This window comes from Capsicum annuum, chromosome 12 (assembly GCF_002878395.1).
Source record: "Capsicum annuum cultivar UCD-10X-F1 chromosome 12, UCD10Xv1.1, whole genome shotgun sequence".
Taxonomy (NCBI): domain Eukaryota; kingdom Viridiplantae; phylum Streptophyta; class Magnoliopsida; order Solanales; family Solanaceae; genus Capsicum; species Capsicum annuum.
The window spans coordinates 94,206,162-94,278,250 of record NC_061122.1 but is presented as its reverse complement, the minus strand read 5'-3'; positions in this window follow the sequence as shown (position 1 = coordinate 94,278,250).

Genomic DNA, 72,089 nt, shown 5'->3' with positions numbered 1-72,089 from the left:
TACCATTAATATTTTTTTTTAAATATCCCACATCAGAAAAAGAATGGGTAATTGGTGTCCTTATATGAACTTGGGCAATCATGATCCCCTCATGATCTAGGTTTTGAGGTTCAGTCAGGTCAAGATCCATTCTTTATCATGGTGTCAGAATCAGGACCATCCTAATTTTTTGTTCACCGATATTGGGCCTCCATGTTATATTGTCCATGCTCTAGTTAACGAGGCCTAGGAGTGCGGATGATTGTTAAGTATCCCATATCGTAAAAGAGATAGGTAATTGGTCTCCTTATATGGTCTTGGAAAATCCTACCTACATGAGCTAGATTTTGAGGTTGAGTTAGGCCCAAGATCTATTCTTTATTACTTCTGTCACAATGAGAGGAACCCAGGATTCAATCACCATGAAAGAGCTTAACTAAGCTCGAATCTAAAATTTCTACAGATAGTTGAAGAGCATTTAGAAGAGGGGACAGAAAATTTTTCATGTATTGAGTTACATTGTTACGTCTTGATTTATGTTGTTCTATTCCCACACAGAGACTGTGAATACTACGTTTTTCTATTCCCACACAGAGACAGTGAACACTACCTTTTTCAGCTAATTCCAGCTCATACTCTAATTGCCTCCACTCACTTCTTAACAAATTATTTGATAGTTAATTAACCACTAAATATCTCAAGCTAACTAAATCACAACTAGAATATCTCTATCAAATCTACTACCTGCTAGGTAACTCTAATCAATAAGGCTCAAATATATGGGAAGAAACAGTTATAATGACTTGTCTAAATTATGTATTTTTCTCGAATTTGACTCTTAGCAACTTCTATGTTTGAAGCAATATGTTTTCTAATTAGACACTAAATCAAGACGCATCCAACCAAGTAGCTAATGGAGCACACCATCGTCCATGAAGGAATTATGGTTGAAAGGCCTTTCTTAGTGCAGCTTTTTCCCAAATACTTGAGCGTCAGAAATGGTAGATTTAAACCCTCCTCTTGAGCCACCCTACTAGGGGAAAGACTACTATCTTTGAAAATAATTTAAAGTAGATATTTGTCCCTGATCGAGCAGGTGGTCATGCGATAAAGCCTGGCCTATCTTAGGGTGATTCATGCTAGTCATTATTTGGTTTAAGTGGGTTCTCCTGCTTCAGCAAACGTACAATGTAGACCTCATTTGGCTGACCCTCTTTTTCTCATTCCAGTTGGGTTGACCTAGAAGTACAGTCCAAATGAATGGAATCACTAGAGAATCATCTTTTCCGAAGTGTGATCCACGAAGAAGGAGGACAATACTTAATGTCAACCTTTACAAAAGACTATGATCTCTTTCTTAGAAATAAAACTGCATAAATTCTTTTTTTATCCAAATTTCTCGCTCCTTCCAGGCCCTTCCAACCTCTCTTTCTAGGAAGATTTATTCGACCTCTAGATCCTATCGCTGATAGAACCCTAATGCAATTATTAGGCGTCAGTGAATTCACCATTTAGTGATGGGGCAAGAAGGCTAAAAGAAAAAGAAAGGTGCAAAGGGCACTCCTTAAATCACTGTATAGTTGAAGATGGAGATGAAGGAAGATAGAAGGAATAGTATAATTAGTAGGCCCCTCTTATTCAATGATAATCCAAGATACAATGCCTCATCTCAGACTTCTTACTGGGGCAATACTCTAACACATAATTTCGACTATTAGAATGTACATATTTTTTCGCAAAACAATGTGGAGTGAAGGGGAGGGAGGATCTACTTGGAATTAGTTGTCAGTGAATCCCATTATGACATAAGTAGAATTTCCCATGACCTAGTGATCAATTCATTTTATTTAATATAGGTAGGGAGGAGAGGAAAGCCACTCGAAGGTAAGGAAAGGAAGGGAAAGATAATAAATATGCACTGGCCTATTGACTAATTGAAATATGAACTATAAAAAAGAAGAGGGAATTAATTCATTTCATCAATTGAAATGAGGTATCAAACCAAGGGACAGGGAAAAATAGAGAATGTTTCTAGGTTATACAATTATAGTTGACATAATTGCATGAAACATGGATTCATTTATAAAGATGAAGACAATTTCTTGGACTCTAGAAGAGCAACTCCTTATTAAATTTTCAAGGCAGGTGTACTTTAAATAGTATAAAGAACACTTCCAGCACAAATTGAGGTCTATGATAACCAACTATGATTCAAATATTTAAATGTTTTGTATTGTGAGATTAATGCATACTACCCACAACAGTTGATATACTACATAGCCATCACAGACCTTATTGAAAGTCACAAAATAAAGTTGCACCGCGAAACTTTTTGGGTCGAATTAACATAATTTGAGGCGCGGCTCTAATGCGAATCATACTTGAGCCTTACACATTTGACCAATCCAAATTACCTGTAATGTTCCCATCACTCCTAAAATTACCACCATTGACATGGCTTACTTCCAAATCAAAATTGGTACTAACCTCCTCCTTAGTACTTCATGCACCTACACTTAATCAAAAACAACAAAAATGATTAGAAAGATGGGTTTCCTCCCACCAAGTGCCGTAATTTCGATCGTGGATCGACTCTTCTTTTTGAATTTTGTTTAACATGATACAGTGAAAATAAAATCATGGGTTGCCTCCTATGTAGCGCCTGATTTAACGTCGCGGCACGACTCGATTATCTTGACTGCTCAGTCTTCATCAAGATACATCGATGATACCATTTGTACCTTATTTGTTGGATCAAGAAATGCTTTATTCTTAGTCCAACCACTTTGAAGTCACTCACATCCTTGCTTGTAACTTCATCCAAACCAGCTATGGTCTCTACAAAAGACATATCCTTAACTGGTACATCTCGCTTATCTTCATAGAATACATCAACAATCGAGAAAACACTCATCTCCTTTTGTTGTTTCATAGACCGACATACTTCAAAGCTAACTTCTTTCTCATTGAGCCTAAATTTCAGCTCATTCAGCTCCATGTCAGCTAACACCCTTCTAGCTGCTAAGAATGGCCTACCCAAAATTATGGGTACTTCAAAGTCCACTTCGCAATTAGGAATTACAACATTGGCAGGAAATATAAAATCAGCAACTTTTACAAGTACATCATGTAGAATCCCAATCGGCCTTTTTACTGATCTATCCGCCATTAGAAGCCGCATATTAGTGGGCGTAGGATCTCCCAAACCTAATTTCTTGAAAACCGTCAATGGCATAAGATTCATACTTGCCCTAATATCACAAAGGGCCTTTTCAAACTTTAGCAATCCAATCGTACATGGAACAGTAAATGCTCCCAGATTAGCTTTCTTCTGGATAATAGATCTTGTTGCAATAACACTACAATGATGAATATTGTCTACCATTTCATAGCTCACAGTCCTTTTATTTGTCAACAGATCTTTCATAAACTTAGCATATCCGGGCATCTATTTAGTGCTTCAACTAAGAGTGTATTCAATGTCAACTGCTTCAACATATCCATGAATTTGCTAAACTTGCCATCATCTTCTTTCTTCTTTAATTGTTATGGAAATGGAGGTGGCGGCCTTGGAAATTCAGTTGGAGCAACTTTTACCTCCTTTCTTATGCCTTGCGCCACATCACTAATATGCTTCGGCTCAGTTGGTTGTTCAACTTCTGTACTCTTGTTTTTCAAACCTCCCAACTCCACAGGCACCACTGGAGATTCATCAACCATCTCCCAATCTATTTCAACCTCATCAATATAAGAGAAAGCTCCCAAACCTAGACTATATAACATCTTACCGCTCCTAGTGGTAATGGACATACACGATCCATCAGTCCTCAGATTCTGAACTGTATCACTTCGTAGATTTCCATTCTTTCTTTGGTTGAATATTGCAGATAATTGGCTCATCTGCTACTCAAATTTTTTAATAGCAACTAAGTGCGAATTTACAAGTTGACTTATGGAAGATATGTCACTCTTTATTGTAGTCACCCTAGAATTTACCACCTCAACTCCCTTTAATACTTTCTCTATCATGTCCTCCATAGATATTTTGCCTGAACTGGTGGCAGCATTATCACGGCTTCCAGGAGGTACATACAGTCCACCTTTGTCACTTTTATTCTTCCAATATCCTTGATGGTTCCAACCTTGGTTTCCTTGGCCACCACCTCGAAAACCCATCTGATTTTTCAAGTAATTGGCTTCTTCCTCGGGTTCGAAGTCAGCCCTTCCCTGTGATGCTATAGCTTTAACCTTCTCTGTCTTTCTTGATAATAAATGCTTAGTAAGAACGTCTATCTGTGTTTTCATGTGAGCCATATCCTGGTCATACTCTTCTTCTCTTCGCCTCTGTTCTGCAGTCATGCCAATAGATACAATAGAGCTTGCTACCTCAGAATCCCTGGTATGTCAAGCTCTACTCTACTTTGTCATATGATCTAACATATTGTATGCCTTAAGAAAATTAAGGTCCATGAATGACCCACCCACAGTATTATCTACCAATGGCTTAGTCACCGAATTCAAAGCCCTATATAATATCTCCATTAAGTGGACATTGGTCATCTGATGATTTGGACACCGCATCAGCTTCTTCTTGAACCTCTCCTAAGTTTTGTGGAGAGCTTCAGTAGGAAGCTGTCTGAAATTGCTTATCTCATCTCTCAATTATGCTCTCTTGGATGACGAAAAGAATCTTTCTAGGAAAGCGTCTTTCAGTTTTCTCTAATTGGTAATAGAGTCGAGAGTTAGCTCGTTTAACCATAGATTTGCCTCTCCAGATAGAGACAATAGAAATAAACGCAGCCAGATCACATTCTGTGTAACCCCTGGATTGTCAAACGATTTGCATATTGAGATAAAATTAATCAGATACATATTCGAATCATCATCTGCAAGTCCACCAAATAACCTTTTGAGTTACAGTAGTTGGATCATAGTTCTAGTAATATTAAACTTGGATCCGGGTGCCAAGGGTGGAGAAATAATAGCCTCTGTGGAACCAGCAGCATCCAACTCATCATTAAAATCCTCAAAAGCAACTTGCACAGCTTGACATTCGGGTCTTATCCTAGCGTGATGATCTCTGTTGAAATTCCTATTCACTGGTGTAGCCACATCATCTGCATGCCTTAGATTTAATAACTCATCATCACCCAGGTCCTTATCATCAGGATTTGGTACCCGACCTAGGTTATCAGCATTCTGTTGATTTACTTGCGCAGCTGCCAATAAAGCTAATCTAGTCTACTCCTGTTGAGCAGCTATTCTTTTAGGGTTTTGTTGCGCATCCATTCTGCCAATGAGATGTGGTTCGGGATTTATAGGTAATAATGGGTGGCCCAATCTCCACATATTTGGCATGCAATACACTCAACCTGATCAAAATAAAAACAACAAACAAAAAGTAAAATTTTGGAAATCTTTGACCAAAATGTCGACTAACAAACACAACTTAATCGACAATCGTATTCCTCGGCAATGGCGCCAAAATTTGATACGCCCAAATTATACCGCTCTTACGAGAGAGTAAGCAGTCATTGTTAAATATATAACCCAACCAGGTTGGGTGTCGAAGCCTACAGGGAATACTGTGTTACTAAGTATTGTAGTTGTTACTGGACTGTTGGTCAGAGGTTCCTGAATGGGGGGGTTTGGTTTAAATTTGAAATGATAGGTATAATATAACAATGAAACAATATATGTATTACTATTTGATCACAGAGAATGACAAGTTAGGGTTAGGTCCACCTTGTATCTTTTACTTCTCGATTAACTATGAGTACTAAGGATTTATACATGCATACACTTATAGAGAGATATATTCCAATTCTAAATCTAAGTGTTTCTCAACCATCAAGGATTTATTCACCTTAGTTCTCTCGAATCCAAAGTTTACAACCAATCATACGAACTCTCCAAGTAGTTAATCCTGCTAAGGCATTAACGTGTAAAATTGATATTGGAAACCCTATTTTCTTGTCTCTACTCTCTTTTCCAAATAGTAACTTTTCTATCAAATAAGTTATTTCTGTAATGGTACATTCCCTATGTTTACAACCACGAGAACTCAATCATAACGAAGAGAGTAATGATATAAGTGAATTAACACATCATAAATTCAAAAACCCATAGTAATAGAGAGTAGACTACAAGGTTTCCATAACCCCAACAAATAAACTTAGCTACTCATAAATAAAATGGAAATCACAATAGAAATATTAATCATACCAAAACTTAGAACGATCTTGGTGGAGAAGATGAGTAGCGAAAATAAGAGAGAAAAATGTTTCTGCCTCTTTCACCTCAAGCTAAGCTGCTTTTCTTTTATTTTCAAAATAATACAGAATAATGAATCCCTAAAAATTCAGCCATAAGGCTTTTAATAACATCCTTTTCTAATAAATTTCTACTGCATCCTGAACTATTTAAACATATTGAGTTTGCTAGAGAAAAAGTTCCCATGTATCACATTCGGTCCAAAAGCTGCTTTTCTTTTATGTGAAGTTTCCTTTGCTATCCACAGGTCCACAAAGTGTCGTAATCTTCCTCATTAGTAACTGAAAAGCATGCTATTCACATAGGTCAGCCCACTTAACTAAAAATAGACAAAGTGCAAGAATTATGTATTTTATCCTTAAAACTTATCTAAAATATGGGTAAGTTATGGTGCTTAGACGTATAAATACTCCCAACATCAGTTTCCTTGACTAGCTGTCCAGAATGGGTGTAAAGTTCAATGAAGAAATTCAGGGACTTTGGCTTCTTAATACTCTGCCTGACTCTTGGGAAACTCTTTGAGTTTCTTTGACTAAGCATCAGAAACTGCTCAAAAGAGTCCTCAATTGAATGGCTTAGCAGAGAGGATAAACAAAATACTAGTTGAGAGGGTTAGATATATGCTTTCAAATGCTAAGCTGTCAAATTCCTTTTGGGAAAAAGTACTTAATACAGTTGTTTATGTTATCAATTTATCTCCTACTGTTGCTTTGAATGGTGATGTCTCTAACAAAGTTTGGTCCGGTAAGAATGTTTCTTATAATTGTCTTAGAGTCTTTGGGTGTAAATCTTCTATTCATGTTCCTAAAGATGAAAGGTCAAAGTTGGATGTTAAAATTAGATATTGTATCTTAATTGGCTATGGTCAAGATGAATTTGTCTATCATTTCTATGATCCAATTGAGAAGAAACTTGTTAGAAGCCGCGATGTTGTGTTCTTTGAAGACCAAACAATTAAAGATTTTGACAAAGCTGAGAAGGTTGATTCTCATAGTAGTGAGAGTCTAGTTGATGTTGATCCATTTCCTTTTACTACTGCTCCTGAAGAAAATCTTTATGATAATGAAAATCAAGTTGATAATGAAGATGATAATAATGTTCAGAATGACCAGAAAGAAGTTGTTGATGCTCTAGTGAGAGTTGATATGGTTGATCAGCAACCATTTATTGATACTTCAGAGAGTTCTCTCAAACGATCTACAAGAGAGAGAATACCTTTATCTCATTATTCTCCCGATGAGTTTGTACTCTTGACTGACGGGAAAAAACCTGAGAGTCTTGATGAGGCCATGGAAAGTGAAGAAAAATAAAAGTGGTTTGATGTTATGGAAGATGAAATTAAATCTTTGCAAGATAATCATACCTTTGATTTGGTTAAGCTGCCTAAAGACAGAAAAGCTTTGAAAAATAGGTGGTTTTTTGGTTGAAGCATGAAGATGGTAATCCAATTCCATGGTACAAAGCTAAATTGGTTGTGAAGGGATTTAACCAAAAAAAAGGAGTTGATTTTGATGAGATATTTTCTTCGGTTGTAAAGATGTCATTCATTCATGTGGTTCTAGGCTTAACTGCTAGGCTAGATTTAGAGTTTGAGAAAATGGATGTGAAAACTGCTTTTCTCCATGGTGACTTAGATGAAGAAATTTATATGGAGAAACCCAAAGGTTTTGAAGTCAAGGGAAAAGAGAATTATGTTTTCAAATTGAAGAAGATCTTGTATGGTTTGAAACAAGTTCCTAGGCAGTGGTATAGGAAGTTTGGTTCCTTTATGAGTCAGTAGGGCTTTAAGAAGACTACTTCAGACTATTGTGTTTTTGGGAAAAAATTCTCTGATGGTGACTTTATTATTGTGTTGCTTTATGTTGATGACATGCTTGTTGTTGGTCATAATGCTTGCAGGATTCTAAAGTTGAAGCAAGAGTTGAGTAAGTATTTTTCTATAAAAGACTTAGGACCAGCAAAATAGATTCTTGGCGTGCAGATTGTCCGTGACAGAAAGACCAAGAAGTTGTGTTTATCACAAGAGAAGCACATTCAGAAAGTACTTCAAAGGTTTAACATGGACAAGGCTAAGGTTGTTAGTACACCTTTAGTTATGCACTTCAAGTTGAGCAAGAAAGAGTTTCCTTCTAGTGATGATGAGAAGGAAGATATAAACAAAGTTCCTTATGCTTCAACTGTTAGTAGTTTGATGTATGCAATGGTTTGCACAATAGCCGATATTGCTCATGTTGTTGGTGTTGTTAGTCATTTTCTTTCTAATCCAGGAAGAGAATATTGGAATGTTGTGAAGTGGATTATGAGATATCTTTATGGCACTTCTACTCTGAGTTTGTGTTTTGGTACAGGGAAGCCTAGTCTTTGTGGTTTTACTGATTCAAATATTGCTGGTGATATTGATACTTGTAAGTCTACTTCGGGGTATTTGGTTACTTTTGCAGGAGGAGCTATGTCTTGGAAATCTAGGTTGTAAAAATGTGTTGCTCTATCTACTACAGAAGCTGAGCTTATTGCTGCCGTTAAAGTTTGTGAAGAATTGCTTTGGATGAAGAGATTCTTGGGGGAACTTGGTTGTCCTCAAGAAAGGTATGTGCTTTATTGTGACAGTCAAAGTGTCATACATCTTGGCAAGAATTCTACATTTCATGGTCGGTCTAAACACATTGATGTAAGATACCATTGGATTCGGGATGTGTTGGATTCTAAGTTGCTTGAACTTGAGAAGATTCATACGGATGATAATGGTTATGACATGATGAATAAAGATTTGCCAAGAGGGAAGTTTGAAGATTGTTGCATGATCGCCGGGATGGCGGTCTCCTCCACATAGTCGGGAGAGGGAGAATTGTTGGGTCATTGGCCTTTGTCCCTTCCTATGAGGATAAATGAAGCCCAATTTGGACCAACTTACTTTTTACCATAGTCCCATTAATATGGGGCGTATGTATTGATATTTTTAGGTCTTATTCATTATCACAAAAAGAGAGTTTTCAGCATCCAAAGAGAGAAAAATAAAGCTGATTTTCGCACCTAAATTTCAGCCACAGCTGTGAACTTCAAATTATGATTCCCGCTTCGTTTCTTGTCCGATTGAGCTGATTTTTGAAATTCTTTTCCTCTCATCTCAATATTTGATTAAGAACTGACGGATCTTGATTTGTTTCCTGTAGCTCCTATTCTTCATTCCCAAACTATAGCTGCGTATTTTGTACTTTCACTCTTTTATTTCTGTACTGTTTGGTGCTGTGGATTATGTATTTTTTCTTGTTGTTTGGATCTTTTTTGGTGGATATTTTGGAGGAAAATATTGTAAATCTTTGGTGATTATATTGGAGATTTTGATCCCGTGATTTTTTACTCTTCACACTGAAGGGTTTTCCACGTAAATCTTGTGTCTCGTGTGATTGCCTTTATTCTTGTCTTGTTTCATTTGGTTGAGTTGTTTGCTGTATATACTCTATTTTGCTTGGTTTTATTTTTCTCCTCTTGGTTCAAGTTGAATGGGAAAGTTTATTCCGCTGCTACCCTGTCGGTCTCTTTGATTGTGTGCCCGTCTTTCCTAACAACCTTTCCTACTCAGTTGTATACCATATATGTAGCAAACAGAGTAAAATGCAGGAGATTAGAAGTGAAGATGGTTGTCTAGTAACTGTATGGCTGTCTAGTAACTATTCATATTACTTCAACCCTTCTAGTAACTATTCATATTTCTTCAACCATCTCCTTAAAGCACTGTATGTTTAAATCATACATCCAAGCTAACTCGAATCACATATTTAGAAGTCATTTTTCCCGATACACAAGAAGAAATTGATTTGTTCAAGAGCAATTATTCTGTAGTAAAACTCTGAGAAAGTAGCACTGGCTTTCAATATTATTGTTTATGGAGAGTTTTTCATTCCCATTAAACTTAGTCATCTATAGTAGCATTTGATAGACTTGCTTTCTGATAAGTTCAAATATGAACTTGGTTCGGACAAAGGGAATTGGTGAGCCAAAAATTATTGTATGATTTCTTTGAATCATTGGAAATACATTCTTTTAATCATCTTCAGAAGATAATAAGGGAATAATTTAAATTTTTTTTCCATTCCATCAAGTTGGGTGATACCCCAGGAAAGTGAATTTGATTGTTTTAATCATTTCTTAAGAGATACTAAGGGGCTGATTGGTTACAAGATAAGACTAGAGTTATTATGTATTAAACTAGGTATAACTTATATAATGTTTGGTAGGTGGATAAAATAAGTTATTCATGTATAAAATTAATCCCATGTTTGGGTTTCAGTTTAAAAATCTGCATAACTAATGAAAGTATTAGAGTAGGAACATGAATAGTAAATAGAATTCTACATAGAAAAGGACAACAATATAGGGTCCTGGTCGGAAAAAGATTGTAATGTAGTGTTCTAGTGGGAAAAGGATTATATTTTATTAGTCTCCTAGTTTGGAAGGGATTAATGTAGTGTCTATAAATAGGGTCTTAATTTAATAGTATAGATACATAATTCAATAATATTTTTCTCGTATATTTCTCACATGTTATAAGAATGTTGGCGAGAAACTCAGCCCAACAAGTAACCATGCATCAATTTCTGGCGACTGTTGGATTTGGTTTGTATCATTGTCTAATTTCATCAATGTTGTGCGAAATTTTTCCAATTTGATAGAAATTTCTTTTTTCCAGCAGGGTTGGGATGACCCATATCAATTTTTTTCTCACTACTTTTCAGTAGTCAAACCCATTTTTTAGCGGTTCAGTACTATTTCTGCAAATGATCATCATTTATTTCTATTTAATCCTATGATTAAGTCTGAACCCTTAATAAGGAAATTAAATAATCAAACATCACAGACCAAAGGGAATCGATGAAGGTAGGTCATTTTGGAAGATCTTGACCAAGGTGTAATTATTGGAATAGGCTTGGACACACTTGTGAGTATGCAATTGTTGCTAAGTGTAGTTATTGGAATAGACTTAGACACACTCGTGAAATATGTTGTTCTTTACATGGTCGACAACCTAAAAATGCTCATGCTGCTTGGTCTAACACCACATGCAATCAATGGGTTTATTTATCTTAAGAGGAATATAATGTGTATATTTAGTACCGAGAAGTACAAAGATATATCTACCAGTAGCTTCAATTGCATAATAACCTACCTTAGGATCATAGGTTGTGTATGACTCCAATGCTTTTTATTATATTTTTTGTGATAAATCATATTTGTAAATTATTGTTTATTCACAATCTCTTTCGGTTGTCACTTTAGTCTTCAGCTAATTGTAACCAAACTAGAGCAAAAAGAGTTGTACAAGCTAATGCTCTATCCTCTGTCACTTTAAATTTTGTTCTTTATGTCCCATGTTGTTCTTTTAAACTTGCATTGGCTAGTTGTATGACTCGTACAATAAATTGTGACATACTTTTTCTTGAGGACTCATTTGTCATATATTGCATTAGTTCGGGACAAACAATTGGGGTAGGATATGAATAACAAGGCCTTAACTACCTTACCTTTATGAGTTCCTCCATAGATTTTTCAACTACAACTCTTATAAATATAATTAATAAACGTTTAGAACTTCCTAGTTTTTTAAAGGTATAAAAAATGACACCTTCTTTGTCTAGTCTATCCATATTGGATTTTGAGTCATGTCATCTTGGAAAACACAATCACATTAACTTTTAACGAGTGTTGAGAGTCATGCAGAGTCTATTATTACCTTAGTTCACTCCAATATTTGGGGTCCTATGAGTGTCAGTTCAGCCTTAGGGTTTCCTTATTTTGTTAGGATGATTATTAAAGATGTACTTGGATTTTCTTAATGAATGATAGTTATGAATTGTTTCCTATATTCAAGAGTTATTATGTTGAAATACAAAATCAATTTTGTGTCTCATTCATATGTTTCTTAGTCATAATGCCTTAAAATATATGTCCTCTCAATTTCAACAATTTATGACTCATCAAGGAATTTGTTAGAATATGAGATGGAATAGGAATAGCATAAGGAATCCTACATGGAAAAGGGTTATAAATGTCGTGTCCTAGTTGAAAAAGGATTAGAATGTAATATATATATATATATATAGGGTATCAATATAATAATGTTCTTTCAACCATTTAAATAATATTCTTTTATTATATTTCTCACATGTTATTAAATTCGCTACAATCTTGGTAGAGAATCAAAGAGCTTCCATTGTCGGTGGGCGACTATAACCCATATATGTTGCCCATATGGCCAAATAATCATGTTAAGAAATGTTGGGTCATCATGGATCTTTTCAATGACTATTATATCATATCTAATTTGCACAGAATCACGCATCTCTCCAAACTACTTCCTAAATTTAATTAACGTAGTACCATGCATCTTTTCAAACTACTTTCTCATATCTGAGGTAAATGGCATTGTGCGTCCCTTTGGTGACTCCTCAGATCAGATATGCATAGGGTCAGTGTTTCCAATAGCAAAAGGTGACAAATCTCTGCCTTGCCACGCAGTGAGGCGAGCTATAAGGCAATCGCCTTTTGAAAGTGTGGCAAGAATTACTACCAAAAAATTAAAATATTCAATTAAAAAAATTAAAATATTTAATTACAAATATAAAGAATAAATATCTTAATAGAAATAATATATTAGAAATTATTTCAAGTAAAAAAAACTAAAAATAGATAGTAGATACTAAAAGACTAGGACTTGAATGACTCAAGACTCAATTGTCGATAAAAATTATAAATCACTAATCTTTTGTTGGTCCTTGAGAACCATAACTCTATCTAATGCCTTTTTGTTGGCTAAGATGCAGACACCATTGAAATTGTTGTTAATTATTAGACAGTTATGATATTAATTAGTATATCATATAATTTATAAGCAAGCAGAAACAATAAGTATTATGTGTCTCTGTGTGAAAACAAATTGGGAAGCTGTAAAATAAATTAAAGAAAGAAGTGAATTGATTTGAAGAAGAAATCATAGGAGAAATCAAATGAAGGAAGTAGAAAAATAAAAAAAACATATTTACATACCAGCCACCGGAGTCGTGACTCGCTGCCCGTCGGAGTCGTGAGTTGTGCAGTCACACTTCAGTTAGCCATTCTAGCCTCGCAATGGTAGCAGTCAAAGAAAATGTGAAAAAGAGCCCTAAAATTATGTTTTATCCTTAAATCCCTAATTTATAAAGAAAAAACAAAAGGTGTTGCCTTTCTCACCTTGTCTCGCCTCATTGCCTTTCTTGCCTTAGCATTGCCTTTCAAAGATAACATCACCACAAAGACTGATAGCATCGTTGCCTCACCTCATCTTGCCATTTTCCATTGCTGACATGCACTCACCATTAATAACACCATTAATAACATTGCACAGGATTGTGGCCCTATTCTAACCCTATCCATATAATTTCTCTTTGTTAGTAGGGTCATGCCATCATTCTGACCTTAACAATACAATTTCTCTTTTTCAATAGGGTCATCTCGACCCTACCTATATAATTTCTCTTTTTCAGTAGGGCCATCTTGACCCTACCTATATAATTTCTCTTTTTTAGTAGGGTTGTACCGTCATTTCCACCCTACCTATATAATATATCTTGCTCAATAGGGTCGTCCCATTATTTTGACCCTACCTATAAATTTTTTACTAGATTATGACAACTTTTCAACTATCAAATCTAATAAGGACCAGTTTTTTAACAACTTTCTTGTTCAAGATCTACTCATCTCTTGATTATTAGATGACCCATATATTTTATACCAATTTATGGAAATTTCCCAAAGATCCGAGGCTACTACTGGGCGTCGCCCATTACCTAAACAAAAAGACGTGAAGTAAAGACCTATTTTTATTATATGTTATTTCGAGTCCCTTTTAACAAAATAAGGTATAGAACCCCATGCTAATTCTTTTAACACCCTGTTACCTTGAACAATATATTGGTTTGACTCCCTTCAACCCAGACCGACATTCAGACAACATTTACTATTTGTTTTACTTTTTCAGTTTGATCCTTTTCAACTGAGGTCTCCTAAGCATCCAGAGAAGTCCTTACCAGCTTTCATACAGATATCATAACCAAGTCCCTTACTAATCCTTATATTACTTACATCCATAACAAAACTGGTACATATACATTGTATGCACCACTTTGTGGGGGGTGGGTTAGAATATAAGTAGGAATAGCAATAGCAATAGAATATTACTTGTAAAAGATTATACTATAGTTTCCTATTTGGAAAATGATTAGAATGTAGTATCTATAATTAGGGTCTCAATGTAATAATGTTGTTACAATAATTTCAATAATATTCATCTCTTATATTTCTCATAGAATTATTCATCATTACTTCTTGTCTATACACCCCTCAATAGAATGGAGTAGCAAAGAGAAAGAATAGGCACCTCATCGAGACTGCTCACACTCTTTTCATTTAATCCATATTTCACTGTATTTTGGGGAAATGGAGCTCTCTTATCTTGCTATTTAATTATTCAAATGCCCTCATTTTCCATTCAAAATCAAATTCCTTTTTTAATATTTTTTTCTTCATTCACCTCAGTACTCTTTTCCCCTTTGTTTCTTTGGGAGTACATGTTTTGCTCATAATTTCACCCAAGGAAAAGATAACTAAACCCCTTGTGCTCTAACACATATGTCTTTCCTCATTATTCTTGAGCATAAAAGGGGTATCATTTCTACTCACATGATCTTCATTGGTATCCTATATCAATTGATGTTGCATTCTTTTAGTCTTAGGATTAGTTTGCATCTTATTTTTATCCTAATAATCCTAACATATCTAAGGTCTTGTCTATATCAACTTTTGAGAACCCTATAGTTACTTCTAATCTCCATCCACAATGCCACCAGTCTTACTTGCACCAACTATTCAGGAATCTATAATATCTTCAAAAACTCCATTCGTAGTACCATAATTCCTAATTTATCATCATCGTCCACATATAACATCAAGGAAAAATGATCTTTGTCCTACACCTGACCCTACACCTACTACAGACTTGTCTCCTCTTTATCAACTGATTACACTTTAAAAAGGTATACAGTCTACTAGTAATACTAATATCCATATACCCTTTTAAGTTATCATCATTTATCATCACACTATTATGACTTTGAATAAACATTATCCTCTGTATCTGTCTTTAACTCTACAAAATAATCAATTCGTTATGTAGGAGGGCAACAAGCTATAATTGATTAGATGTCTGCATAACATGCAAGTGGTACTTGGGAGCTTATTCCTCTCTATTCAGTTAAATCAACAAGTGGTTGTTCTTGGATTTATGAAGTGAAGGTTTGTATTGGTGGCCAAATTGATAAACTTATGGCTCATTTTGTTGCCAAATGATATACTCAGATATTTAGGCTTGATTAGTGATATTTTATTTCCCATACCTAAAAGAATATTTTTTTATCTTTTTATTTGTATGTTGTAGTTTGACACTAGCCTCATTATATGTTAGATATTAACAATGCTTTTCTCGATGGTAACCCTTAGGAGAAAGTTTATATGGAGCAACCACATGGTTTTGTTGCTCGAGAGATCCTGATCTAATATACATTGCCTCGGTCACTTTATAGTAAAAAATAGTCTCCTCGAGGAAGGTTTGGAAAGTTTAGTATATTAATTTAGAAGTTTGGCATGACTCATAGTGAAGCAGATGACTAAGTATTTTATCAACATTCCACTCCAAAACTATGCACTTATTTGATGGTTTACATATATTCTATAAAGTTGTTTACAATCAACTATTATGGTCGGACTCTTTCTTGAACCCTACACATAGTGGGAGTTCTAGTGTACTAGGCTGCCCTTTATTATTTGGTGGTTTATGTTGACGAAATTTTTACTACTGACAATTTGAAGCAATATTTCTTTCAGCATTTATAGAGTAAAGAACTCAACAAACCTAAGTATTTCTAGGTATTGAGGCTGCTAAGTCCATATCAAGTATTGTTATTCTAAATGCAAGTATGTGTTAGACATTCTTGAGGAGATAAGAAAGATGGTATGTAGATCCATTAACACTATAGACTTGACATTTCCTAACCTGTGAGTATTGTAAGTCAGTTTATAGATTCTCCATGTCATTGGGATGCAGTTATTCACATTTCATATTATATTAAATCTGGTAAAGGAATACTTTTCGAGGATCAAGGTCATGAGCATATCGTTGTATGAACAACTGTTTATTGGGAAGGATCACCTTTGGATAGAAGTTATACCTCTGGATATTGTGTTTTAGAAGGTAGTAATTTGGTGTCCTAGAAGAGTATGAAATAAAGTATGACTGCTCGATCTAGGGTAGAAGCAGAATATCGATCAATGGTTGTAGCAACTTGTGAGCTAGTTTAGATCAAATAGTTGTTGAGAGAACTAAAATTTGGATAAATCGGTTAGATGAAACTTGTGTGTGATAACCAAGCGGCCCTTCATACAGTATCAAATCTAGTGTTTCATGAATGGACTAAGTACATTGAGATTGATTGTGACTTTGTCTAAGAAAAGAGACTCACATGAGATATTGTTACTAAATTTGTGAAGTCAAGTGATCATCTTGAAAATATCTTCACCAAGTCCCTCACTAATCCTTTTACTAATTATATTTGTAACAAGCTATACATATGACTTGTATGCATCATCTTGAGATGGAGCATTAGAATTTGAATAGGAACAGAAATAGTAAATAGAATCCTATTTGTTTATTTATTTTTTTAGTAAAAATTTATGTTTGATCAACTTTGACGTTTAAATTCTTATTTAATTTTTATTCTTTCTATTTCTTCTTCTCAACTAACATGTCAACTATTGGACGTAAGTAATAATTTTGAATCCAATAGCAATAGCAAGAGTTGAAACATATTGGTTATCTCTTGGGTTTGTGGTCAGAGCTGTATTGTGTTGTTCCAAATAGATTATTTTTCTATTGCAGCAGATAATCAGTCTGTTGCAACCGATAACTAGTCTGTTGTAATAGATAACTTGTCTTTTGCAGCAGATTGTCTATCTGTTCAATTTATGTTATGGGCACTATAGAATCATAAACATGAATCCAATATATGAGTCTTCCATTGCAACAGATTAATCATATGCCACAATAGATGAGTGATCTATTTAAATTATGGGCTCTTATGTTGGATTCATGATCGTGTTCTATCTATTGTTGAAAAAGTAGTAATAGCTGTGTACCCGAATGACGAATTCATCAAAATATAATAGTTTTACATACCAAAGTCACCTATAAAGTAATGCCAAAGTAGAAAGTGATGTACGAAATAAAATTTCACCTAAAAATTGGTCAAGTAGTAGCAGTAGCAGTAAAAACAACAACAATGGTCGACAATAAAAAGATAAAATGATAATGAACTAGAAGCTAATGATAATAAAGTAGAAGATGATGAATAAAGCAGAAACAATAATGAACAACAAAAATCTCGAAGAGAGAAAATAGCAATGGATGAGAAGAGAGAGAAACATGCCTTTTTACCTCCGTTTCCTGTTATATTATTTAACATTTGGATCCAAGTGTAAATTTAAAAACTTATGAGCTATTTTCAAATTTCTCCAAATTTCTTAATCTATAATAAATTAATTGTCATCTCCACTTAATTATTATGACTTCAATCACCTACACCTCATTTTGAAATTCTTTTGTCACATTTAACTAAATGCCCCATGGATGTATGTATATATATTCTAATCTTCTTATGCAAAAATATTTCTTATATTTTATATCAAATCTGAAGTGAGTTGCATTCTATTATATTTAAAATTTTTATTTACCATCCATTTATATATGGGAAGGTTGTAATCCTTCGTCTCTCTTATTTTTCACGATCGTCCATATCTTTTTTGTGATTCAATGACATTTTGGTACAAGTAACTTAATGGTATCTACTTTTAGTGTCTAACAACATATAAGATATAGATACATTGAGTAGAAGACTCAAAAGGAAGAAGTATCAATCACAAGTAAAAGATATTTCTCAAGACTGTTCGAAAGAAAATAAATCAATAATGGGCGCAAAGATATCTTGTATAATTTTTCAAATAAAGCTATATCAAATCAACTCTTTCATCAAAGAAAAGAAGATTTCTCCATATATAAAGAAACCTTAATTAATGATAAAATATCACGGTTCAAAATAAATGAAGGGACCATATTTATGGTCTACCCTTTTCCTTAGAAGTACGATATTTTACATCTCATATTTAAGAATCAAATTTCTCGAGTTGCCTTTTGTTATGCTCCTGAGATGGAAGGGCCAAACAAGGGGCTGTATGAACACCTACTATACAAATGACCTGTTTTAAGAGGTTGAGTCATTATTCTTGAGACAATTAAAGGAGTGGTGCATAAGTAGCATGGGCCAACTGGGAATTCTAATGTAGTGGACACTAAAATCATAATTACACACAATAACTTTACATTGTCTACAAAGTCTTTAATAAAAGTAGTTGTTATACAACTGTAGATGGGTGGGACAAGACCCCACATACCCATGTTATAACTATAATATGACTAAGAATACTAGACATCTGTTAGCTCTTAGTGGAGGAAGTGCTCACCGACTACTTTTTTAAATATGAAAGAATGCATATTATTGAAGTCTATTAACTAGTACACCTGATTTTGCATACATAAAGATACAACACCCTTAAACATAGGACGTCAGTACATATACAACATGTACTGGTACGTAAAATAGACAAAATCATAGGTAGACATATAAGGATACTTACGAAACCAAATAACAAAATAAGCAACTGTAGACAACTAAATACTAGAAACTCCTATGTAAAACTATAACTTATGTGTGTATAATGGACAAATCCTTAATATAAAATTATAGCCTATGTATTTGAATTATTAACATATTATACAATGTCTTATGAGTTATTCATTATTTTGAAGTGCTAGTAATTTTCTAGGTGATGTCCTATGCCTATTTTTTTAAAAAATAATCATATCATGACCAACCAAAGATGATTTGTGTCAAGTGTAAGGGATATGTTGCTCAAATACCCACTGTTATAATTTTGTACGTGTAACTATAATCGATGTCTTATATAGGTTACACCCCCATGGGATCAGTATGAGGATCTACTCGTGATTCATATGTTTATGTCGGCTTGAGTCAGGAAAAATAGTGCATACTATTTCAACTGATTCCAAATGGAAATGATGCCACAAGGATGGGTATGCCACAATATTCAACTCACTATAATGGTCTGATCTTAATCTTGTGCACAAATATACATTACGCATATGTGCCAAGTAAAACCTAATACCTTCTCTCAATATTGGAAAACTTTTATCATGTAATGCCTTATAGGCCTATACAAGTAAATTATAATAATTGTTATTCAACCACTAAAGTAGTACTATCCATATACAACTAAATTATTTAATGATATTCATTTATTTAAACGATGGTCCTTAAGTTATACAAAATTGTAATACATTACTATAGGATCAAATTTGCTAATACGACTATGATATGGCCATTTACTCTAATTTATAGCATGCAATAGATATATACCATGGTACTTCTAAGAATTTATAATGAATTCAAATGTTGTCTTGCATAAATCGAGATACTTAATTTTACAAGAGAAATATGAATATTATGACTTGAACAAATAGATGCAGGAAGTGTGAAAACAAGAAATTTTTAATAGAATGAACGTATAGATATTGCGGTTGTGTTTGGCTTGTAGTCATGTGTTAGATATATATAAAGTAAAGGCTTCGTTTACATATTCAAGTAGGCTATGTTGACTTTTTTAGAAGAAACAAGTGGCAATAGGTTGTTCCTAAACAGTGGAAGAGGTTTTAGCTTTATCTACCTTAGGTGCTTCTCTAGCTAGCGATAATATCACCAGTCTTAGACAACTCAATATATGAAATTTGAATCTTTACCCATCTAACTATGAGCTTTCACCCTCTAAGGCGAGAAAGTAATCTAACATCACTAACTACATATACAATACATATATATTATTTATTCCAGTACTCTTTACTTATGCCTTAAGTTAGTCAAGTTTCATAACAATTATTCAGAGTGAATCGTTTAATCTTAGCAACTTACATAATCCAATACCAAATCTGCCAAATTGGTAGGAATTTTGAAAATTTCTCTTTTATTAGAATTTCAAATTTTTTCCATTTTCAAGAACCTAACTGACCAAACCCACTTCAAGAGCTAGTACAAAGATTTAAATTAAATATCCCCAAAAAATTACCCATAATGATATTCAAATATAGTAGAAATAATTTACCATTTGGAATTCAATCCCAACTCAAGATTTCTGAAATGAATTCTTGAAAATTCTTTAGAATTGTCACATAAATATTTTAATGGATGATCCTCAAGGTTCGGGGTGTATTCCCTACCTTTAAAACTCCTAGATATCCATCAAACGTTTTCTTAATAGCTTTTAATTGAAGAAGGAGGACAAAAGCGAGGCACTAGTAGCAACTAGTGTTCTGTACGTTTTACTCGCAAAAATATTTCGCCTCTTCTTATTTTTCCCAAAATAACACTTGAACATAAATTTATCCAAGGTAGTAGTGTTGTATGTTCCTTTTCTATATTTTTTTTTAAAAGACACACAAATATATAATGAACTAATTATAAGGATCACTTAATAATATGTCCTCCAACTAGATGCAAACATATGAATATGTATGCACTACAATTATTGTAATAATTCTTCTTGGGATTTTTAGTTTTTATTGTGTTTTTACCATTCTCTTCTCCATGATTGGTATATTTTATTATAAATTATAGGGTAGGTTGGCATAGTCTCCAAAGTATTTGGGAGTGATTTGAGTTAGTTTGAGCTTTTGAAAAGCCTGTAAAGTGCTTAGTTTGACTTTTATCAATATTTTATGATACATCCATCGGATAGTGATTCTATCAGTTCCACTAGAACCAGAGTGTCGATTTTGAGTTAATAGCCTGGTTGGTTTGGGTTTTAAACTTTTATATTTAGTTTTGACCTCTTAGGTGAAAACCTAGTTAAAATATCTTAAAAGGTGTTTTTTTTTATGGGTGAGGGGGAAGGGAATTAACTTTGTTAACAATCTACTTATGTAAATTTAATGATTCCATCAAATTTGGAGCATCAAAATTAGCGTAGTAGCATTATGGATTTATTTTTGTGAATCCTTGAACACATTTCGAGGGTCCGTTCAAAGAATTTTAAATCATTTCCTTTAGTATTTTTATTGATATGTGTGCAACATAAATCCTTTTTCATGTTCATGGGTGCTTGATCACTTTGTAGTGAATTAAAATATTTGTGATGACAAATACGATGGTGGATCCATATTCTCAAAGGATTGTTCTTGTTCCCGATCATAGGGTCATGACTGAATTTGTGAAGGATATTTGGGTCAGGATCCAGGCTATCCTTCATCGCGATTGTGAAATACTGACAACAATCATGAGTATTGAGTTTGATTGATCTTCATATTTGCAAACATTATTTTATACCTTGATAAATTTTAAATCATTTTCTCATTAAAAACCTCACTTTCACCATTTTCATCTTTGAAACCTCGGTTCTTTGCAATTTTAAAGGGTGTTTTGAACAATATTGTTTGGCTATGCTATAAACTCTTATTTTTATCATATTCTATCAATTTCACATTTAAAACAACTTCAAATATTTGATTTCATACTTGGATTTATGGACTTTTATGCAGTAAAGTATAAACTTTGGTTTTCTTTAATTTTAAGTCTATTATTTTAAATTTTCTTTTTGGGTTTTCAGATTTAGAATCAAGTATGAAATTGGTTTTCATTGACTTCAAGTCTAATATTTTAAGTTATTTTCTATTGGGTTTTCAGATTTAAAATCCATTAAGTTTGGAAAATATAATTCTTAAATAAAACAGATTTTACCTTTTTTCTTGTAGGGTTGATTTTCGAATAATTTCTTAGATCCAATATGGAAGTAGCCAATATGAGTATCGTTAGAAACCTTTTAATATAAAAAATATGCTTTTGATAGATTTAATTCATTCAAAAGCCACTTCTAAAAGAAAGTGTTGAAGGGTCGAGACTTGTATTTCAACTTTTGTACGTAGGTTATGACTTAAATTTCTTCATATTGGTCCAGGTAGTTAATCATTCTTGTAAAGCATGCTATAGGTTAAGAATATTATCATGAGAATCATATTTTAAGAGATTATATTATTGTATTGCTCGTGCGTGGGCTTATTTGAGCAATAATATTGACTTGAGATATTATTATTGCGGTGATGCTTGAGTGGTGGCTTAGGTGATTATCTTATTCAACTTGAGAGATAATTGTTATGGTGATACTTGAGTGGGGGTTGATATTTATCTTATTTGAGTATTAATATCCTTCTATTTTTATTGTTATGCCCGAGTGGGGGCTTAATTTGACTATATTAATGTCTTATATGATTATACATTAATGTTGTGTCATGTGATGGCTTATATCATAAATTATTAAGATTATATAGATATTTAAGCTCATTTGTTACAATCATTGACTTTATTTATTATATATATAGTGTATTTTTTGTTGAGCATGCATCCTCATATCATTCATCAATATATATGTAATTGGTACCATAGAGAAACACTAATTTAGAAAGAAAATGAAATACATTATAAAACCCTTCATAAAAGATTTTGCTGACAAGATTGATTGAGATATGATATAGTGAAAGTATATGGGCTGAAAACACACCATGGATCCTGTCTTGAACACATGCTCGGAAGGTTTATACGAGGCCATGCAATGGCTACCATCTGATGGCTTACTTTATCATAATCCCACTTTATTGCACTAAATTGCAAATTGCATCACTTGCAATTCTATTTAAGTGTCTGTTGTTGTATTTTTAGCCTTGTTCTATATATTCGTGTATAGTTATCCCCATATATATATATATATATATATATATATTATATTTATAGAATTCTTAGGAGATACGATTTAAGCCACTGTCAGAATTTCTTTTTGTATGTAAACAGAAGCTTGATCATTGTATGCTTTACTTGTTTTGTTTTTTTCTTTTCTATTCGGCCTATGATAACTACTGAGTACAAATATATCATACTCACTTAAACTTCTGAGTTGTTTCACTGTAGATCCTAGTAAGAGTGCAACCCATGAGAGTTGATTCATACTGTGAGAGTTCATTTAGAATACTAGTGATCTCGCCATTCCAACATCCCTCCCTCTTTAATGTCTTTATTTTAATTTTTTAGAGATAGACTTATGTTTTTTTATACTTTTTGTTAGTATTAGTGCTCTTTACTCATGATACCAAATTCTTCGCTTTTGAGTTGTGTTTTGGTAACATTCAGATATTGTTGTTATTTATATTATGGCTCAAATTTTTATAAAAGTCTAATATTGGGTTTATTCTTTCTTTTTCATATTTTTTAAGATCTATTTGAGGGTTGAGCTTACATACCTAGTATTGGGATAGATAGGTGCCATCATGACCTAGGAATTTGGATCGTGACAAATTGGTATTAGCGTGCAAGGTGCACCAATCTCATGAGTAAAAAGCAAGCTATCTAATAGAGAACTAGAGATTGGTATGTTAATTTTTGTATCTATCTTCGGAAGGCTATGTGACATTTTTAGGAATACCTCTCTAATTTTATTACATATCATCTGTATTGATCATGCCTATTATTTTAATCTTGCATTCCATTTTTGCACACATAGTGAGGACTAGATCTAGAGTTATTAAGGTTGACGAGCCGACACCTGTTGTTGGATGCCCACAAAAAGAAAGGTAGGGGTAAAATATGAGACAATTTTAGAGGTCAGGCATGAGGAGCAGCTCCATCTAGAGAGAAACCTTTCTTGAGCCATATATTGAGCATGATGAGTAGATTTATTAGCTAGAGGATATGGGACTATCTTAGGCCCCTCAAGGTTTCAGGATTACCCTAGAATTATAGGATTTGTTGGTTTTTTATGCCATTTTAATGGTATTCCCTAGACTGGTGTTCTATCAGGGCACAGTAAATGTTTCTCCAACTACACCAGTGTGCAATTGCTAGGGCAGGCTCCTACTTATGGGTTTTAGACTCTTAGGAAATATCCAACTGTTGTCATGGCCCTATATATTAAAGCTTGTTCCGCTTATTTCTCCAATTCCTATTATGTCTGTCAATGTGTAGAAAATATTTGAGAGATTTTTTAGATTATACCCTCCTAAGTTTAGTGGTTCCATTAATGAGAATGATTATGATTTTTTGAATAATTTCTGGGAGAGATTACATAATATCGATTCTTTTGAGTCACATGGAGTTTCTTATTCTACGTTCCAATTGATAGCTATGGCTAGGTAGTGATGAAGGTCTCTTGTCAGTTATAGACCAGTGGGTTCCCTTTAGTTTACTTGGACCTAGGTTTCTTAGGCTTTTTTAGAGTGATTTAATACTTTAGCTTAAGAGACTAGAAGTGGGATGACTTTGATCATTTGGAGCAGGGCTTTATGAGCATTGTTGAGTATGAGAATCCTTTTCATGCTTTGTCCAAATATGTCATTGCTAGTTTCTATGTCGAGTCTTAGAGGATTAGAAAGTTTGTTAAGGGATTGTCTAGTTATTACTTATTAGAAACGTCTTAGTTAGCGGTTTTTGGTGGTTATTTTTAAATTATAATGGACCATGACAAGATGATTTAGACTATTTGATATGGTCCATAAGGTGGAGGTGTTAAGAGGATGCATCGATAGGGTTATTTTAGTGGTCGTGCATCCTAAGGTAGGGATTTCTCAAGTAGAGTTTCTTATCAGTACCATAATATATTAGTTTAGGCAGCTTTGTAGTGTTAATATAGTAGGTTTTTGGGTTGTGAGACTTCTAGTGTTTAGATATTAGGCCATGTAGGTCGAGGATCTTATTCTGCTTCATCGACTTATAGAGGGCATTGGGGTTTGTCTGGGACATCTCAACATAACTCTTTTTGTAGAGGATTTTTTTCGTGTGAGATAAGAATGGTCACATAGCGAAGGACTGTCGACGACGTTCTTGTAATGATTGAAACCAGGGCCGGGTACCTCAAGTCCCATGTGGATCGGAGATCACCCCCAGTACCTAACCGAACCAACCAAAAGACACCTTAAAGTCAGATAAATTTTGAACATATAACAAGATAGTGTGCAATAACCTTAAGAGAATTCAAAAAAAGTCCATAACCAACGACCGACCGATCAAAGAAACAATCGTCTGACAGCGCCTAATATCCACTATTGTCCAAACAAAGGCTTCTCAGCAATGGACCAAAACTAAATATCAATAAATTGTCTGAACATTCCCCCGAATATAGCCAAAACAAATCTACATAGTTTGAGACATAAGAGAACAAACATAAAATGTGGACTTCTGATGTATGGAAGCTCAACACTTCAATGTCAACCCAAGAGCTAATCTCAAATCCTAATCACTGAGCAGGAGGAGTAAAAGTATGACCAATTCCAGCATCGCATGGGGATGTAGAGTTCGAAGACGGTTAGAGGGGTGAACGCTAGCATGTAACTTTGGGAAAAGGATAACATAATGTCAAGATCAACATTTTAAAATCATTAAAAATCAGTGCACATAATCAAGTGCATATACATATATATACTTCATGTGCCGAGATAAGGAACGCAATTTAACATGCACTTAAAACTTTAGCACGAATTATGTATCTCAACCACTATAATATTTGCTCACGGGTTTTATAGGCCCCAACTCTCACCCCCTAGTTGGTCCCTAGTTCATGTAGCCGCACGAATCAGCGAATAATCTCATCTATGCACTGGGGAGTCGAACCCCCAATCATATACTATGGTGACTTAGGAACCCGATCATGTGATGATTCATGGAGGGCTCGAACCTCCCTAATCATAAAATAATAATGAGGGTGACTGGAACCTCCCTAGTCACTTTGACGCCTACATCAGCAAATGCGGTTTATAATATCGTACACTCGGACCTCCACTTTCATGGCTCAGCTACACAACCCTTATTAAAACATAATTAAAACATTTATCACATATTCTCATTCATTGAACCGCATTCCACACTAAGGCATACGTTGTTGGTATCGTCATACAACCTAAACTAGCAAGGTAATAGAAACATGGCAAAATAATTTCCATCAAATTGGGAAAAACAACTCCATTTGTTCATTAATACAAGGTTGGGGAATAACTACTCGCTTTGTTTATTAAATAAGGCCATTGTGTTTCAAATACCTCCTTATATCATGCAATAGTTCAAGATTAGCTCAATTTTATAAATTGCCACATTTCTCATAATTAAAACCAATTTCATATTATGGGGTTGGGGTCATAATAACTTTAAAAGGAACGAGTTTGGGAAAATCACAATTTCCTAGATCATTCACCATACCCATGCACCCACACGTTCAAAACAATAATTAAATCTTGAAAATCATATAAAATACAATGAGAAAAATTATTTAATTCATAAACATACCCCGAACTGTTGTTTCAAAAAAATTATAAACATCTCATGTACAATACTTTAAACTCATTCTTTTAACAAATTAATAATTAGGGAAAAGTAACAAGCCTTAAACAACAAGAAATTTGGAAAGAAATCAACCCTTGAGCCCTTAGATAACCAACTTAAGGAAACCTTTGCTTGAGTTACTTAAGGGAATCGAGAGAGCCTTTTATAGTGTTTGAGGAGTTACTTAGGATTGTTTTTCAGTGTTAATGACGCCCTAAAGGTGATATAAGACGTGGTTTTTAATTTTGGCAACAGGAGAAATGTCTAGAATGTCCTTAATGTTAAAGCTGGAAAAGTGTTGCCCTTGACACTGGGTGAATCAGTGACTCATAGCCTCTCCTTACAACTCGTCACCACGAGTCATAACCAAGATAGTCCCTAGAACACCTCCATCTATTGACCTATAACTCACTGGTACCACTCTTAATGAGACCCTATGACTCATAGGGTCCATCCATAATCAATACAGAACCCAGTTGGGTAAATAGTTGATATCCTATGATTTTCACCTAATGACTCATAACAAGTCCTTATGGCTCATAATGAGCCACTCGTACTCGGAGCAGAACTTAGGCACAAAATTTCTTATTTGGTTACAATTCCCATCCAATGACTCGTTATGAGTATTTACAACTCATATCCCAAAGTCATACCCAAGACATCAACTCAAACACCATTTACTGGACACCTTATGACTAAGGTCACCTGACTCGTTAAGACACGTTACACCTTGTAAAATGAGTTGTTTCCTGGGCAAAAATCTCAGGAGTCAAAAAATTTTTAAGGACCAAAACTCGGGCCATTACATAATTCTCCCGTAGGATCATTCATCCCCGAATATCAAACAAGATAATTATTATGATAATTTGACTTCACATAGCTCTACTGTTACCTTTAACAAAGACAAAAAACAAAGGTGCCAATGAAATCACTCTTTCCTTTAATAAAGTTATAAAACAAAGATGTTAAGAAATACACATACCTTAAGCACGATTATTCGAAATGGGAAACAACAATGGATACTTTGACTTTATGTCCTCCTCAGCTTCCCAAGTAGCTTCTTCAACTGTTTGGTTCCTCCAAAGAACCTTTATCAAAGCCACGTACATGGTCTACAACCTATACACTTGATGATCCAAAATCTCAACTATGATTCCTCGTAGTACAAGGTATATGAAATACCCAACTCTTCAAAAGAAACAACTATCAAATGATTATACATGAATTTTGTCAACATTAAAACATAAAACACCGAATGAATAAGGCTCAAAATGAAAGGAACCTCAAATTCATAAGCAACCCTTCCAAATCTCTTCACAACCAAGTACGGACCGACATAACGAGGATGGAGCTTCTCCTTCTTACCAAACCACATCACTCCCTTCATGGTAGACACCTTTAAAACACCAAATCACTAACACTGAACTCCACTACCCTGCCTTATATCCGCATAGGACTTTTCGTGACTTTGGGTAGCCTTAAGTCTATCCTAAATAACCATTACCTTTTCTATGTCTTGCTGAATCAAATTAGGAAAAAAACAACTTATTTTCACAAACCTTAAACCACCCAATAGGATATCTACACCTCTTGCCATATAAGGCCTCAAATAAAGCCATACCAATGCTTGAGTGATAACTATTATTGTAGGAAAATTCTATGAGAGGTATGTGGTCAACCCAACCACCCTTAAAATTCAAAAACACAGGCCCGAATCATATCTTCCATGACCTGAATTGTCCATTCCCCTTGCCTATCCATCTGCGAATGGAAAGAGATACTATGGGACACCGTCGTCCCTAAACCTCTCTGGAATAACCTGCAAAAGTGATACGAGAATTGAGTACCCCAATCAAATATGGTGGAAGCTGGAGTACCATGCAAATTTATGATCTCCTCAATGAACTACTTGGTATAATCCTCAGAAGATAAATTAGACCTCATTGCCAAAAAGTGAGAAGACTTAGCCATCCCATCCATGATGACACAAATCAAATAGAATTGCTGGCGAGACCACAGAAGACCAATAATAGAATCCATATTGATAATATCCTACTTCTATGCCGGTAGCTCAATCTATTGAGTCAAACCACCGGGCCTCAAGTGCTCTACCTTCACTTGCTGACACACCATGCACTTAGCTAAAAAATTGGCCACATCCCAATTCATATTATTCCTTCAATAAATTTCCTTGAGATCATGCCAAATTTTCATTAAACTAGTATGAATAGTATAACCTTACTCATGAGCTTCTATAACGCACTAAAAATCTTTCTTGAGATATCACACGATACTTAGGACCACAAGTGATCACAAGCTAACCCTTCTATTGGCATACTACTGAGCAACTGATTAAATATGAATGAATGACAGAGTTTATTGAGCAAAAACATAAAGAAATACTGAAATTGGTAGAATACAAAACAGATACCACTTTTACATTTTAATAAAGTCTGAAGAGAGGGAGTAAAATTACAATACTGGCTCTAACTAACATATGTGAAGCCTCTACTATACTGACTATAAATAGCTGGGAAGATACTCCAACTATCTCTAATCAATACATCTGAATAAGAAAAAAACAACTTAAATAAATCCAACTTAAGTTCCTGAAGTAGGAAGACTCATCACCTTGTTGGCTGGAATCTGCAACTGTCTGAGTCTGAATATGCCTACCAGATTTGGAACCTACATACGAAATAATGTAGCATATAGACATATATGTGGATCAGTACTTTGCGGATGTATTGAGTATATGGGGGAGTTTGCATTAAGTCAAGAATATCATTACTCTTTATAAAACTATACATGCTGATATAAATGACTCACATAGCTTGAATAAATCTGATATCTAAATCTCATAGATCATCAATAATGAAACATGTAGCATAAATTGTGAGAGTCATTATACTTAGATCTAATTCTCCTCTTATTGTAAAAGATTGTAAGCAAAAAAGAAGGAATCTTAAAACAATAACTTTCAAAACTTATGGTTTTATATTGGGGAGGATAGGACTTTGGGAACACAAGGAATTGAGAAATTTAGGAGTATAAAAATTTGGAGACTCTAGGAATATGGGAAATCTTAAAATAATAGCTTTCAAAATATATACATTCATCTTAAGGAGAATAGCATACTTATTTTGAAACTTAGGGATTGTAGAACTTTGGGAGTTTCTTCTAACCGACATAAACCATATGAGTAGACATGGAGTCCAATACTTTACCCATGTTGGGGAAAGTTGTTCTAGCCTTTCCATAGAAATAAAACCTTAACTTTATTGATCACTATCTTAACTCACTTGGGGTAAATTATAATCCTACGGTGGCTCGTAGTTCTGGGGCATGAGACCTTAGAATCAATCCCAACTTGGTGCTAAATACTACTATTATACTTAGACTCAGAAATCTTAGAAAATCCACCTTAAAATAACATAAGGGTTATAGTAAAACCAATTATGCTTCTCTTTGATCTAAATCATGAACTAAATGAATAATGCGCATTCCTATCTTAGCTTAAGATCAAAAGTTCAATTTCTTTCTTGAAACTTGATAAAAAATCATCAAGTAGGCTTAAAATCATAATCTTCTTAGAATATCAAGACGAAATCCTAGATCTTAAAGCCCTGTTTCAAACTTATGATAAAACACCAAAAGGTTCAGGCTTGATAATGTAATTATTTATAAATCAACTCAAATCTGTAAATTTCAGTAATAAGCATGAAATTACAAACATACTCATGTAATATCATAGAAAAATGTCATACTCAATATGCTTCTTGAAAATACTTCAATAATATCTAAATAATGAAAACAAGAATCTCAATATCATCTTTAAACTCAATTACAAAAATATGGAAATTCGCACTACATGCGTAAATGTATGAAGATAGTCATAAAATTCAACATTCAATCACTTGTAAACTCATAATCTTCAAATAACGATAATTGGGTATGCACCCTAATTTCAAACAATTAGAAACTTTCTGAAAAATATAATTTTGGGCACAAGGCCAAAAGATTTATCCTTGTTCAAACCCCACATACCTTATTTGGCTTGATTCAATGGTACAAGTTGACTTTTAAAGCCTTGAGAATGTTCTTGGAGGCTTTTCTTGAAGGTTCTTGAATGGTGATGATTTGATTCTTGAGTTTTCTTGAAGAAGGGTTTGAACCTTATTCTTGAGGGTTGATCTTTAAGGGAACCCTAATTTTGATGCTACGGATGAATATGAAGATATGAGTTTTTATTTGATTTAGTTAGGTTTTAAAAGGGTAATCCTTTTAAAAATGGCTTAAAATTGCTAAACGAAGGTCTCCGACAGTTTGGGTGATGAACCGTCGCCTTGGGGATGGACCGACCCTTCAACCCATTGCTTTTTGGTCAAAAACTAGCTTACTGCCTCAGTTGTGATAGTTTGGGCAACGGTCCATCACAGGTGGATGGTCAGTCGGCCTTCCCGTTGTACTTTGGCAGTCTGAATAGCTCACTAAAAAACGGCCATAACATTTTACCCCAATACCAAAATATTGAGAAATTGGTATCATTGGAAAGCTAATTTAATTATATATCTGTTGGCTATTCATGAGATTAGAAAATATTAGTATAATGAAATATATGCTTGTTTGAAGTTGACTATACCAATATCCTTCTCAATAATTCAATCGATAAGGGATGTTTTAATTCGCCTAATAGCTAGGACATATTTGAGGCCTTAATACACATCAAACTTGATCATAAAACGAACAAATCACTAAAATTTATTTGTCATGAGCTTGAATCATGGTTATACTATCGGTTTGGATTCTAGGGGTATTACAATATCTCTCCCTTGGGAATATTCGTCCTCGAATGAGGTTGGCTAACTCAAAAACCTAGGATGTATAGCTGAAATAAATTACTAAACTGATTCTACCTTATTCTAATCCTTTGAGTACTTTTGGGAATTCATGACCTTATAATAAGAATAGCTATATAGCTGAATCTTTGATTAGAAGAGAACCGAATTAAGGAAGACTATCACCTTTGGCAGGATCTGAGTTCGCAAAGAAGAGATGAGAGGTTTATGACATTAAAACTTGGGGTATTACAATACCCCCTCCTTGGGATCATTCATCCCTGAATGATACTAATTTGGTAGAAATACTAGAAAAGATTAAGATGATATATAGGATACTTATGGACTAAACCATGACTTAATGCTCTACCCCAAATAGAGTATTTTTTCTAGACCTTTCTAAGAAATTTATAAGGACATTAGGGAGTAAGGGACTTTGGGCGTGATCTGAACAAGACCTCAGAATAATGAATTACAACATTACTCCAAATATAGCATAGAACATAGACCTATGAATCATAAGTCAGGATAGAAATATTAGGACTCAAGCAATGCAACTTCTCACATTAAAGCTAAGGCACACTTCTAAAATACTCTCTCAACTAAACATTCCCTTTAAACACCATACTCATTGACTCAACTTATAATTATCATATGGCCTTTGACAAATCTATCTACCAAAGTCTAACTGAGCCCAACTCTCTCGTTGTGGTGAAGGCTAACTCGAAATCACATATAAAACCATAACATAACGCTAGTCAGAATAATGAATTCACACATATTTGCACTTTTCACAACTTCTTATCTCCAGAATAATCCTCATTACCACTCCAACATCTACAATCCACCTAGTACTAGACATTCACTAACGCTCAATGCATCCCTCCATATGTATACAAACATGACATTCAAGCCTATCTTCAAAACCCTATATGCACTTCTAAACAAACGCTCATAAAGCATCTTTTCCATATCCTACAAACCTCTATCAAGAACAACTTCCATGTATTATTCTTAACAAGAAATACATAAAATTTCAACTACTCACACATAGCATATAAAACTTTAAATAACCATGACGTGTATCAACAACTTGGCCTTAATCTTGCTTCAAACTTATAGCCTTAGCTAAACTAAGCATACAACAATCGTCCATTAACAAAAAATGCTTACTCTCTTCCATCCAGAAAATTATTCATCATCACTATCTTAACCAGAGGAAAGGTAATAAAAGATTAGAACATGAGGACCTAAAATATGAAGGTTTATTGTGTATAACTTGACACGCAACTGAGGCTTAAGGAATAGAATATTTAACATCATGAACTCATCAAAGAGGTATGATCTGAGGATATGCATGATATAAATCAAAATTTTGCTGCTTATTAAGAGTATTACTTGAGTGCTTAAACTGAACATACTGTAAAGCTTGAGTACATGAGTCACCAGCTGCATGACTTAAATTTGGGGTTCATCACTTATGGAATGTGATTCCAACTGCTGAAAGAATAGGAACTCCTTGTTTTTGGAACTAGGAAGGTACATGATACATGCACTATGATAATAGAACTGAAACATAAGGCATAAGTAGGTATTGGGATAACTGGGAATACTAAAATAAGAATGGGTCGGGCATCATCGTTTCTTACAGGTTTTCTACACTACTCAATAAGAATCTTAAAGTCTTACTTGGTTACTCTTTCTGTCAACTCCCCCTTAGACTTAAACCATCACTCCCAGTCTATAAACCACTTTATAAACTTTAATCTAAAGCACAATCTCTTTATTCTAGAGTCTGGGATAAAATTAATACACATAAAACTAAAATTACCCCAAAGGACTGTATCTTCACGTATAACACCCAATGCTAACACCTCCTTTTAAGATTCAACTATAAGATTTATATAGCCCCATAAGCCATCACATAATGTAATACCCCACAAAATTGCGTGTGAAATTCAGATCATAAAGCTCGACGAAAGATCCCAAGACTTAGAAAAATTTTGCTAACTGTTCAAGATTCAACACTTAGTCTTATTTTAGACCTCCAAACTTTGAGGATTTATTTGGCAAACTTCCCAACATCCGTTTTTTAATTTTCAAGTTGCGTTACGATCGGGAAATCTCGTAGTATATCACAGGAGAGTTTTGGAATTTTTGTAGTAGTTTAAGGAAAAATTTGGGTGCCCAAAATAGAAGCCCCAGGCTATTAGCCTGTGCCGCCTGCTAACTCCAGTGATTGCCCATATTTTTTTCAGCACTTTAGGATCAACTTCAAAAGATGATAACTCCCTGTATATAATCAACTGTGATATTTTATATATATCAATGGAAATATATTTGAGTCCTTTTTCCAATGCAATTGGTTTCATCTAATTTGAACATCGGAGTAAAAAGTTATCATCAATTTACTTCAGCCTATCAGACAGTCAACATAGGGACAGCTACGTCTTTCTCTCTTTCTTTTGGGGTATTATGGTCATCCTCCACCCCTATATATACACCCTAACACCGAATTAAGCCTCATTTTCAAAAAAATATACTCCTTTTCTCTAATTTCTCTCAAGAACAATAAGAGGGGTTTTCAATTGAGGATCCAAATTCATGAATTTTCTCCGTCAATCTTCGTAAAATCAAGAATTAAGGTATGTGTAGTGTTCATTCATGGATTCCTTTCATCCATGGAGCTCAATAATAAAGGTTTAAATTATTTATTGTGAATTCCTTGTTGTGGTATGATTATGTTCATGTTGGTGGTTGTTGTATTGTCTGAAGTTGGGATTTTTATGTATTTTCATGAAGCTTTGTTAGTATGTAAGTTGAAATATATGAAATTAGTTGTTTATGATATCTATATTGTTGGATGTTGATAATCAAGTTGTTGATGTTGAATGATTCCCAAGTTAGAATCTGTATGTGTTATTATGAATCTATGACACCATGTGAGTTGAAAACATGTAAAACTTGGTTGTTCATGATGTAAAATCTTATGGTTTCACCTATGCCAAAATTGTGCATACAAGGTGTTTGATAAAATGCCTAGAATAATAATAATCATGTTTGGATGAATTAAGAGTATAAAGTAATAAGTCCATGCTCTGTGCTTTATGATTCTACATGAATTCCATGTTATTGATGTATTGTGGTGGTGATATGTAGTGAACATGATGTTAAAGTTAAGAAAGTACTTGCATGTTGAATGTATCCCCTCCCACGTATGATACATTGAGAACCATGTGTAGTATTGAATCCCCTACTTATGATATTGTGAATTATGGACTCTATTCATATGAAGAAGTCAGTCATGTGTGTCATTTTCTTTCCATAGAGTCCTGGGGGTACTTGTACCCAAAAAATATAGTTCTGTGCCTAGAGCTATGTCATGTTGTCATGATCCTCAGTCAAGCCATGCTTAGTAGAATTTAGTTAGTCATGTGACTCAGGAAATTTCAGTAATCTCATGAACTCAGTCAGTTACCAGACATTAGCAGTAATTCCATCAATCAATGGGAATTCAGGAAACTCAGTACCAGTCCAGTTCTACTCAGTACTCAGTTTCTTCAGTTCTCTCAGTCAGTCCTCAGATCATAGTAGTATTTCATCAGTTAACAAAACTCATTAAATTTATCTTAGCTCAGCTAAGCATCACTATAAGTCTAGTTAATCAGTTCAGTCAGTCATGCTCATTATCTATTTAGATGGGAGTAAAAGTTAGCACCGAGTAAACCCAAGGATGGGAACACACACTGTCAGATGAGAGTGTGATTCTTAGCAGTCATCCATGCATTCCAGAACTATGTAGCCAGCATAGGTTGAAACATCAACACTGCTATTTTAATGGATGATGAGGTATACATCTGTCGTTCTATTTTGGGGACACTTCTAGATTTGAGGGTCACTCACAACTTGTCTTTACCCGTGGCACGGTATTGAAACCCTTCCAATCATGGCAAGGATTGGACCCCAATTAAGCTACATTAGCATACATGGTGCATGTCAGTTAAATTACTACTTCCCACAGTTTCAATCATTCATTCTCAGTAAAAAAACTCAGGTTGTTCTTCAGAATATCAGGACTGTCAGATATGGTTAACTTAAATATAGTACGAAACTCAGATAGTTCCATCAGATTTAGGGAGGCTATCATATATAGTCACTCGTGTTATCAACTATATCAGCTATCAGAATTCATTTGCCAGTCACATTAGATTTCAGTAAACTTATGCTATAATTACTCAGTGTCATGACTGTCAGATACAGTTAATTAGAACAGTCCTTCATAATCAGGACTTCTAGAAAAAATCATTCATTTATCAGTAATAAAGTATCAGTCTCCTAGTATTTAGTAATACAGTATCAGTTCCTCACTTATTAGTGATTCACAAATCAATATCAATAAATGCAGTCATTTAGTATCTCGGAACCGGTAAACTTATGTTATCAGTATTCAGACTCAGTAGTCAGTATCATCACGAGTTCAGTAGCAGTTAATTATGTATTTATGTGTTCTCATATTCATATTAGTCAGCATTGTTCATGCATACAAACCCTTTGCATTTAGCCTACCTCACTCGTATACTCAATACTCTCAGTTGTACTGATGCATTCGCACTATGGTGCTTTCTTTTATGTTACACCATAGGTTCAGATATATGATTTCCAGAACAGCAGTAGCAGTAGCATCTCAGCTATCAGATTTCTAGCAGTGATTCCTCGTCTCTTGAGGGTATGATCATTACTTATGTTATGGTTTATTTCAGTTCAGTTTTCCTAGTCGGAGTTAGTTGGGGATATGTCCAATCAACTCCCTATTCATATAGTCATGTTACACGCTTTTCAGACTAGTATGTTCAGACTTCAGATAGTATTATAGTTGTTTAGGTATTCTATACCCCACTATCATGTTATGATTATTCCATTTTGAACCTTATGGCCTTACAGTATAACGTATTCCTCATTTATGTTCTATATTATGCAGTATACAGGTATAGATATCAGCCATGAGTTAGTTTATGGTCCCTTGGGTCCATGGGCACCGTGTAGCATTCTGGTTCAACAAATTGGGGCAATACATATAACAACTTAAACACTCACCAACTTAGATTGTAACACTAAACATATATATCTCTAAATCTTTTTAGAACTTCCCTCATACTCTGCTAATATCACATGTTTAACTTACTACATCACCAACCTATAACCCATAAGTTAATTGACAAGAACACCATAACTACACAACCTCATTCATACTTATCAACTCAAGGGTATTACCAACCATACACAGCATGTAAAAAACTTAGAAAGACAATGAAACACTATATTACCTTGAGCATACAGTTGCATATTATACTTGCAACACCATATTTAATGACGATTAACTAAACTCAAACTCCTTCATACATGGTTCAAGCCTATAAGATCACTCCCACATAATTAGTTGCGCTAACCAGGGAATCATTACACCCACCTTGGTAACCATCCACTTTTCAAACTTCATGTCCAGTGTCAAGCATTATTTGACAACTCACCTTACATACAATTCTCCCTCAAAAATTATAAAATATAACATCAAGAAACACTATTCGATTAGAACTTTCGAACAACAATAGTCGATCAAAATCATACGACCTATCTTATCATAATCCATTAACGCATCCTCCTTCTACACCTCATTACTATTTACCTTTTTATACATCTAAATTACTATCATAGCTCTATAAGTTTCAAATAAACATCCTTTTTGCCGCCTCAAAGAAAACCTAAATTAATTCCACTAGACTACCAGATGCTTCAATAATATCCTATACTTTTCAAATACAATAAATACTATCAATAACTCTTCCCGTACTTTAAGTAACAACCATTCACCTTACTAATTGCTCCGTCTCTACCTTCCACTAAACTAAGACACAAAGACTTATCACGTTAACGCATCTCGATAATATGCATAAGCTTACATCTATACTTTCTACCAATCATTATTCCCATATCTTTTTGACACTACTTTCTATACCCATACTTCCAAGTATAATAAGGTTCTACCATTCATAAATCATAACACAGAAGTTCATAATATCCCTCGAATGCACACTGTACTTAATAGTCTAGCTTCATACAATCTCCTCTCATGAGCATTATCTATATTAAAGGGGTCAATGGGCAATCTGAATACATCTCTAATTCCGCATTAATTGAACAACTCATAAGAGTGAGGACAGAAATTTCATCTTGAGGGACTTATGAAACACTAAAGAGCACCTCTCAAACCCTTTGGGTGCATTCTGAAACTTCTTATTAGAAAATCTAAGAACATTATCGGGAGGGGGGGAATTAGAACTTGCCAATCATGTTATCTCAAGAACATTACATAGATAGACAAGTATAAATTAACATTATAGATTCTGAGGAAAAATCAGAAAGCACATCTGACTTGGGCTTAGTGCATACTTTTTTTAAACATGATAAAGCACTTCAATCTTTGAAACTTAAAAGCACTGATGGGATACTTCTAGTCTTCTTATAATCCCATAACTATCAGTGGAGAATTAAGCTTGACTATTTTTGGTACTTTGAAATGAGGCTAAGATGGACTGAATAGAATAGAATGATAAGTTGTTTAAGTTTCTTAGAGAACCTTTCTATAGCATGATCTGAGAATTGAAAGAATGAAGACATTTCCTAAATGCCTTGTATCTTCTCGAAGAAAAGTAAAGACTTCTCCATACTATTTTGGAAAAATCTACTAGACACGCCTTTATAGACACCCTAGGACACTTGAACCTTATGCTCTGATACTAAGTTTGTAACGCCCCAAAAATCTATCCCGAGACATCACACGGTGCTTAGGACCACAAGTGATCCCAAGCTAACCCTTCTAATAGTATACTACTAAGCAACTGATTAAATATGAATTAATGATGGAGATTAGTATGTGAAAACATAGAGAAATGCTGAAATTTGTAAAACACAATACTGATACCACTTTTACATTCTAATAAAGTCTGAAGAAATGGACTAAAATTACAATACTGGCTCTAATTGACATCTATGAAGCCTCTACTATACTGATGATAAAAAGTTGGAAAGCTACTCCAACTAGCGCTAATAAATACATATGAATAAGAAAAGACACAACTTAAATAAATCCAACTGAAGTCCCCGAAGTAGGAGGACTCATCACCTTGCTGGCTGGAATCTACAACTGTCTTAGTCTGAATATGCCTACCATATCTTGCACCTACATTATGAAATAATGTAGCACATAGAAATATATATGGATCAGAACTTTGAGGATGTACGGAGTATATGGGGTGTATGCATTCAGTCAACAAAATTATTACTCTTTATAAAACCATGCATGCTAATATAAATGATTCACATAGCTTGAATAAATTTGAAATCTAAATCTCATAAATTATGAATAATGAAGCATGTAGCATAAATTTCGTGAGTCATTATACTTAGATCTAAAATCTATATTCTCCTCTTATTCTCAAAGCTTGTAAGCAAAAAAAGAAATCTTAAAACAATAACTTTCAAAACTTATGCTTTTATCTCGAGGAGGATAGGACTTTGGGAACACAAGTACTAGGGAATATTAGGACTATAAAACTTTGGAGACTTGGTGACTCTGGGAACATGGGATATCTTAAAACAATAGCTTTCAAAGCATAAACATTCATCTTAAGGAGAATAGAGGACTTTTTTTTAAACTTAGTGATTGTAGAACTTTGGGAGTTTCTTCTAATCGACATAAATCATGTGAGCTGACATGGAGTCCAATGTCTTACCCACGTTAGGGAGAGTTGGTCTACCCTTGCCATCGGAATTGAACCTTAACTTTAGTGATCACTATCTTAACCCACTTGGGGTAAATTATAATCCTACCATGGCTCGTAATTCTAGGGCATGAGACCTTGGAATCAAGCCCAACTCGGTGCTAAATACTTCTTCCATACTTAGGCTCAGAACTCTTAGGAAAACCACCTTAAAATAACATAAGGGTTAGAGTAAAACCAATTGTGCTTCTCTTTGCTTTAGATCATGAACTAAATGAATAATGTGGATTACTACCTTAGCTTAAGATCAAAAGATCAATTTCTTTCTTGAAACTTGGTAAACAATCATCAAAGAGGCTTAAAATCGTAATCTTCTTAAAATATCAAGATTAAATCTTAAGGCTTAAAGCCCATATTTTAAACTTATGTTAAAACACCAAAAGGTTCTTGCTTGATAATGTAATTATTGATAAATCAACTCAAAATCTGGAAATTTCAGCAATAAGCACGAATATATAAACATACTCATGTAATATCATAGCAAAACGTCATACTCAATATGCTTCTTGAAAATACTTCGGCAATATCAAAATAATGAAAACAAGAATCCCTATATCATGTTTAAACTCAACTGTGAGAATCTAGAAATTCTCACTACATGCATAAATGTATGAAAATAGTCATGTAATTCAAAAATCAATCACTTGTAAACTCATAATCTTCAAATAATAATAATTGGGTATGAACCCTAATTTCAAATAATAAGAAACTTGATGAAAAATATAATATTGGGCACAAGGACGAAAGATTTGTCCTTGTTCAAACCCCACATACCTTATTTGGCTTGATTTAATGGAAAAATTTGACTTTTGCCAACTTAAGAATGCTATTGGAGGCTTCTCTTGGAGGTTCTTGAATGGTAATGTTTTGATTCTTGAATTTTCTTGAAAAAGGGTTTCAACCTTAATTTTTAAGGGTAGATCTTGAAAGGAACCCTAATTTTGATGCTATGGATGAATATGAAGTTATGAGCTTTAATTTGATTTAATTAGGTATTAAAAAGGGTGGAAAAGACCCAAAAATCCTTTTAAAAATGGTTTAAAATTGCTTAACGGAGGTCCCGGACGATTTGGGCAATGAACCGTCGCACTGGGGACGAACCGTCCCTTCAACCCTTCATTTTTTTTGGCCAAAAAATAGTCTTATTGCCTCAGTTGCGACGTTTGGGCGACGGTCCGTTACAGGCATGATGGTCTATTGGCCTTCCCGTATCAATTTGACAGTCCGGATAGATCACTATAAAACAGCCATAACTTTTTACCCTGATACCGAGTTTGGGCAAAATTGGTATCGTTGGAAAGAAAATTCAATTATATATTTGTTGTTGGGTCATAAGATCAAAAATTAGTAGCATAATGAAAGATATTCTCATTTGAATTTGATTGTACCAATATCCTTCTCAAGAATTCAATCGATAAGGGATGTTTTGATCCCCCTAATAGCTAGGACATATTTAAGGCCTTAATACACATCAAACTTGATCATAAAACTAATAAATTACTAAAATTTATTTCTCATATGACTGAAGCATGCTTCTACTATTAGTTGGGATTCTCGGGGTATTACACCTTCGTCAATAATAATTCTTCACAACTTATCAACATCAGGAACACACAGTCAGCCTTGGTACCTTAAGATACCATTGCCACCGATCTCAAAAAGCATCACCTTCTACCTACCTATATAATTCTTGATTTGCATTAAGATATGATAAAACACTTGCTTCTCCTTTACCTCAGCACCAAGAGATAAGTTCGCCACCTACTGAACAATCACACCACCATTCTTGGAATCCAAGAGACAAACTCCATGATTAGCGAAATAATGTATATCCTATACCAAATACCGCTTCTTATCAATCACATGAGACAATCTTTCCATGGCCAACCTAGTAGCTGAATCAGCAACCACGTAGCTTTACCTGAATGATAATGAAGATTCATCTCATACTCCTTGAGCAACTCAAGCCATCTCATTGGCCTGAGACTTAATTTCTTCTAGGAGAACACATATTTCAAGCTTTTATGATTCATATAAATATCGACATGGCCTTTATACAAATAATATCATCAAATCTTTAACACAAACACCACAACTAAAAATTTCAAATCATGAGTTGGATAATTGTTCTCATGAAACTTCAACTATCTAGAAGCATAAGTAACCACTTTGTCATGCTGCATCAACACGCAACCCAATCCAACTAGGGACATATTACAATAGAAAACAAAACTATCAGTGCCTCCAGGCAGAGTGAAGATCGGATCCAAAGTCAACTTATTCTTTAGCTACTTGGAACTACCCTCACAAGTAGTAGAACAACATAATTTCACTTTCTTCTAGTTAACTTAGTCAACAAGTCTGTAATAGAAGAGAAACTCTACGCAAGCCTTCTATAGTAGCCGGCTAAACCTAAGAAGCACAGATTTTTTGATGGAGTCATGGGTGTAAGCAACTTTTTAATCACCATGATCTTCTGTGGATCCACTATGATTCCTTTACTAGAAAAAACATGACCCAGATATGTTACAACATTTATCAAGAACTCACACTTAGAAAACTTCACATACAATCATTTATCCTTTAGGGTCTGTAACATAAGGCAGAGGTGATCAGCACAATCTGCCTCACTCTTCGAATATACCAAAATATCATCAATAAAGACAATCAGGAGAAAATCCAAGAACTAACAAAAAACCAGGTTCATAAGATCCATTAACACGGCTAGGGCATTAGTCAAACCAAAGGACATCACCAAATACTTAAAATGACCATATCATATTCAAACAATAGTCTAAGAGATATCCAACTCCCTAATCTTCAACTCGTGATACCCAAACCGAAGATCAATCTTAGAAAAGAACTTAGCACCCTAAAGCAGATCAAAGATATCATCAATCCTCTGAAATGGATAATTATTCTTCATGGTTACTTTATTAAGTTGGTGGTAATCAATACACATCTAAAGGGAAACATCCTTCATATGTACGAAGAGAAAAATATCACCCTACAGAGACACACTACGAAGTATAAAAACCTTATAAGAAAGATCTTTCAACAGGTCCTTGAGTTCCTTCAACTCATCCAAAGTCATTCTGTAAAGAGAAATAGAAATAGGACAAGCGTCCTGAAAAAGATCAATCCCAAAATCAATTTCCCTATAATGAGGTACACCTGGAAGATAATTGGGGAACACCTCAAGGAATTCACAGACCATAGGGATAATCTGCAAAGAAGGACCTTCAGATCTAGAATCCTTAACATGCACTACGTGATAGAGGCATCCTTTGGAAACCAATTTAAGATACGAGATAAGACATCCCTTTGGCATTAGGAAACTACCTTCTCATTCAATTACTGACTCATTTGAAAAAAGAAAACTAACCCTCCGAGTTCAACAATTGAGACATGCATAGCAAGAATGCAACTAATCCATCCCCAAAAGCACATCAAAGTCTAACATGTCTGATTCTATTAGATCTACAAAGGATACCCTACTATGAACTAATATCTCACAACCCCTATAGAACCTTCTAGAAACAATGGAATCATCCATTAGGGTAAACACAGAGAAAGGTTCCAAAATACACTTAAACACAGAGAAAGGTTCCAAAATACACTTAGGTTGAAAGTCAAATAAATTGCCATATAAGGGATCATATAAGAGAAAGCAGACCCAGGATCTAGTTTACAACATACATCATAAGAAAAGAGTTTAAGTTTACCAGTAACAATATTAGGGAATGCCTCAGAAACCTGTTAAGTGGCAAGAGAACACAGACAATCCTGACAAGTGCCAGAGCCAGAAGTAAAAGTAGAACCCTTTGGTGTAGGAGCAGATAAAGTAGCAACAAGAATTTTATTTGACCCAGAAGCAACCTTAGAAGGACAATCCCTATGTAGATGGACCATATTTAAAGCATATATTTATCCCTTCCTCAAAAAACCCATGATGCACTTAACCATAAAATCTCCCAAAAAGATACGACGGAGCTGACTGAGCCCCACTAGCCTATTACTAGTCTCCTAGTGCTCTAAACCCACTATTATACTAAGAACGACAATTACGCAATGGAGTTGGATAAGGAGAACTAGTCATAGAGTAGGAACTAGAATTGCCCCACTTTTTCTAAGACCACTTCTCACCATCTCTACAACTATGCACTCCACCCTGATATAAATAGAAAAAATTCTTACTCTGCCTTTCACATATCTCCTCTTCTTTCTTTTTTTCTTCCTTCACTTGTTGCATATACACCAAAAGTCTAGAGATATCCGTATCCTTTTTTAACAAGACAGCCTTGCTCTCCAAGATCAACTCATGGGATAATACCAAAGCAAACTTCCTTATTCAAGCCCTCATGCTAGACACTAATTCAGGAGAATAATGCAATATCTCATGAAACTTCAAGGTATCCTATTTTACTGACATCTTGTGTTGCTTTAGATTCACAAATTCTTTGGCCTTCACCTCTCTCAACTCCCGAGGAAAGATACAGTCAAGGAAAGAACTAGAAAAATCATCCTAAAAAGTAGACCTAACATCATCGGCCCTAGACTGGTCCCACTCCTCATACCATTGGTATGCCACATCCTTTAATTGAAAAGCAATAAACTTTACACCCTCCACATTAGTAGCATGCATTATACAGAAGATCTTTTCTATCTCATCAATAGTGTTTTAAGGATCTTCTTAACTTTAGATCTAGTGAAAATAGGAGAAATCAACCTCATAAATTAGCTAATACTAGTGGGCTCAGATGATGGGGAAATAGAAGCAAAACGATTAGTCTAAGAGGCCACAAAATGGGTAAGAAAATAAATCAACTAACGAAACTCAGCATTAGACACATCAACTTGAGGTACTTGGAAATGGATAGGGTAAACCAGCATAGCTCCATTAGGGCAATAAAATGCAACACCTTTTGATTGGGTTTGAACTCCTGGAGTTGAACGAGCACTATCCACATTATCCTCAGACTAGACAGAGAAGTTTCTATGAACATCATATCTTCTAGGAGGCATGATCTAAAAAGAGAACATATAAGAATTATAGAAGATTAAAGACCTTTGACATTATAGCTTGAAATATAACAACAAGAAAGGGAAACAATCCTAAATGCCTCGTAGCCTCTCCCTTATAAGTATGGCGTGCTACACATACAAAAATAAGACTCTACTAGACACAAATTTGTTAGACACCCAATGACACAAATTCTAGTCTCTGATACCATCTTTGTCACGACCCAAATTAGGGCTTGGTTGTAACGAGTATCTCAGGTCCCATGTGGGCAGGAAATCCCCCCTGCACCTAATCGAAATAACCACAACACACCCCAATCATAGATAACTTTCAAACATATAACTAGAAAGGGTGCAACAACCTTAAGGTAATTCAAAACAAGTCCATAACCAACGACTGATTGACTGACCAAATGATTGACCTAAACCAACCAATATCCACAGTAGTTTAAATAAAGCCTTCTAAACAATGAACCAAAACTAAATATCAATGAAGTGTCTGGACATACACCCGACTATAACCAAAACAAATATAAATAGTCAAAGACATAAGAGAACAAAATATGAAATTTAGACTTCAGATATATGGAAGCTCACCATTTCAATGTCAACTTATGAGTTGATCTCAAATCCTAATGACTAAGTAGGAGGAGTCAAAGTATGAATAATTCATGCATTGCATGGGGATATAACGTCTGAAGATGATTAGGGTGTCATCACAAGAATATAAATTAGGGATAAGGATAACAAAATATCAAGATCAATAATTTAAAATCATTCAAAACCAAGGTACATAATCAAATGCATATATATATATATACTTCACATACCGGGGTGGGGAACAAGGTTTTATATGCACTTACAACTTTATCCTGGATTATACAGATCAATCTTTATAACATCTACCCACGAGCTATATGGGCCTCAACTCCCACCCTTGGACAGGCCTCAGTGTATGTGGCAACAAGAATTAGAGAATAATGTTATATATATGCGCTGGGGACTCGAACCTTCTAATAATATACTAAGGTGACTTAAGCAACCTATTATGTGATAATTTATGGGGGCTCAAACCTCCCCAATCATCAAATAATAATGAGGTAGAGTCGAACCTCCCTGGTCACTTTGACAACCACGTAAGCAAATACGGTTTCTAATATCGGTCACTCAGACCTCTACTTTCACTACTCAACTACACAATCTTATTAGAGCCCAATTAAAACAACTATTAAACATTCCTATTGATTTAGCCGCATTCCATATTAAGACATACATTGTTGGTATCGTCATACCAACTACACTTGCAAGGTAATAACAACATACAAAAATAATTTCCTTATCATACAATAGTGGAAGGCTAGTTTAATTTTACAAATTCCCAAATTTCTCATAATTAAAGCCAATTTCACATTATAGGGTTGGGATAATAGCCACTTCAAAAGTCAAAAGTTTGGGAAAATCACAATTCCGTAATTCATTAACCGTATCCATGCACCCACAATTTTAAAAAAATAAGTAAAGCATGAAAATTATATATAAACCATGTGAAACATTTTTCAATTAATAAACATTCAAAACCCCAACCTTTATTTAAAAACCATCATAAAAATCTCATGAACAATACTTTAAAACACATGTTGTTAATAAACTAACAATAAGGGAATAGTAAAATGTCTAAAACACCAATAAATTTGAACAAAAATCGACTCTTAAGCCCTTAGATGACCAACTTGATAAAATCTTAAGATGAGTTGCTTGAGGAAATTTAGAGAGCCTTTTGGAGTGTTTAAGAATTTACGTAGGTTTATTTTTGAGTAGTAATGCCACCCTAAAGGGGTTATAAAATGTGGGTTTTTATTTTAGTATGACGGGAAATGTACAAAATGCCCTTAACTTAAAAGATGAAAAAGTGTTTCCCTTGACTACGGGTCAATCAGTGACTCATAACCACTTCTTATGACTCATCACCACGAGTAATAAACAAGGCAGTATCTCAGACCCTCCATATTTTTAACCCTATGACTCATTAGAAGCACTTGTAATGAGTTTCTACAACTCGTCGGGTTTCATCGTAATCATTACAGAACCTATTTAGGTAAACACTAGACATCCTAAGATTTGTACCCAATGACTCCTAACAAGTCCTTATGACTCATAGTGATTCACTCAAACTCAGAGTATAACTTATATACTAAATTACTAATTTTACTACTATTCCCTCCCAATGACTCATTAGGTATTTTTATGAGTCGTATCCCCAAGTCATACCCATGATAGCAACATAAAATCCATTTATTGGATCCTCTATTATTAGGGTCAGCTGACCCATCAAGACATGTTATGACTCATAAGATGAGTCATTGCAAGGGCAAAAGCTCAGGACTCAAAAAATTTCTAAGGACCAAAACCCCAAGGCATTACATTTCTATTTGTTCTTCCTAACCAGGATATTATCTTTATCTTTGTCTAACCCTAGTTTTAAAAGTTATAGGTGGTATATAGGACTGTAGATGTGGTTATTTAGGTATTAAAAATGGAGCTTAGAGAGCTCATGAAAGGTGTACAATGAGTCACTCATTTTGGTAGTGGATGTGGTCAGTGCTATGATTTTTCTAGGAAACCTAAAATAGAGACCTATGATGTAGGGATAACAAGTATCGTCCTAGTTTTCCATCATCCCATTATCGTATTATTTGATCTTGGGTTTATATTTTCTTATGTATCTATATATTTTGATACTGATATTGACGATATGTATGAGTTTCTTGCTATGCCTATTCCTATATCTACCCTCTTAGAAGATTCTTTAGTGGTGGATAGGTGTACCAATTTTGTATTGTTACCTTTTTGAGGCATGATACTTGGGTGGACTTGATTTTTCTCGATATGGTTAATTTTGATATTATCTTGGTATAAGTTGGTTGGCTTCTTATCATGTTGTTTTGCATTATTTTTCCAAGACTGTGACTTTAGTTACCTCTTGTATTCCGAGGTTAGAATCTAAGGGTGTAATGCCCTAAATCTGGTACCCAGAATGCTACACAGTGCTCGTGACCCCAAAGGACCACAAGCTTACCCATGATTGATATTTGTACTTGAACACTGTATAATATACTGTATATATATTGAATAAAAGGATGAAAGGCCATAAGGTTTATATATCTGATAAAACATAACTTCTAGAAATATGGTATATCAATACCAAAACAACTGAAATAACTGTCTGAACATACTATAATCTGAAAGCCTCTAACACTGTACTGTCTGAATAAGTAGTTGATGGGACATGTTCTCAACTAATTCCAACTACTAAAATAAACTAAGTACTTTAGAAGTGAAATAATCAAATAATAACATCCTCGAATAATGAGGACTCACTACTGGCTCTGACTGCTGAAACTAGAATGCTACTGATTTTCAGGAGCTCGTACTTCTGAACCTATGGTATAAAACACCATAGTGCAAATTCTTCAGTATGATTGAATGTACTGGTATGCTGGTGCAGTAGGCTGAATACAAAGGTTTCATTTGCATGAACAATACTAACTGGCTATATAACATGAATATGAGAATCCATGCATGAATATTGTAACTGTACCTTAATTCGTGATAATACTGACTACTAAGTCTGAATAATGATATCATAAGTTACTAATAACTGATGTAACTGATACTAAGTGACTGTATCTAACAGTCTAGATTCTGATAGAACTAGCTGAGTTTTGTACTATACTGGGTTACTGTATCTGATAGTCCTGAATTCTGTAGAACTATCTGAGTTTTATTACTGAGACTTGAGACTGAGACTGTGGGAAGTAGTCCGTTAATTGACATGCCCCTAATAAGCTATTATAGCTGAGTTAGGGTTTAATCTGTAACCCTAATTAGAAGGGTATCAATACCGTGCCACTAGTAAGGACAAGCTGTGAGTGACCCTCATCTAACAGGTACTCTAACGAGAATGGTGAGACCCTCATCTAACAGGTTAAGACACCTTATCTTCCCTTATCTAGTAGGTTTGATGTCTCAACGGACATTGGCTACGTAGTTCTAGAGCACAGGATTGCTTCTAAGAATCACACCCTCTACTCGTAGGTGAGTTCCCATCCTTGGGCTCACTCAGTGCTGAATCCTACTCCAATCTAAATAGACACTGAACTGAATATATTGGACTGGACTTGACTGAGTTTACTGAATTTCATTAACTGACAAAATATTACTGAGATCTTATAACTGACTAAGATTACTAAGATTACTGAGATTACTAGATTGATACTAAATTTACTGAGTTTTCCTGAGTCATATAATTGACTAAATTCTACTGATCATGGCTTGACTGAGATTATCATAAAACTGACACTCGCTCTAGGTAAACAGCTAAAGTATTGGATACAAGTACTCCCAGGACTCAATAGCATGAAACTAACTAGATATAACACTTCTTGAACACATGAACATAATTAATAATTCATAATACAATCACTTGAGAGTTTCATGAAGCACTTGGTTCTCATACTCTTGTACATAAATAGGAATGCATTGAAATATATCATGGTTACAAAATTCTAGTCTCATGGGCATTCTATCAAACAAGTTCAATGCATCACAATAGCATGAGAGTCATTTTGACACATAAGGATAAAACATGTATTCATCATTTAAGCACTATTGAGTCAATAAGCATAAATGTTACTCTCTTAGAAATTTATCAAACATCTAGTATGAATAATTTAGGGATTAAGCATGAAAATCAACTTAATACATCAAGTTCCTTTATTCAACTCAATTTCATCGATTTCAATCCATACATTAATAAAATTTAATAAAAATGTATGAAAGCTTTAAACTTGGAGGTTGCACAACAATATAAACGTGATTATAATCAATCAACAACATAGGTTTCACAATTCATGATTTTAAAATAGGATTTTTGAGCTTCATGGGTGAAAGGAACCCAGGAATTAACACTAAACATACCTCAAAAGCTTGGATCTTGAAAGATAAATATCATTTCTTGAACGTTCTTGGATTGGGAAACACAGATCATGATGTTTTCTTGATGGTTCTTGAACTTGAAGAACAGGAATTTCTTAGTTTCTTGAGGAAGGGTTTTGATCTTGTTCTTGGGGATTGATATTTGACAGTAACCCTAATTTGGTGTTGTAGGTGAATAATGAAGTTATGAGCTCTAGTCTTGTATAATTAGGGGTTAAAATGTGTGGAAAAAGACCTAAATACCCTTTTAAAAATGGCTTAAAATTTTTGAACGGGATCTGCGATGACTTGGATGATGGTCCATTTCTAGCTTGACAGTTCATCGCTTTGTGTGTCGCAGTCTAGCCAGAAAATGGGTTACTACCATATTAGCGACGGTTTATCACTGGCTCGACGTTTCGTCGCTCTTTCCATTGTAGTTCAACTAGAAGGTAGTCTTACTACCTCAGTTACGACGGTCTGGGTGATAGTCCATCGCTAGCTCGATGGTTAGTTGTGCCTTCTATTGCTCCTCGGCAATTCAGACAGCTCACAGTAAAATGTCCATAACTTTTTACCCCAATACAGGATTTGGACGAAATTGGTATCATTAGAAAGCTAACTGATTTAAACATTAATCATTTAGGAAGTTATCACTATCTCTTCTGAAGACTAGATTTGACTTAAAGAAAGTTTGGGGTAATACAAAGGGTGATTCTGGATTAATTACGAAGGGTGTGAGATCTTGCCTACTGCTCATCATATGATTGGAAAGGGTTGTCTTTTTTATTTCACCTATATTCATGATACTCATGTTGCTTTATCACCTCGTTTGGTTTTTGTGCAAATTCTTAGAGAGTTCATGGATGTATTTTCTACAGACGTATCTGATTTCACGCCCTATTTCAAACCGGTTGAAACAACACACAACATGTGGTAGTCGCTAGGACTCTCGAATTTTGAAAAATTATTTTTAGTGTCGCCACCTAAATTTTTTAGGAAAAATCATTTTTATGTAAAACTCTATTTTAGTCTTACGAAAAAGTTTTGAGATTCTAAGTAAGGATTTTGGTTACTCAAAGGGAAGATGTTAGGAACCCCTCAGAGCCTATCCAAATATAGGTTTTAGGCTTAGTTTAGAAAAATATTTGGGAAGATATTTATTTTTATTATTTGCTAAAAAGGATAAGAAACTAAAGATGTATATCACTATCATATAACAAGAAGTAGTAAAATTATTGCAAAATATATATATGGTTTCCCAAGGTATCCCCACAGCCGACAGCCGTGAGACTAATCCTCCATTCCTACAGTCAGCGCACTAAGCGATAGGGAACTGGTCACAGAGTTTTTTCCATTCACCGATGGGACTCGAACCCACAGCCTCTTGCTTAAGATATGAGGTGCTGAACCACTACACCAACTCTTGTGTTTATTACAAAATATATACGTTTGCAAAACATATATATTGCAAAATATATATGTTTTCAAAACAAAGAAACGGGGAGAACAGTAGTGTGATTTTATAAATAATAAGTTTAAAAACGCATGGTGTTAAGAAGGTGAATAAAATCATTTTAGAGTAGAGAAAGTAGTTTCAAGTAAGTGAGGATTTATATATATAAACATCAATGTTTGTAGAGTGTACGAAAAATATGAAGATTAATTTATTTTATATGATTCCATTAGATTGAAACTAAGTGGGAGATAAAATGTATAATTAAATGTATATATACGATGGAGTTGATGAAATATATAAATAATAATAATTTGATAAGTATAGAAGTAAAGTAATAGTAATAATAAAATAATAGTGATAAAATATACCTCACATACAATAGCATAAGAACACATGTATACCTTGAGTTTTGAAGACTTTAGAAAATCTAAAACCTTGAAATGAAGTTGAGAAATAAATATGGGATAAAAATCGCATTTCATGATGGCGAGTTACTTGTCAAATAAAAAGGGGCTTGTCTAATTAACATCATTTAGTGATTTACTTAAAAGATCCAATGAAGACGAGTTAAATGCCTAATTAGCATTTTTGAAAGAAATTGTTCTTCATCTTTAGAAAAAATTTTAAAGAAAAAAAAACTCATTATTTTTACGTATGTTTAAGATAAAAATTTGTTCCTTTATTTACAACTTATCGATTCATGAATGTAAAAAGAATGGTTAAATAATGTGTTACTATACCTATAAATGTTCAATGGACAAATGATTATCTGATGAAAACGAATTCTAGATATCTTGAAGCTAAACAAAACTTAAACAAATATAAGGTTAATTCAAATTCAATCAAACCACACAAAAATACATATTCAAATAAAGGCGAGGTTAGTAAAATAAATGTCAATATCATAAAAATGTAAAAACAGTAGAAGATACACTATGTTTTTCTTAAAAGAATCAACTCCTAACGATGTAGACCCTAAACTTTGATGATCCTATAGCTTTTAACCTGATACTATTGGTCGAATGGAGTTCCATCGTAGAACTCTAGCTCCTAAGAGTGTACATAAAAATAAAAAAAAATAAAGATTAGCAATTTTTATGTAATAGAGAGGCAATGCAAGAGTGCAAAGAGAGGAGAAAGTATAATTGAATAAAAACATATTTAAACTACAACAGACAAGGGAAAACATGTTCAAGACTTAGCTCCCAAAAGATAGTTCTCGACAAACTAAAACTTACATTGGGTTCATAATTACCGTGTTTCTAAGTTTAAAGTAAAACAAACTTGAGTAGGGTTTTGTTGACCCTTTATAGAAAAAAAATGAATGCAAACCATACGAAGGTGCAATTGTTCATCAAAGACCACAAATTAAAAGTTAATTCTTGGCTTTAATTGACCACTTAAATCACAGAACATAGAAAGAAAGGATATGCACCCCCAATTCAGGAATTATTTTTTACCTGAACTCCAAATTTGGATTCATCATTAACACTCATTGTTCTAGGTTATTATATAGGTGAACTTAAAACGTAAAGTTCTAAATCAAATCCACATGGAAAACTTAAAAGATTGATTAGAGGAGATAGAAACAATAGAGAACAAGAAGTCATATCTATACTACGCAGGTACAACTAGTGAATTAAATACAAATCACTCTTCATTTTGAAAGGCACAAAATGACTGATTGAATCCTAGGGAATCAAATAGAATTTCTAACATTTTCATTCGATCATTTAACTATCTAACTATAAAGACCCATTAGACCTTTCTACCTCATTGAGCAGACCTAAATTATGCAATGCTTATCTTGAAACTAATAAACGATGTATTCAATGTAATCTCACAAAGTAAGGTGTGGAAACTTAGGAAATAAAGAACTAGTACATTTAGGAAAAACTAGTACTATAGATAATCGATGGAATTCAAATTGTAAAGAAAGTTTATGAATTTAATTGAAAATTTTTAAAAAGAACGAGTACTAAAAGTCAAGTTGTCAATTTAGGAACTATTGATTGAATTATAGCCAAATTAAAAAGTTTCTTGCTGTTAAATCTATGAAAAATAGACAGAGATTAAGTTATAAATCCGATGAGTTAAGTTAGAAAACATGTTTAACTTATTAAAACCCCTTGCGAGTATCTGGAGAACAATTTGAACACCGAAACAAAAAGTGATCAATAACAGTGACTAATACTCTTAAATGGTTCAGCCTAAATAAGGTACACATGCATTACCTATTTGTGATCCCATATTTTAAATATTAAAGAAGAAATAGGGGAGAGGTAAATTCGCATATGTTACACATTATCAACGTACGAAAATGGAAAGGTTGCACAAAACAACTACATATTTGAACAACCAAAAATCAAGACTAGGTTATATGTTTAGTAGAGAAGCAGCAGTAACATCAAGGTGGGATATGGAGTCACCTCTATGGATGTTCAAGACTCAAAACAGATGCACATTGAAGCAAAAAATGAAAATAAGAGAAGGACAAAGGCTTACCAACTAAATGGCTAAAAAAGGAAATTTTAGTAGGTAATAGTTCTCTGAAATTATTTCTCAGTGAATTTAAGGTTATAAATACTCTAAAAATATACCATCAAATGATAGATAAATTCACTAACATTGAGAACCGCTTCGCATCCAATTCAGCACTCACCAATAATTAATTTATTAGACTAGTCGACCCCATTTAGATTAACCTTATACTTAAGAATTTGTTTAGGATTACTCCTCAGTCTAAAACACTTTATGAGCATATCCCCATAATAAATCAAACCAAATAGACTAAAACCATTTCACATTTTTGTACAAAATTCAAATTGGCCAAAACGGCTAGTTCCAAGCTAAAAGAAGCAAAAGCTAGTGGGGAAAATGAGTGTGATAAAGTGAATGAGGAAGGAGTATTATCGGATGTTGAGTAGCAAGACTAGGTCTTTGATGGTAAAGATTTTTTTGCGATGAAATCAACCCTGGAGATTCTGATTTGGACAAAAATCAAAAGAAATCAACAAACTATAAGACTTCCTTGGGAATTTTCACTTGCTTCACTGTTTTTTCTCTCTATTTTTCACCCTTTCAAACATTTTTTATCAAACTTTTCTTCTTGTTTTCCCTCTGTTTTCTTCCTTTTTTTTTGACCTCTATGACCCCTTCTAACCCGTACTCTTTTCTCAATTTTTACATGGTCTTTAATTTGATTTCTTGATCTTTCTTGCCTCTGCTTTCATGGCAAATTGAATCCAACTATTTATAGCTGAAATCCAAATTTTAAAATTTGTATTTGAGATAAGAATTAAAAAAACATGTGATTTCTTTGATTTTAAGCTTTTTGAGGCCATTAATAGCAGATTTGAAACCATCAATGAGTTGTTATACCATTGTGGGTATGTTTTTTCTAATTTTTCTTTATTTCATGAGTTGGTGGAGAAGGACAAGAGAGATTCTTGTATGGTGATGTGCATGCAGTGGTCATCTATGGTAGAGGTTAGGGTTTTTATTTTTGGCATAGTAGAGAAGTGAGGAAGAAGAAAGAGGAGAGAATGTCGTTGTTTTTTTGTTTTATTTTTGGGAATGGATGTTGATTGAAATGATTTTTCAGGAAAGGGAAGTTACACATGATTTGGATTTTCAGGGAGAGAAAAAGACGTATGAGAAAAGAGACATGTGTCTATTGGCACTCACTTTGTTTATCAAAATTTTGATAGTTCGGTCAAATGATCTGATGGTTCTGATTTAATTTAAGAATAAAGAAAAAATAATAAATATTATATATCTAAATTATATTATATATATATAGATATACATACACAAACTTATATATTTGAAAATTTTTGGGACTCTTGTATTAGAAAAGAATTAACGGAATAGATTAGTTTGTATTTGGTAGGTAGATTTTGTATTTATTTATTGATGTAGTGGTGTATGACTGTTTAATATGATGTTGGGTAGATTAATGAAGTGGATGTGGAAATTGGGGCTGGGTTTGAGAAAAATATTTTGGCTGAAATTTGTGAATAACAATTGGGTTTGAGTGAAATAAAATTGAGGTTGAGTTAATATTGACCCAAATTCTCTTTTTCTTTCAAAATTAATTTTATCGATGCTTCTTAATATTCTAAAATTTATTTTTAGCATATACGTATTCAAATTATATAAATAGCTTACTATACGTATCAAATTTAATATAATATTAATAAGAACATATGTATACACTTATATATAATAAGAATATATATATATATATATATATATATATATATATATATAGTCTAATGACCCTTTTTGTTATTTTTTCATAATTTCATTTATTTTCTCTGTTTGAGTTTCTTCCTAGCTTCTCCAAGCCATTTATTACTTGCTGGGACTGATTGTTTGGGTATCGGGTAGTTCATTAATTTTTAGAACCAATTTCCTATTTATAAGTCTTCACTAGTTCCAAATGACCATCGAGCAAAAATTTCAGTAAAATAATCTCATATGTGAATTCTTACTATGCCAACAACTCTAAAATATTGGCTTTAGGCTAGGTAGACCTTTGATTAGGGCCCTAATTCTCCTGAGTTCAATTCGCTCTATTGGTTGAAAAGTTGAAAATTTGAAAATATTGGTGTGGGACCAACATTTGATTGAAACAACCTCGAATTGAAAATCCAACTTGGCCAACGTGTCTGAAACATTGAATTTTGTATGGTTACATAGTTCATTTGTGAAAATCAAATTTTTAATGAATCCCGAGGCATTGTGGCAAACTTGGAAAATTTTCCAAGGCTGATATCTATTGCACTGTAATCGGGTAAAGGGGACCATAATCACACTATGGTGATTGCAGTGAGACCTATGGAAATTGTTGTTACGCTAATATAATCCAGGAGATGGCGATCTCCATATCTCCTTGCTTGGGGGTCTATAAATAGACCCCAATATTGTGAATTTAGGCTCTGTGTCTTCACCCTTGAGAGAGAAAAACCCTAAATGGGTATGATAACTCAAAAATGATTATTTTGGGTAACTTAAAAGCTTTATTATCATCTATTATCATGAATTTCTTTAAATTTAAGGTTAGAATCCCTCGAAAACATGCTTGAATTTCTTAATTTTGACCCAATACCCCAATTTAGTTTAGGGTTGTGTCTTAGCCCCAAATTAGCTTTGTTTTTAATCATTTATTGAGGGTTATGATTTCTTGTTCATGTATGAACATTGTGATGACATCAAAAATACAATTTCCATAATTCGAACCTATTTGTTTCTAGAGCTGAAGCATAATAGTGTAATATAGGTATTAGTAGACTCGTATGGATAAGTAGATACTAATTTGATAGTGTGATGAAGTTTTAGGGATTGTAAAGTGAAGATAGATGGGTGGTGAATGATGTAAGTTTTTTGGTTCGGCTTTGAGGTAGGATTCTACCTACTCTTCTTCAATGATGATGTGTGTTATGTATGGAATGTGAATGTGAATGATAGTTTTGATTAAGGGTAGATTGACTTAGCCTTAATTATTGTAGTTTGGGGATTAGATGAGTGTTTTTGACCCAAAAGGTGAAATTCTTTGTAACTTTTGAATCCTATTGTCTTCTCCCTAGATTGAACTAATATGTAGCATAGATATGATATAATTCTAGGTTTGGTATGTAGTCTATTTGTTAGAATCATGGTTAGTATGATTAACTTTAGTTGGGCTAGTCTAGTGATCTTCAAACCATGGTTTGGGTATAATGATACAAATGCCCTTGTTTCTACTCGAAGTTCATAAATTAGGATTGGTTGTGGCTTACTTGACATCTAGAAGTTGAACTTAATCCCTTAGCCTAGTTTGAGGTGTAGATTGCCTATATATGGGAATTGAGGATTAGAAATGGGTTAGCCTAACACATTTAGGCCAAAACTTGTGTTAGCAATTAGGGACATAGTTACAGATATTAGGCCTAGCTTAGACTATTAAGACTTATTTACGTGAGTTGCTTCATGTATGAGGGATAATGTTGTATTTTACCCCGGATAGTGACTAAGAACTTATGCCCATGATATTCCTTATAGAAATGATATTAGTCCTTTAGAGATGCTATTTCCTCTTATAAGTGATATTGGGCCTTTAGGTATGTTATTCCTCTTATACATATTAAATGGCGTACAAAGATAATATTGCTCAGAGTCATGATACATGGCCTATAGATACGAGACATCTTATAGATGTGATATGCTCATAGTTTTGAGTTATGCTTATCGATTCATTATGCCTCTAGGAAGTGAGGTGCCTCCTATATGTGAGATGATTATAGATATGCTTCATATCTTATAGAGATGATTTGCCTCATTAATACGTTATGGCCCGTAGTTATGAGATGATTTGTATATATATGATTATTTATATGAGATCTAGATACAGATAAGTCCATGATTATAATGTTATGATTTTTTCCGAACATATTATTTTGCCAAAGGCCATGTTATTATATTAGTTGAATATCAGAAAAGTAATTATCCTTGTACATAATATGGTTGCAGTTTATGAATAGATATATATATATATGTGTGTGTATGTGTTTATACATATCTCTCCGATATGGAACGGGGGAAGATGTGGTACGATGTTTATGATTCTAAAATTTGAATATTGCTGATGACATGCATAGATTTGATACATTCATGATCATTATATCTGTAAATGATGTGATTCTAGTTAAACAATGATCATATGACTACTCTTCTAAAATAAAAGTTTAAAATCCACTTTTCATCCTAAATACAGATTTCTTTAAAATAATAACTGCCTAACCAAATGATTAAATTTGTACCTAAAATAGGCTAATAATTATTTTTCTAAAGTATTGACTGATACTGATTCCAGTCCATAATTTAACACTATTATTTACTCCGATCGAGAGTTAATCCGACCCTTTATACACTTTATAATGATTTAGTCCTAAAGTTCACTTCGGGAAATCGACTTGTGGACTTACACTCTTTTGTCACGACCCGAGGCTACTCCCTAGTCGCGACAAGATTGCTTACGATTACAAGTGACTACAAGCTAACCCATTGACTGGTACCTGCTGTGAGCACTGAATAATATACTGATAATGAACATGTGCGGAAACAACTGAATAAATCCATAAGTTTCAAATAATGAAAATAATATTTAAATCATTAGTCTGAACATCTGCTGACATATTGAAAAGAATGATGAAACACCTGATTAACTGACTAACTATTTTAATAACTGCAACTATCTGAAAGCCTCTAAATGACTGAAGAGTTGATGGGACAGGCCAACTAACTAGAAAGAATGTGGAAACACTGTGACAACATACAGGTCTCCGACATATGAGGACTCACCACAACTGTTGCTGCTGATAGGATGAACTGTCTAAATGGGGACATGAAACTGAGCGTCCTAACCTATGATATTAAACATCATAGCGCAAAGAAAAGTATGCTATCAGTACTTTAAATATACTGATATATGAGATGAGGTTAGGCTGAAATGCATGGGATCATGTGGCTGAGATAATGACTGGCTGAGAAATATGAGATAACTAGTGCAAAAAATGTGTGAAAGCTGTAAAATTTAAGAATGCATGACCAGGAATTTAACATGATACTAAAATAGTTTGTAAACTGAAATATTGAAATCTGGAAACTTAATAACAGATGAACTATATGCTATGATAAAGCCAACCTAAATTGAATTTTGTACTGAATACTGAACTAAGATTGTAGGAGGTAACATCTAATTGACAAGCCCTAATATGAGCTAATTAGGGTCCAACGTATAACCTCAATTAGAAGGGTGTCAGTATCATTCCATTGGTACTAACAATGTATGTGTGGATCAACTAAACTAATGTCCTGAAGGACTAATGAGTCACCCACATCTGTCAGGTGCTCTAATGAGATATGTGTTACCTTCAACTTGCAGGTAAACAGTTTATCAACCCTCAACTAGCAGGTTGATATCTTGAACCTATATTGGCTATGTAGTTCTAGAAATAACGGATTGCTACTAAAGGTCACACCCTCTACAGGCAGGTTATCCGCCATCCCTATGTTCGCTTGGTGCTAAATCCTAGAACCAACTGAATAACACTGATTACTAGACTATACTAAACTTAACTAAGCAAATAACTGATCATAAAATCTAGTTGAATGGCAATGCTTATGATTTATCTAATACTATTCTGAAGATACTAAAATTATATAAACATCTAAGTATTGGTTGTTTAAAACCCTCCAGCACTGAATGTAAATAATAATAAGGACATATCAAGCTTTAACAACCATAATAAAGGATCATTGCTTAAAACTCAACATTTAGACATTTTATCAAACAGATGGAAGTCGTGAATTAAGCATGGGAATAGGTAAAGCATGCGGTTGGAAACAGAGTTAAAATACGAAAACCATGAATTCGGGATTTTACATGAGGATTTCAACACTCAAATCATATAAGGGATCATTCCATCGAAAAACACTTGTAACATAACTTTTAATCAAAATTAATAACAACTTAATGGAGACAATTGATCATAAACATGTAAAAACTCATAATTTGATATCAAAAGGGGATTCTTGGACTACATTGGTGAAAAGGGCCTATAGATGAACATCACATATACCTTAAACCCTTCAGCTAGAAAGAGAAACAAAATCTTGATGCGTTTCTTGATTGTTCTTGGATTTCGGAACATGATTTCTTTGTTTTCTTAAAGAGAAAGGAATGAAATTGATGAACTTGGGGTATGATTACTGTTTTTTTAGAGGAAATTTGAGAATATGGGCAAATAGTGCCCTAAAGAACATTTTTATTCATATTTTTACGAATTGGATTTATGCAAAAAGATGTAACTACCCCCAATAAATAAATCCACAATTAGAATGCGGTTTGAAGGTCCACCACGATAAGATGAAGGGCTTATCATTATATTCACTGCAATGCACCACTATCTCGGTAAGGTTCTTGAATTAAAATCCAAACACCACACAATCCTCTTTTGAAAAATTTGAAACTTCTCCGAGACATGCTCCTTAAACCCTTGAACATGAACTAACTCAAAAACCTAAGTCTCTAGGTCGGAAAGACCCATTTAAAAATCCTCGAAGTTAAGAGACCAGAAATATGACTAAGTCCCCAACACTTAGTGAAATTTTCAAGCTTTAAGCTTCTTATGTATGCAACTAAAAGATTATCTAAGATAAGAAAAGTACGGGGTATTACAATATCTCCCCCTTGGGAATATTCATCCTCGAATGAGACTGATTAGGATGAGAGTCCTGAAGAAACTGAGATCATATAATGTACATGCATAACTGAAAGTATGATTACATAACTAAGTTTGAAACATGATACACGGACTGAACTAATTTCTTGAATACATGCAATGTCACGAGACTGGTTATATGGCTGAGATAGAAATAAGATATTCATTTTATGAGTAACCATTGCATCATGCTGGATATGGTTTTGTGAAGAATAGAGAAAAGGTTTAGTACATGAGAACTCAGGTATTGCAACATCTCCCCCTTGGGATTATTCGTCCCCCAAATGATACTGACTTAGCTGAAATGATAAGGAAATACTGAGATAATGCATGAAGTACTTATGAACTGAATCATGAATGAATACCTGAATTTGAATTAGGATGCATGAACTGAACTGAATTCACAATTTATTTGGATGCAAACAAACTATCTCATAGAATGGTAATATCGTGAAACTTTTTATAGTATAACTAGATCGGAAGATGGACAAAACATAGGAACTTGTTTTCTAACTGCTAAATTGAATTGTTGGCTATACGGACTTAATTATACTTAAATCTTGTACCCTACTGGAGTATTTCTTTAACACTTTTTCTAAGAAGTTATAATAGCAATAGGAATCAAAGAACTTGGGCATAATATGAATAAGATAAATGAGTAAGGACTCTTAATAAAGCTATAACTCTATAAAATGGGACATAGTCCTATGAAACAAAAACTTAAATTACTATGACTTAGACAATACAACTACTACTATTAAGCTTAGACATAATCCTCAACTACTCCCTCAACTAGACATTCCGCTTTAATATCGTACTTAACTTGAGGCAACTGAAAATGTTCACATGGGAACTAATAACTCTATCTACTGAAGTTTGAGCTGAACTGAATTCTCTCACTATCTTCAAGCCTACTCGAATCGACAAGGTGCACCCATACACTATAATACTAGTTGGAATCATGAATTCAATATATCCTACATTTTCATAACTTCTCATCTGAAAGATAATTCTTTATACCACTTCAACAACTAAATTCAACCCCTTACTAAGATTGCACTAATGCATAATGCACCCATCCACTTACATACATTAATATGATGTTCAAGCCTATCATCATAACCACACATGAACTTCTAGGCAAACAACCCATCAAAGTATCTTTTTCGTACTCTCTAATACTTCTATCATTAATAACTTTGATACCGTATGCTTAAGAAAATAACATTTAAAATTTCAACTAACCATGACATATATAAAAAACTTGGCCTCAATCTTGCTCCCTACTTATAACTTTATATTAAACAAGCATACAACAATCTTTCATCAACAAGAAAATTTTACTCTCTCCCATCTAAATAATTGTTCATCATCACTATCTTGATATTACGAAGAGTTCATTGAGAGGTTGGAAAATGAGGACGTAAAACACAAAAGAATACTATATATAACTTTGAAACATAATTGAGGCCTAAGGAATAGAGTGTCAATGACATCAATTCATCAAAGTGGTCTAAACAGAGGACATGTATCACATAAATTGTGATTTTGATAATCATTAAGAATGTAGCATGAGTACTACAATTGAACATACCATAAAGCATGAGCATATGAGTCATGAGCTGCATGAACTGAGTTTGGAGGTCATAAATTTCATGGAATATGGTTCGCACAGTTGAGGAAACTGAAACTCCTTATACTAAGAATTGGAAGCGTACATGATTCTATGGATTGTGCATAAATTTGAGCTATGATCGGGGAAATGACATGTAAGGCATTAGTATATATCATGATAACTAAAGTACAAATACTGAAATAAGAATGGGTTGGGCATCATCCTCCGTTACTACTATTCTACAATATACTTGTATCACTACTGGAATTTGAGAGAGCCTGACTTGGTTACTTATTCTATCATCTCCCCCATATCTATAAGCTATCACTCTTAAGTCTATGGGCCCCTTTTTCATAAACTCTAAATTGAACTACAACCACTTTAAAGTCCAAAATATGACAATGCTCAACACTAACAAATTCACTTTGAAAGACTACACTTAAAAGTACAAAACCATTGCTAATACTACCTTCTAAGATACAACTTTTAAATTTTTATAGCCCCAATAACCATCACATAATAACTTAAACGCTGACTAACTTAGAATCTTCATGAGTACCACCATACTATGAGTTCACACCATCTAAAATTTCAATTCTCCTTACTATTAGATCAACCATCCAAAATTTAAACTTATATTCTAACACGTAACATAGATATTCCTAAACCATGAAAATTACTATTAGACCTAAACATATGACATCATCATCCTATAGCCCATGACTTAGTTGGTAAGAACATTAATTACTACATTACTAGCCTCATTCAACTTAGTAACTCAAGGGTACTATATAAGAATATCCATACCATTATAATTAGATTAACTTCTTTCATACACTATTTCAAGCCTACCAATTCACCTTTCATACAACTAACCCCATGGATACAGAATCTACTAAATTCAAATAACAAGATCCCCACTTTACTACTTCTAAACTTCTTGGTTTATGCTTCTAACTCTAGATTATATGCTATCATAGGATTTTGAGAAGGAATCTGAAAGCACATCCCATAGATATCATATTTCTTGCACTAAGACATCAAAACTATCTGACCATAAAGCACATCCCATAGATATCATACTACTTCATCAATAAATGGTTTATGGGGAAATTGAAAATGAATGACTCTAATTCTTTAGTCAGCTAAAGCATAGCATGAATGGACCTTATCCATGCTGAGAATGATATCAAAATCAGTCATATCTTGGTTACAAGATCTACTGAAGTGATTTTTCTGATATATTATAACTGAGTAGTTTTTGTGTACCCATTTGGCTATGATAGACTTACCCACTAGGGTAGATATTGAGGAAGGATTTATTAAGCTTCCGGTATAGACACCAAAACTAACAGCTATATAGAGATTTCAAATAAAAGTAAATCTTTTTGGTTTAACAAACCATACATACGAAGATGAAATACTTGTAACGTACCATTAACTACATCAGGATAGCTTTCCTAATCATGATGGTACTAGAGTGAATACAATTAATTTTGGCGCTACCCACTGGTGGAACTAAAAGTTGTGCCCTACTGTGTTGGGCGACCTACTGGAGTTGATGATTGATTTGACTGGCCCTATTAGAGCAAATCTCTTCCCCTTTGGGCAACTACATGATATTCCCAGATCCTATGGCCTAACTATACACACACCCTTATCATTCCTACCATATTCTCCGCAAAGCGGATTGGTATGACTACTATCATACCATCCTAGGTCTTGGAGCCTGGCATTCAATCCCAACTATCATTCTTGAACATTGGCACTGGTATAGTAGCTGAAGAAGGACCTGGGGTTCGGAATTGTTTGTGCAAATAGAAATGGTTGCCACTCTTTAACCTTGACTAAAAACTACCTATTCTGACCTTCTTACTCTCTCTCCCTTTCTCTCTATATTTCTCCTTCCCACTCTTATAAGCATGAACCATAAGCCTAGTTAGGACAATAACCTAATGATCATTCTGAACAACTACTGAATAAGCTAAGGTAATGAAATTAGATATGAATTTAATGTAAGAGATATGCTTATTCAGGGGATCTTCTTAAATAGGGAGATGTGTGGGCTGCTTCCCATTCATTCTTCTACTGTTTCTCGTGGGAGACATGTCTATAAGCCAAATTGTTAATGATTTAGAATGATTTTTAAATAGAGCTTCTGATCATTCACACGACATAAATACTGAGAGAAGGGAAACTTTTCCTAAAACATCTTGTAGCCTTTAGTCCATAATGTGGCATGCTTCACACCTTCGAACAAGACAATACTCAACGTGGCTTTCAAGCTCCCTAGGACACTGCAAAACCATAGGTTCTGATATAAAGTATTATAACGACTCAAGGATACCCCCTAGTTGCGACAATGGTTCTCATAAGTGACCACAAGCTAAACCATGGCTTGGTACTTGCTATGAGCACTAAATAATATATTGATAATGAAAATATGTGAAAACAAATGAATAAAGCCATAAGGTTCAAATACATAAAATGTAATTTAAACCATAAGTCTAAATGTCAGATTACATACTAAAAAGAATGATCAAACAACTGATAAACTAACTAACTATTTTAATGAAAGAAAGCTCTAAAAGCCTTTAACTGACTGAAGAGTTGATGGGACAAGCCCCAACTAAGTCCAAACTAAACTACCTAGAAAAAAAATAAAAACATTGAAATAACTTAATAGGTCCTCGACATATAATTACTTACCACAACTACTGCTAATAGGATGAACTATCTAAATGCAGTAAGGAAACTACGCATTTGAACTTATGATATTAAACATTATACCACAAAGAAAAGTATGTAATTAGTACTTTCATTGTACTGGTATATGAGATAAGGTTAGGCTGAAATACATGGGATCATATGGCTAAGATAATGACTGGATGAACAATATGAAATAACGGATGCATCAAAATATGTGAAACTGTAAAATCTGAGAAGGCATGACCAAGCATATAACATGATACTTAATTAGTCTATAAACTGAAATACTGAAATCTGGTAACTTAATAACTAATGAACTGTATGCAATGGTCAAGCAAACCTAAATTGAATTCTATACTGAATATTGAACTAAGACTGTAAAAGGTATCATCTAACTGATATGCCCAAATATGATCTATTTGGTGTCCAACCTGTAACCTCAGTAGGGAGGTGTTAGCACCGATCCACGTGTACTATCAATGGTTGTGTGGATCCATTAAACTAATGTCCTAAAGGACTATGGAATCACGCTCATTTGGAAGGTTCTTTAATAAGATATGTGTTACCATCAACTGGTAGGTAAACAATTTATCAACCTCAACTGGCAAGTTGATATCTCTAACCTACTCTGGCTGTGTATTTCTAGAACTAACAGACATCTATTAAAGGTCACACCCTCTACTGGAAGGTGAGCCCCTATCTCTAGGTTGGCTCGGTGCTAAATCCTACTCGCAATTGAATAACACTGATTACTGGAGTGAACTAAACTTAACTGAGGAATTAATCATTCATGATAACTAACTAAATGACAACTCTAATAATTTATCTAAAAATGTTCTGATAATACTGAAATTATAATGTTCTGATAATACTGAAATTATATAAATAACTAAGTATCGGGTGTTCATAACCCTCTAGCACTGAATAAACATAACGATAAGTACATATGAAGATTTAGAAACCATAATAAAGGATCATTTCTCAAAACACAATATTTTGACATTTAATCAAACACACGGGAGCCATGTATTTAAGCATGTGAATGGGTAAAGCATGTGATTGAAAACAAAGTTACAATACTAAAACCATGATTTATGGATTTAACACGAGGATTTCAAAACTCAAATCATATAAGGGCTCATTCTATCAATAAACACTAGTAACATAACTTTTAATCAAAATCAATAACAACTTCATGGAGACAATTCATCATAAACATGTAAAAACTCATAATTTATATCAAAAGGGATTCTTGGACTTCCTGGGTGAAAAGGGCCCACGGATGAACATCACACATACCTTAAATCCTTAAACTTCAAATAGAAATAAAATCTTAATGTTTTTCTTAAAAGTTCTTAGATTTGGGAACTTGATTTCTTGGTTTTCTTGAAGATAAAGGAATGAAATTGATGAACTTGGGGGATGACTAGGTTTTGTTTTTGTGAGGAAATTTTAGAATATGGGCAAATAGTGCCCTAACCAATATTTTATTTCATGTTTTTATGAATTGAATTAATGGGAAAAGACGTAACTACCCCTTAAGAAATTAAATCCACAACTAGAATGTGGATTAAAGGTCCACCGCAATGCGATGAAGGGCTCATCGCAATACTCACTGTGATGCACCACTATCGCGGTGAGATTCTGGAATTTAAAACCAAACATGAACCAATCCTTCTTCAGAAAATGAGAAAATTCCTCGAGACATGCTTCTTATATCCCTGAACATGAATTAACTCAAAAAGCTACGTCTTAGGGTCGGGAAGACCCATTTAAAAATCCTCAAATCTAAGAGGGAAGAAATATAACTAAGTACCCAATACTAAGTGAAAATTTTAGACTTTAATCCTCTTATGCATGTAACTCGGAGCTGAAATAAGCTAAGAAAAGTATCGGGTATTATATTTTTTCAGCCACAACTTGAGTCCGTGCACCAATTATATATGTAATTATTAATGATATGATATTGTTAATACCGATGAATTATGGAAATAGACTCTACCTTACTTCGCTTCTCATAATCAGTTACTTTAGCCCTTGTGGGGCTTGTCATTTTATTTAGCCCTCATGGGGCTTGCACTTTACATTATCCCTCATAGGTCTTGCTCTCTATTATTTACATTAATCAGGATTTTTTGATGATATGATGATACTCGGCAAGGTCGGAGGATATTATGATGATACCCAGGAAGGCTCAAGGATATTATGATGAAATGATGATGCCCAACAAGGATGAATGATAATATGATGATGTGATGATACCCATCAAGGCTGGAGGATAATATAATGATGTAAATATACCCGGTGAGGCCCGAGGATGATGATGATGATGATGATGATGATAATGGTTATGGTATTGGGAGTTCGTTGCATTTATTCATTTATGTGCATCGCCTATCACCAATATGTGCCTATGTTTATCAGCCGGTTTGGGATGATTGCATAGATTTGGGTGACAATTATGCCTTGTGTTTTTTATATTTATTAAACCTTCTGAGCCTGGGGCGGTAGAGGCACGCATAGGCTTGGATATTTATTTGGTTATACGGCATATCCGACTGCTCATGCTATTAATAATATTATTAATATCATTGTTATAATCATTGTTATTTTTAGCTTATAAAAAATTGGTCATTGATTCAGTATCGAGACTGAGGTATGATTCTGGCATCTTCTATCTTATGATTTTATTATTATACATGATTAAATCCATGATGAGGTAAATGGATTAGAAACCGTGAGCATGTTAGTACTAAATCCTTATAAGATTATAATGAGGGTTTAAAATAAAGATATGATTATCTAGATTATGCTTCCAGTTGACCTTATATCTATATGTGTTTATATTTAGCTATATGTAGCCATGGTATTACCGTATATTCTTTCCTTCCTTTGTTCAGATTGTATTTTTATTTCTTGGCAGTGTATACTTATATATATGTCTACTTTCTTCTTTTACTTTCATATATTGGCGAAAGATATACGACATAGTATTGAGATTCCTAGTATGGTTAGAATTAGATAGCGAACCCGTTGTATTCCTTAGCCTTAATATGTTAAGCCTCTTGGACATAAATAGGATAGGTTATCCTTGTTATCTCATTGGCATTCTTATATAGTTTTTGAACATTGGGTGTAGTTCCCATTCTTTTTTATATGTTATATATATCTGATTTATCTTTGTAGCTCTTTTGGTAGTTTCCTACTGAGTACTATTTATTTACTACTCATTTTATACTTCTGCAGCCTACAGATCATAGGTATGAGTTATCATCATTGATGGGAGGGTCGTGTGGAGTAAACACAATTCAGAGACAAGACTGAGCTCCCGACATTTAGAGTATTGCTATCTCTCTTTTATGTATTACACTAGTCTCTATGTTGTATTCGAAGATAATATATATAAGTGTATTCATTTTTACTTCACTTTTAAATCCTATTATTGTAGAAGCTCTTGTACCTATATCACTAGGCTTTAGAATTTCATTTTATATTTGATTCACCTATTTCATCTATTATGCATTCCTTCTATATAAAATTGGGTAGTTTGTTACTTGTCATTTTAGAATATGGGTTGGCTTGCCTACTTGATGGGTCATAGTACACGCCATTATGACTTGAGAAATTGGGTTGTGACATATAAATACAACATATATTTTGAAAAAGAAAAAAATGTGAATGTGGTTATCAAAAAATAGTTTATGTAATTTTGATGTTAAAATAATTATTTATATTTATTTTAAAATATTTTAAAAATATAATAGGGGAAAATGAATCGTCCATTTTTTTCATTTTTTCAAAATTTACATAAATTAAAATGCAGACTTATTTTAAAAAATTATTTAGGTATAAGAAGAATAAAAAAATAATTAAAAAAATAGCGAGCAAAAATTAGGTACCAATAGTTTCTCCTGATTGATCGAGGATTAGCATGAAAATCTTTAGGCAATCACCTTGACGTAACCAATTTTTTGTCAGGAGAAATAGAAAGTTAGAAAGAATATGTCCAAGCTTTGATTTTTGAGTACCTACATATTGCTAACTACATGACAAATCAGGAAAATTGTTGGTCGAATCATAGCAAATTTTGGTCAACCACAAAATTTTCCTAGCATAGAATTATGGTGACCATGGGATCCTTCGAAGGTGATTGCTAAAAATTTAGCATGAATGGAATCATGCATGTGCTTATCCCTGAATTAGTGTTTGAGATAGCTAGAAATGAGGAGACATTGACTAGCAATATATGCTGAGGATTTTGCGAGAAAAAGGACTTGAATATTTTTTACTGCTGAACCAATGTCAGATTAAGATGACACTGGGGTATGACACTACAAAAAATAGGATAATTGAGTCGAGCTGAGTTGAGTTTCTTCACAGAAATCCTTGATATTGCTAGGGATGGTTGAGATTTCATATGTTGCCCCAATTTGTTGCTAAGAGAGTAGTTCCACATTGTAGTGCATTGTTCTGGAAAATAGGTAAAAGGTTGAAAAGTACTGGTTGTTGTTCAAATATTTTAAATTAAAATTGGATGTAAGTAGTAGAGTGTAGATATACAAACTAGTATTGTTGTTGTCATTTGTGGAGGGCTCCGACTGATAGGGAAATGACTAAAACGTAAAGAGCCTCCATCGGTTGAGCAATTGTTGAAAAATAAAAGCCATCTGACTAGCAGAAAGTTGAAGAATAAGACATCTAACTAATAGGTACATATTTAAGAATAAAAGCCATCCAACTAGTGAGTACTTGTTGAAGAGTAAAGCCTTTGACTGGCGGGGTAGTTGCTTAAAAGTAAAAGCCTCCAATTAGAAGGGCAGTTACTTAAGAGTAAAATCCTCGTTCTAGCAAGGTAACCTTCGATCTGAAAAGAATGATGGTACTACTACTGGTATTTGATACTACTGTGATAGTGGCTTTCTTGCTGCTAAGATAGTGGAGTTGGATGCATTTTTTTGGTGTGAATTTCTAAGTGGTAGGTCATGCTTTATTTGCTGAAATATGATTCTCCAATATGGCACAGCGTTCTGTTACTTATGTATATCCTCCGATGTGGCAGGGCAACCCCCTTATTGGTGCACAACTTCTAATATAGCGAGGAGTCATATTACTCATTCGTATTCTCCGATACAGCAAAAGATTACTTAACTTGCTTATGTACAATATTTGAAATATGAAAATTTGCCTTTGTTTGCTTATGTACAATCCTTAAAATGCAGAATCTTGACTTTATCTGCGTATATATATTCCTTGAAACATGGGATTTAAACTTTTTTTGCTTATATACAGTACTCAGAATGTGGGAGTTTGACTTTTTTTACTTATATATAGTCTTCAGAACGTGGGAGCTTGACTTTGTTTTCCTATATACAATTGATTGAAATGCAGGATCTTGACTTTTGATGCACTCTTTATTTGGCAGAGTTATTTGACGTAATTTGATGGTGATTCTTCAATTGTCAAAGTTATTCGATACAGTCAGGAGGACAAATCCGATTAGTGGAGTTTATTTGAAGAACTAAAATAGCCTAATCTTCCTATGAGGGGCCCCTTTCTCTGTTTCCCTAACTCAAGTCTTTGGTGTACCTACTAAATAATTCAGACAAAATTCTTAGGACTTGTTAGGATAAATGTATATGAAAATAAAGTAAGGGAAGAGTATTTTGGCTCATGTTGTAGTGATAAGCTGCATGATTTCTCTAATCCCCTGTAAAAGCTTGACTCAGTGTCATCTCTTACAATTTTTTAGTCCCTGCACTCAAGCAAAAATTATCATTTGGGAGGGGATGTTGATTTTTGTCGACTTGTAGATATTGGCTTTGTCTACGAAATCCTCCAACATATTCTCGGCTGCCAAATCATCCCCAAATCTAAAGGCCTAGTTGGTGGAAAAGTAAGAAAGTATTTTAAAATGTATATATGTATTTTCAAAAATAGGGTACTTATATATTTAGTATATATAGTAATCCTCTGTCGTTCTTAGATTATGACATTTCCTAAAATCTGTCGAGCCTCCATTTAATGATCGCAATCCACGTAGCTTTATCCTTCGAGTAAAACTACTCTAACATTTATTGATGCCACGATATATTTGGCAGCATAATTTCTTATATTCTGTTGCTATACTATGAGCAAAAGGGGGTTTTTAAAAAGGTAAGACCGAACCTTTTAGGTAGTCTATGTTTCCTAAAAATAGGAATCTGTTTTGTACATAGTTCAAAGAAAAAGAGGAAAAAAACATATGAAATGCAATGAATGAGCTAGACTCGGGATGCCAGCGTATCTTTATATAGGAATCACGTCATTTCATAGTTCAATAAAAAAGATAAAGTAAGAAAATGCAATGACCAGGACAGACTTAGGCTGCTTACATATCCAAGTGGAATCAGTTCTGGCCATATTTTAGTACAACAAAAAAGTAAAATGTGAAGGGACCTAATTCGCTAAGGATTGCCTACATATCCTACCAAGAAAAGTTAGGTCAAATAAAGTTCTGAATAAATGAAAGGATGATTTTTTTGGGTTTTTATAAGGGAAATGGGACCCAATGTGGGTTGCTTGTGTAACCTGCTATGGGAAGTCGGGCTAACACTTTTCTTCATCTTGGTAATGGAATATCTTCTTCATAACTAATTCTCTTGGTTTGAATCTTTGAGGACTAAATTTCTTATTGAATACCATGACAATTCCATTTTGATAGAGTTAGCAATGATAGACTGCATCTAATATCTTCTCATCAATGAGCATAAACTGTTTGATCCTTCTACAAATCTATTTTGTGTCATCAAGATCGACCTTTTGAATGATCCTCAATGAAGATATTTTAACTTTTGTAGTTATTATCGATTTTGAACCGTAAATCCATATGTACGGAGTTTCCTTAGTAGTTGTCCTGATCATGGTGCGATAGCCAAGAAAAGCATATAGTAGTTTTTATGTCATTCCCTATTACCATCTGCTATCTTCCTTAATATTCTGTTGATATTGTTGTTTGTAGCCTCCACTAATCCATTTATTTAAAGTTGATCTGTGTAATACCCCATCAGTTGTTATTTCAACTCAGCCCTTAGTGAGTGTACAAGACACTTAGAACATGAAAATAAAACTAACTGTTGGGTACTTAGCCTCATTTTTTTGACCACTTATACACCATCTTTAAATTGATCTTCCCAAACTCGAGACATAGATTTTTGAGTTGATTTATGTTCAAAGGTGTAAAGGGATTTCTCGAGAAAGTTTTGGATTTTTCAAAAGGGGTATGAGATGTGTTTGGATTTCCAAAATAGTAAGTCACTGCAATTACAAGGTTGGTGGTACCTATAGCGGTCATACCTATAGCGCTCGGGTGGTGCTTATAGCGGTTGAACCAATAGATCTCATAGGTGCCTATAGTAGTGGAACAAATATTGCTCAGAAGTAATCCTCAAAATTGTAATTTTAGAAGATATTAGGTTGCCGCAATTACACCGCTCGACGGTACCTATCGCGGTGGAGCCACTATCACTGAGTGGTGAGCCTCAAAATCAGGATTCATCTAAAACTTTTAATTCCGAGG